Genomic DNA, 60948 nt, shown 5'->3' on the forward strand with positions numbered 1-60948 from the left:
TCCGGCTAGCCGGAAAAATAGCAAAAAATGTCTATTCTTCCAATCACTCAGAAGAATAGCTTTTCACTGCTATAATGCATTTTTCTGTGCATGGTTTTTTATGTGTTTTGCCTTCATTGATACAGGTAAAGGTAATGGGGGTAAATCAGCAATTTCAGTTTGATTTCATGTTTTATTCCTCTCAGTTTACGTGCACACGCTATTGTTCTGTAATCTGTCCTATAGAAATTTGTTTTAAAGCAATCACATTCTATTTAATTTTCATTAGGACATCTTTAAATAGAAAACACGATCTCCAATTCTCAAAACGTCCATTGCATACGCGCGTTTGTGATCCGACACCTCATCCGGGATACTTTCCGCGCCACATTACATTGCTGCTGATATTGAACATTTGCACAAACGGATAGCCGGAAAAATAGAAATTTTACTTATTCTTCCGGCTAGACGGAACAATAGGCACTCAGTTCCTCATAAGGATATTGTGAAGTTTTTCTTATCCAGTATAAATAAAGGATAATTGCATCTTCCATTTTTATGTTAGTACCAAAGGAGAGTAGGACGCATACATGTTTTTTCTAAAATCTCCTCTTTCGTAAATGGTATATAGAGAAAGATAATACATCCCCAACCTTGGGCTTCTTAAAAGGAACAATGCTCCTTGTACATCGTAGTTTTCTTATGCTCTTCTGAATGCATGACTGAACAGCATTTTTCCATTCAAACAAAGTGCTTACATGAGGTTCATTTGGTTCGCGTTTAACCTCTTTGTTTATACAATTTTCATCTGCATCCATCAGTTAACTGAATTTCTTTTATTAGTTGGAAAATGGGAATTTGATGTTTCGTAAAGTCTTCTTCATAATATATTTTACCAATTATATTGCAATAAGGTTCTGAAAAAAAACGTGCCGGTTGAACAAGGAAACCGTTTAATCTGTATTGTACCATAGGCTTGACCAACTATAAAAATAAAAATAATTCTGCTGATATAGTACAGTCGAAACTCGTTGTGTCGAACTCGGTCTTGTCGAAAACTCGGATGAGTCGAAGTAACTACTCGGTCCCGTCAAAATTCCCGTTTAATCAATTCATTTTCACCTCTGATGAGTCGAACCCGGATGATTGAAAGGATTAAGACAATTATGAAAAGTTTACAATAGTTGAATAGAAAGCAGACGACCCTCATCAGTTATCTCTCATGACTTGTTTCGTTCCGCGAGTGATTCATTAATTTTAAGTGACTGACCTTTATAAATATTTGTGTATTGATTTTTTTGTGAATGTTTTGTATCTGAACTTGTGTGTTTAATTAGTATGATGGACCAACAAATATGGAGCTTGAATACACGATCATAGATTGTCATATAAAAAAAGCCACAATGTTCAAAATATCTAATTTACACAAATATCCTACCGTATTTCATGCATTCCAAATTTATTTCGACACACTCGACCTCGGATGAGTCGAATATTTTCGTTCGGTCCCTTGACTTCGACTTAACGAGATTCAACTGTATTGGTAATGACCAACGCTCACACAGATGGTGTTGTCCCACGGTAGCTAAAATATACCAATGTATAGAACCATGCTGGACGGAACGTGATTTTACAATACCCAAAGTATATTTTAGTTATCAACAGCAAAGCAAACAACATATTTAAAGAAACATTATAATCGTTTTTGAAACTTTTAATAAGCGATTAACTTTTATAAGAAAAAAATTGAATGCATTGATATAATAGCAACACAAATATAACGCAGTTTTTTTAACATGCTAGTTCACATGGTAACTGTCCGCAGGAATACATGTCACCATACCCGGACACATTATTCTGACTCCGAGCCGACCAGTCTTTGCTCTTACTCCTTAATGCCGCGTGCTTAGAGGAGAAGCAACAAATACCAATTTTAAAGTCTTTGGTTTGACCCGGCCGGGGGTTCGAACCCACGACCTCCCGCGCTCGCCACGAACACGCTACCACGAGACCGCCGAGGCGGTTATAAATATATTATCAGCTATATGATTCTAAAAGTACTTTTTACTGAAAAGGATTATAGTTAATCTATAATTAAATGTATATCAAAATTTTGAACAAATAAAAAGTCTTGATTAATAATGAATCGTATAACATTATTTGGATCATTTTTTTTTCTAGTTATTCTTACAAACAATTTTATCAAACACCGGTGCCCTTAGAATCTACTTCGTTTAGGATGTTCAAAAATTGTATAAAGGGCAAATGACAAACAGACATAAATTGTTGTGGAGTCAACAAGTGAATTATAAGTGAAAATGCATGCGTCGAATGGATACGAATTTTAATCCTTCTTCCTCATAACGATGTTATCTTAGATGAGTTTTTTATAGTAGTTTTCATCGAATCCACACCTCTACTGCTGAAATATCACAATGAGTCCTTGTTACCGTACATGTTTTGTTTTAAACGGTATCTAAGTATCTGTGATTACATAAAGATAGTGTTATACGTGTAATTTGTTACAATGCATTTTACTGTTTGACATTTAAATTCAAATTTAGTTGAATGAGTAATGAACGCTGTATTTCTATTCCTCTTGCTATAAATTTACTCAATGGGAATACAGATATCATAAATTAACCTAAGCTTTTACTTTCTACAATCAACATCGGTATTTATACTGTTGCCACTAAATCAACTTTTATATCATGCCCAGCTAAATTAGTACGGACTTATTGAAATGAAATATATAGGGCGGCATACTTTGCAGTCATCGAGAAATATGACTCCTTTATCCCATATGATTTGTCAAATCAAATGCATCGATGTTGAACAAAGACTAAACATATCGTTTACCTATACGACACACCAACTGTCACCATCTTCATAGCATAATACATTGTTTTCTTCATGAGCTGTCCAGCTGTTAACAAGACATGAATTTTTCACCCATCATGATTTAGACAAAAGACACACAAAAAACACGTAAATTGTACTATAACAACGACGCATTTAATTTGTCCCATGTACTTTAAACATGTCTGAAGTAATTGATGTACATGCATGTTACCTAGACTCACTTGCAAGTGTCAGAATCCATAAATAGGATGATAAGACAGAGGCGAATATAGGGGGCTCGGTCCCCTTATGGAGCTACATATATGGTTAATGGATAGACTTTTTGCATGTCCCTCTCCAAATTCAAAAAAAACAACATTTTAAATAGAACAATTGTGAATTATACTCTCCTCCGTTTACTGGAGGTGGTACTATATAGGACGGATCTACTAAAAGACAAGACAAGACAATGGCAGCACTTGAACTCTCTTCGGTATGGAGGTGTAAAAATGGTTGTGTCTAGTGTTTACAAATTTCGTGAAGCAGGAACCTGTCTCATATTAAATAGAATCTTTTATATGCTATGCTCTATCCACTGTACAGAAAACAGGCTTTTCCAGCTTTTGTGTGCTGCACTAAAAGTATTGGCATGAACAATATTGAAAGTGATGTATATGTACGTACTTTATTCAAGACACCCCACAAAAACAATGCAGGCATAATTTTAACAAAACAGAGGTCATGATGAGTGACTTGTTATTACCATTTTGATTTATAGATAAATTATATTCATTAACTCACAGCAAAACGTTTTAGATCTATCAACCAAATTATAGCATTCAAATCCAAGAAAAAAATTTTTTGTGAGGAAACTGTCAAGCTGCTTGGTATTGATATTGATTATCAACTGAAATGTGATGCTCATATCAGCAGCTTGTGCAGAAAGGCACCACTGCATCAACTAAATATTCTTAAACGACTAAGGTCTGTGTTATCGGGACTAAATAAACTGATAATATTTCATTCTTTTATTTTTAATTTTAATTTGTGTCCTCTAGCGTGGCATTCTGCACGGAAATATACGTTAACATTCCAGCCCAGGAACTATAATTAATTAATAAAGAACTTTAGAATTGTCACCCAATAATATCATCCTATGTTTTTAGGGTAAAGACTTGTTGCACAATCAGAACTTGGCAATTGTTTATTTACATTTTCTATATTAACACGTGATCATCTTATAGTGGAGTGACAAATCAAGAAACAGTCGCTTATTTTAAGAGTTTAACGGACCGACATATACTTCACGGCTGAAAATCCACATGATGATAAAGTAAACATTATACGCTCATTTTAGCCCTGTCGTAGAGTTTTCCCACAGTGTAGTTTTTTGTAAAATCGCGGTAAAGCGTGAATTTCCGATTTTTTTCTTTTTCATTATCAAACATGAGAACGTTTTTTTGAATCTTACCGTCTGTCAAAGTATATTAAATTTCTTACAAACATGAACCGTAGTCGATTTTGACAAAAAATAGTGGAACAACCAATACTTCAGAAGTTTTGATATATCAAAGTTTGATAGAACATACAAATCACTTTTAACAAGCCTTTTTATAATACTCATAATATAGCAGTTTTGCTATTCAATATTCACCTTAATAAGTTTTTTTACGCTCCCTTTTCCTATTTTCTCCTGACTTATGAATTGCTGTGTTTTTCACAATGAGTTATTAGTAAATATGCATTTTCAAAATTTAGTATTCCAACAGCTTTACATTTTATTCCTACCTCTCTGATAAATATATTTGCCTGGTTAGTAAACGACAATTATTTTCATATGGATAATGATTACAATGCACTCTCGTTGACGTGTTTGATCGATATGATGAGGAACATTCTACAAAATCAACAGACAGAATAAGGAGTAAAGTTTAGAATTGAAACGGGGAATGCGTCAAGAGAGAACAAGGTCTTTTTCAAATGGTGATAGATCTAAGGTTCTTCAAGACATTAAATGCAGATTAATTAGAGATTGTAAGAAATTTCTTTGTGCACTTGATATTAAACAGGGGTTGATAAGATTTGTAGGTGACTATGCATGCCGCACTACAATGATTTTGATTTGCAAGACCATGACGAAATATTCCTAGCGGGATATTTTCAAAATCTATAGACTGTGAAGCAATTTTGTGCCGGATCTGTAAGTGACTGAAGAAGCAGATATAAGAATCATTCTGCCGTCTCATTTTGCTAATGAACAGATGGTAAAAAGTTATTCCAGGGGTCGCATCATGTAAGAGCGTGAGGAGCTGGTAGTGTGCCAGTCAGTGGTCCAATAAATAAAAAAAAGTTGCATATGTCGTGAACAAGTAAACACCGTCTTGCGTCTTTGGTTCAAGAAACGCTTCCAGTCTGAAACCACAATTCAGATGCATATCGATATGTTTGATATCTGACAATGTCTGAGGAAAAGACCTTATTAGAAATAAAACATAAGTGTCTGATGATTTTAATATAATGCGACACGTCTTCTTTAACCGCAATTGGCAAAAACGACAATTACAAGGCGTCAAACAAAACCCATGCATGTATCTAGCTGGTTTTAATATTGACACATCTGTTGCAGTGAAAAGTCAATTCATCGCGGATCAATTTGACCCCAGAAGCAATGCTCAATCAGTACATGGTGATCTGAATAAACTCAAGAGTGAAGTCGGCGCTTTCTAAATGTGCTTACTACCTCCTTCTGGTGCATCATTCACATAGCACATTCTTCGAGTTTCACTCTAAGTGTACGTCTGGATGAATGCTTATATCGCCAAACAACCACCTAGGTCACTATTGGAATATGGATATTGGGAATAGCTCCATAGTTTCAGCATACTAGTACTTTGAATCCAATGTTCTCTGACTTTGTAAAGAATTTGTCGTGATCCAGCGTTTGTTGTTGTCAAGGCAGTGGTGACTGTAGAAACCAGCTTACTCATCAGATTTTTTTAGAAGATTGCTACGATAGGATAATGATTGAACTATTAATCTCAAACCAACTGGAGATATTTTTGTTTTGAATATTTGTATCTGAAGTATTACATACCATGACATCCACATATTTGTTTCTTAGTATTCCGTTACCTTTTCAAATGAACGTGCATATTGATATCTAATGTTAGTGTATTATATCTAGACAGCCGCGTCCTTTGTAGCGTAATAACTCTGTGGATCGTGTTTTTGTTTGTAATTCACATATATATCGGGCTTTCAAATCGGTTTTAGTCAAGTCTGCTATATATGCCATTGTTTTATAAAAAAAGGGGGCCACAAGTTCTCAATATGCTATTGCTCTTGTACTGATTGACATATTAACATAAAAAACTTCATATACTATCGTGTTCATGCTGACATTTATACATCAAGAATAGGTTTTATTGTTCCAACATTCTTTTTGGTTGAAATAATCAGTAATGAATTTCATCATTTTTTCATTAAATCATGGACCGGGTGTTAACTTTACAGTACTGTCATGTATTTCTGCTTTGTTCTTTGTGGCATTTTAACAAAACTATCTTCATATGTTGTCATATATTATTGTATAGCTAAATATTAAATATGAATATTTTTTGTCGATAATTTCCGTAGATAAAGATATTTTTTTCATTTTCTTACATGTTGAAAGCGGGGGTATACATCTGGCAATCAGGAATAAATATGACTAGCTGAATTCGTGGAGCATTCCCAGAGCATGATTCCATAGAAATATTTTCTAAGTTATCATGAGGTACTACCGAGAAAATGTCCAAAAATTCCGATTTTTTTAAATAAAGGCAACAGTAGTATACCGCTGTTCGAAATTCATAAATCGATTGAGAAAAAACAAATCCGGGTTACAAACTAAAACTGAGGGAAACACATTAAATATAAGAGGAGAAGTACGACACAACAGAAACACAACATTAAAATGTAACACACACAGAAACGAACTATAATATAACAATGGCCATTTTCCTGACTTGATACAGGACATTTTAAGAAAAACATGGTGGGTTGAACCTGGTTTTGTGGCTAGCTAAACCTCCCGCTTTTATGGAAATGTTAAATATAACATTAAAATGACAACATTACATGACAGGACTACAATACAAATAAATGGGAGAACATATAGGACAGAGAAACATACGTATAATAGCTAACAAAAGGTACCAGGTTTAAAGTTAAATACGCAAGACGCGCGTTTCGTCCACACAAGACTAACCAGTGACGCTCAGATAAAAAAAGTTTGAAAGCCAAACAAGTACAAAGTTGAAGAGCATTGAGGACCAAAAGTTCCAAAAAGTTGTGCCAAATACGGCTAAGGTTATATGTCTGGGATAAGAAAATCCTTAGTATTTAGAATAATTCATACTTTTGCAAACAGTAAATTTATAAAAAAAATGACTATATAATAGATATACATGATAACACCGAAGTGGTGACTAACTGCAGATAAAAAAGGATATATAAAACAACATAAACCAGCACATAAAAATTCACAGCCGAGTTAGCCAAAGAGATCAAATTACCCCTTTTGACCTTTGACCACAGTTTTCAAAAATCTGCACCACTTTGGAACCCTACGACATGTCTTAATCAAAGGGTATTGTATTTATCTTCAAAATAAGACCAAATTTAGCCGTGAGGTATTTCGGTCCATTAAATTTTTATATTTACCGTACTTGTCACCGTACTATTAAAGGCGCTTTTTGATTGAAAGCAGCCAGATACAACTGCGACCAATGGAAATCATTACACCGTGAATCCGAAATTCTATCTTAATTCGACAAGGATGGAGAGGAGGGGACAGGATCGTAACCCTTGGCTAGCGAAGGTGTGTGGTGTGATACTGAATCCTTTAAAATAGCATATGACGTTGTACATTTAAATGCAAAAGGCACCCTTATGTTAGCCAAGGGTATAAGATTCGCATTAGGCATCTGTAGTAGGCGTGGTTTATTTTTTATACGAATACAAATATTCTAATGGCACAAACTCATTAACAATATGGTTAAGACCTATTGCATATTAACATACATGATAGAATGAAAAGTTATATACTTATATACGATATTATTAAACTATTTCTTACATCTAAACACTTTAATATGAAAGAGGCACAGTTTAAGTAATAAGGCTAAGCTATTGGTAAGTGTGTTACAAACCAATCTGCTTGGATGACTCAGCACCTCAGTGTTTGCATTTGATCTCGTAAATGTCGTACAAAATTACAATTCAATCTTGATATTTTCCATCACAAAGTCTTGTTTACAAAATGTACGTTTATCGTTAAATCTTTCTTTAAACACGCAATATATATAAAACAAAATTAATTTGTGTTTTCCGATTGTTATTTCGCAAATTCTGACAGATTGGGAAGTAAAAAAAAAGTTGTTTTTTAAATCACGATTTTTAAACTTTAAGCTTGGAATTCGCAGCAAAATTTGGATTCCCACTGTTATGATATTGTAATTATCATATTTATATATTTTCGCCTTTTCTGTTTTGAGTGGCCTTATAATGTTCATATAATTGGGTTATAGTTGTTTACAAAATAATGTTATAATTGTGCAGTTTAGAAATCACTGGAACAATCATAGATACTGATGGAATGGTTAGAACTTTCTGTTTGACTACATAATAATTCCGGAATGATAATAATCTACGATGCGTTATTTAAACTACTACAGAATTCTAGGAGTTTCAGTTCTACTGTGTTCTAGAAGTTTCCGTGACAACTATATATACAGACACCGACGTATGAGACATTAATATAGTTGGATTCTCAGAAGATCTCTGGAGTTGTTGAATTGACGCTTTTATTTACGTTAACTACATCATTCTAGATAGTGGACTTATTGGACATATTCCGTTACGGTTAACAGAAGAATTACGGATAAAGAAAAGACAAAGGATCGGACATATATTTCAACAGTTAAGTTGACATTTCTATTTGTGTAATATTTCTTGTAAACTTGTGTATAATAAATCTTGTTAAATTTTATTATTGATTTTTGTCTTTTGTTGGCTACAATTTAAAGGTGAAGTCTGGCCGGAACACCACATATACAGCTACAGCACTCACGAAGGAGATTTTTTTAGAAAATCCCAACATCCGTCCTTCTCTCCTTTAGTATTAACATAAGAACAAACGATTGAAATATCCTGTCTTTTTACTGGATACCTATTTAAACTTCACAAAAATCCTCACAAAGAATGATATGATTTACTAAACATCTTTCTTACGTTTTTACTACCATTTTGTTCACAGTAACAGATAACTTCCAGCAATATTGTAAGAGATACATTCAACCAGTGGTGCAACTCATATGTGGATTTCGCATAAATTCTCATGGTCTACTTCAAAACTTCAATCATAATCTTTATAATTTTTCACTAATACCACACCCTCTCATTTAACAGAATTGTGTTTTCTACAAAATTCCTTATTTTAAGTCATGAAAACCAACCTTGATTTTGTTATCAGTAAATTAAAATTAAACTTAATGTTATTGTTATATATATATGCACATTCATGGCTCTACAATCGGTCGATACCTGTATCTTGGTATTGCACAAGGTTATGTTTTTCTCTGACAGTTAATGACGTCTTTACACAAGATCCATTGGATGTTGGATATGTGTTAATTGATAGTTTAGTCTTAGATGCATGATTGTTTTATTAGTTGTTATTAGCTTTGAACATGGAAGTAATATTTATATTACTTCCTTGCTTTGAACTAGTTGTCAATACCTGTGAGTACTCTCAAATCTGTACTTAGTTCCTCTTTTGTTGTGGGGATGTATAATAAATACCCTGTCACGTCCGGTCTGTTTTTTTGTTAAGATGTTTTTCTGCTTTGTATCGATCTGATGATTTAAGCCCTTTTCAACCTTTTTTATAGTTTGTTCTTATGTTGAACTGTTACACGACTGTCCAAGGTTAGGGGGATGGTTTGGCATTCAGATTCTGTATGTGTCGGACCCAAGTCAGGCGGCCTGTAATTCAGTGGTTGTCGTTTGTTGCTGTATATCATATTTGTTTTTCGTTCATTATTTTGAACATAAATCAGGCCGTTAGTTTTCTCGTATGATTTGTTTTGGATTTGTCATTTCGGGGCCTTTTATAACCGACTATGCGGTATGGGTTTTGCTCATTATTGAAGCCCATACGGTGACCTTTGTTGTTAACTTCTATGTCATTTGGTCTCTGGTGGAGAATAGTCTCATTGGCAATCATACCACATCTTCTTATTGTTGTATTATCAAGGGTTGTCTTATAATAAGTTACACGTAATTAAACCTATATGAAGGTCTTTCCATTCAGGATGATAGGTCTTTCTTTTGAATAGATAAACAGGACGATACAACGTTTCAATAAAATGTGATTTATGGCATAAAATAATGACCTGTGGTAATTATATACAATGATAAAAATGCCAACTACAGTTTTTTTAAAACATTTAATTTATTTCATTTTACATATAGTACTTTGAGTGTTATTATAAAAATTATCTATCTATATGATTTAGACAGAAAAAAACTCTTGGAACGTTTGGAAGACGTGTTATTCAACAAACAACCGGCGTTCCTATAGGATCCATGTGTTCTCTTATTCCAACCGACTTATTCTTTATTCATATGAGGCATACTTCATACAAGAGCTTCTTTTTAAGAATGAATAATATATAGCATTATCATTTCACTCCACGTTCCGCTATATATATGATGTCCTCTCATTAAATAGTTCAAACTTCGGTGACTATATGTTGCTCGCATCTATCCCATTGAACTGGAATTAACACAGATACTGTTAAGTCTGATTCATATCTTCACTCACATCTAGACCATGACAAAATAATGGTTGGTTGAGAACAAAATCTTTCGACAAAAGGGGTAATTTCAGCTTCTCATATGCGAACTTAAAAGGGGTAATTTCAGCTTCTCATATGCGAGCTTTCCATTTCTATGTAGTAATTTTCCAACAGCACCTGCATATGGAGTATATCTCCAAGTTGATACAAGCTTGCGTTTTCTCTCATTATAACCTTGATAGGCTGGGTGCTTACAAGGAAGCTATTAAACCAAGGGTTCCAAGTGGTAAAATTTAAGTCATCTATTCAAAAATTTAACGGACGCCATCACGAATTGTTTGCCCTTATATAATATCAGTTTCACAGATGACGATGGGTATAATTTTTTATTCTATGTAGTAACCACAACCCCGTCATCTTATCCGTGAATGTGATAACATCGAATAAGACGCATCACCGAATTTGTACTGTCAGTGATTTACACGATGGTATCACAAATAAAGCAATATCTGATTACCTTCCCGAAATACCTTTTTTTTTTGCCACGGCATTGTCAGTTTGTCTTCGATTTATGAGTTTGAATATCCCTTTTGTATCGTCCGCCTCTCTTTCCTTCATTTCATAAAATGAAATATCAGTAAACGTCGACAACGCACAGTCTAACTTTTGAAACAATCAATGTGAAGTGCAGTCTATTCATTTATTGCTACAATAAAGGGAAACTACGTCAGATAAAGTTAAAACTGCGACTATATCGATAGCACTTTTAAAACACGCCAAGTTTTTATCACATTAATATGTAGGACTATTAAAAATCAAAAGTATAAATTCTTGTTTATTTACACCGTATTTGAAATCGTACTATAATCTATGAATGTCCGTGTTACATGTATGCTACAACTTTGTTTCGTCTTCGTGCCAGTTCGTGATTTTTGACATTTACATACAAGCATACCTTTTACACTATTCAATTACGAAATATCCAAATTTTCGTAAGAGAACATCCACGTAATTTGATTGGGGGGAGGGGGTATCATATTATACCCTGGTCTTTAATCTATTTAAAAACATTGTATTGCAAGATAATCAATTGAAAATAAATGAAATATAATCTGATTTTTGGAGTTAAAATGTCTTTGCACCATAAGTCCTATATTGCATATTTTATACATATACACAAAAATAACTTTTTGTTGAATGCCGTATGTTGACTTTCATATGTTTTATTTTGCTACAGTCTCATTGGTGTACAAAATGTATACCCCACTCCGCCTTTAATCATAAATATAAGATTTTGTTTGGAATAGAATACCGAATGTCTTTAAATAACAGAACAAAGTAGGAGACTATACGCGGTAGTCAATAATAGTATAATATTACATATGGTTTATTTTTTCTTGTTTCTCATTGGTTTATCTGGTCACGTTTTTTCCAATAAGAATAAGAATAAGAATATTTATTATTCCAATCAAGGGCCCTTGATGGGCAGCATAACATGTACACATAAAACAATACATCATGATTTGTAACAGAAAAACATTTTTATATATTAAAATGAAACATTAAAAAGTTCAGACAGATGTTATTATCTTCATTCTATAAAAAATCACATACATTTGATTCCAGGCAGGATCAGAACTATAAAATCATTACAATTATCATTGTTATTACATACATTAATTAACATTTCGTCTAACATCTAGACATGTAATAATATAGCTCCCTAAATATTTAAGTATAGACAAATTTTCATTAGTAAATAACCAAACAAATTTTGCCTCATTTGAAAGATATATAAAATTGGGACAGATACAGTTTATCTCCTTGAAAAATACCATATTAAAAATATATAAAAATATATATTTTGTATTTTTTCACTTTTTTTACATATTGACTCGACGTTACTATTTTTGAAAATGATATTGACTCCATGTTACTAAAAATAGTAACATCGAGTCAATATCATTTTCAAACTTACACTATTTACATATGTAATATATAAATAAAGGACCTTCACTCAGTCAATACGTTATATATGGACATATTAGATTATATTATCGTCCTCGGTCAATATAATCTGAACAGGTCCATATATAAGGTATTGACCTCGTCAAAAGTCCATAATTGATAATTGATATTAACGTTGCAATATGTCGTATAGCGTTTATGTCAAAAATGTGGATAAAAGTACCTGATGACCCATGAAGCTGTTGACACTCTGATATACGGAAGCCGATGAATGATTCATGATTTTTAATGTTGATGTGAATTTGAATTGATAGTGTAAATAGTTGGTTTATCTAAGATAAAGAATGAGATATAAACGACTATTTAACAGCTGACCTTAAATATTATAGTGCATAAATCTTGGTACATGGATTTCATGTTAAAACTCAATCAAAGGTTAACAGTATCAACAGGCAATGTTGAATTATAATACGTCATAATTTTTGGGTTATGAGTTTATCTACACGAGATAACTTCGGGTGGATCTCATGCGGGTGTTTAGGGTTTGGAACCCCCTTTTTTAATTTTTTTTTTAATCACGTGGAATCGATAACAATTGGGTTAGAATCCCTTTTTTTGGTCTGAATTCATCTTTTTAAGGAAATTTGGATCCGATCACAGGAAATACTATACATTAAATTGGTTTGTTTGCTGTTCTCCCTCTAGACAGTAACATAGACCGATTGCTTGCTCTATTCATTATATCATTTTACTGATTTGCTAGTTCGTGTTTCTCGGTCTTTAGTTTTCTATGTTGTGTTTTGTGTTATGTTGTTCGTCTTTTAGTGGTTTTTAGATTTTTTGTTTTCGACTTGTTTGATTGAACACCCCTTTGTTTTTTCTTACGCCTTTCTTTTATACTGTATACTCGAGTACCTTCAGCATAATATGGGTTCATAATGTAAGTCTGGTTCAACGAGACTGGTGCGTAATAAAAAAATTTGACAGGAAATATTCCGTCATGTTTCAGGTTTAATCCACCATTTCCTACATAAGGAACTGTTTGTACCAAGTCAGGAATATGACAGTTGTTTTCCATTCGTTTGATGTGTTTGAGCTTTTGATTTTGATAAGGGACTTTCAGTTTTGAATTTTCCTAGGAGTTAGGTATTCTTGTTATTTTACTTTTTTTCATATAGAACAAAACACACCCAAATAAGTCATGATCTATATCAAGAATTATATGTAAACATGTACACATGTATTAATTCTTATACAAAAGCTTAAATCTTCAGTACTACATTGTAATAAGCTTGAAATGGCAAGTTAAGTTGACGTTCTGTGCCGTTAATTTTCTGTAAATAAATTAAAATTGTAATAAATATAATTTGGTATTATAATCGGAAATAGGAGTCATGTCCTCTTTTCTTATAGAAAAAAAAACTTTAAATATTATTTTATTTCGTGATTAAGATTTTTATCTCGAGGCTATGACCATTTCAAATATACAATGGATATTTTACTGACGTGTGTGTAATAAATATAACTTTTTTAAATGCTGTATGTCAAAATAAATAGTGCAATCAATAGTACGAAGGCGGATATATTATATGACAGCACATTTGTAACCTGTTTATTAAAATCACTACAACAATATAAAACAAAAACGTGATTTAAATCTTCCAAATAAGGTTAATAATCTACTGCATATATATATATATATACAAGTCTAAATTGAAAACAACGTTCAAACCTATGACTGCGTTGGATGTTTATAAGTACGTCTACACAAGTGACAACTCTACGATAGATCCATTCATTGGATCACCAGTGAAGGTGATACACGTCTGAAAACACATATTATATTCATTATTACTCTAAATATCAGCACAACTATGTTAAATCTGCAAATTTGCGGAAGTAAATTTTTGTTCTTCCCTCTCTCTCTCTCTCTCTCTCTCTCTCTCTCTCTCTCTCTCTATATATATAAACAAGTCTAAATTGAAAACAACGTTCAAACCTATGATTGCGTTGGATAAAAACCGTTATTTTTATACGTGTGCATGCAAAACAAATTTCTTTGTAGAGGGGTCTAACTACAGCACAAACAACATTTTCCAAGACCTAAAAAGTGAAAAAGTATATTTTAACAAAACGCATTTGACTAGCAGGTCGAACAACGGATGTTCTTAAACCCTGCTGACTGCTATTGGCGATTGCCAAATAAACAGATCACCAGATGTAACAAAGTGGATACCAAACAGAAAACAATAAACTTGCGGGAAAGATGGTATACCACAAACAAAAGGTGCAAATATTAGTACACCATATCCGGATTTCGACAATTAATGTCTCTTCAGTGTTAGGAATCGAAACGGTATTTGGAAGGCCATATAATTTACCTCAATTTAGGATAGACTCTTGAATTTTAGCCCAACAATGTTAGAACATCTTCCCTCTGCGGGATTTGAGCCCTTGCTTCTGTGACATCGTGCAAACTCCGCCTGCAATGTGTCCAGCGCCATAGAACACTCTTGCTATACAAATATTGCTTTCTTTCTTGTCGGGTATTGCCTTTCCTCGTCGGTTTTTATCTAGGACTGTAACACAGTACATGATGTAAAATGGCAAGTACAGGATGGTATATCTTTCAGATCAGCTATGTTTTGTCCGTCGTAAAGGATGGTAATGTCCATGCCGTCACATCAAATTATAATTTTATTTTTATTATAATATATATACGTCTAAACATGTGACAACTTTATAACAAATATTCTCCGTCGGATAACCCGAAGTTATACGAAAGTCGTGGAAGGCGAGACATAGATGTTATTTTTCCGGTGGCGTCGTCGTCGTTGGCGGCGTCAACAATTGTTAAGTTTTCTGCTTACATGTACTTGTGGTAGATCAATGATATTTTCTATACATAGTTGCATTACTACCAGAACATATCGGTTTGACGACTATTTCGATGCCCTGTCCCCTGGATCATGGTTCAGCAATTTCCAATGTTGTTTTCTGCTTTAAGTTAGTTTGATGGGAACTACTTATGACTATCACCCCAGTCAGATCACCCCTGTTCTAATTAAAGTCTATTGTAAATATAACTACAGGATGACGCTTTACGTAAAATATACTGATGCATTTCTTATAAGAATATATGTCATCCAAGTTTGTCTTTTGAGACATGAACAAATGATTTTGGTTTTTTTCTAGGGAGGGGAGGGGGGTCAAATACATTTTCATTTATGGGGATGACAAAAATAGGGTAAACAAAACGAATCAAAATTAATGTAGAAATTGAGGAGGGTGGGTCAAATTCATTGGTTTTTTTTGGGTTACAAAGTAAATCAACGTTTATGCAGAAAAGTTTTTTTTAGATGAATCTGTTGAAAGAATAAATATTTCAATATCATCAATCATCAATTTTGATACACTTGATCAACTTTTTATCGAATGAAACACGTGTATATTTCTACTTGAAATTAAATGTAACATTCGAGTTATTGAAGACAAAGAACATTCCTTCTAACTTCGGTCTTTTTCCGGCCATCACGGATAGTGTTCCCTCCTTTACCTGTACACATTTCATAGTTTCGGTTTCTTGCACGTTATCACCATCATTTTTCTGCAATTGGAGAATTTCGGACACTTTTTGCTTTTGTCCTTCACTTGGTCTATAATTTATAGGACCAAATTGCATTGCTTCGGTGTCCCGTAATTGTTCTAGAACTCCAGCGTTAAAAAGTCTAGTAGCAGTCGTAGCACGAAGACTGTGGTTGGTAAAGAACCCATCTATTCCAGCATTTTTCATTAAGTCCTTTACAACATGTTCAAGTTTGTTTTTACCAATTGGTTGCTTACTGAACCATGCAGGCCTTGAACTCGTTAGAAGTGGCTGGAAATTAAAAAAAAAAGAAGATGAGGGTGTTTACGGTATTTTCTTCAAATATAATTGATAAACGTTGACAATGCACCTCTCAGGCTGTTGGGTGTTACTGTGTGCTTTTGCTGAATGTGGCGCAATATTTCAAGACTACCACGATAGGTTTTAGATATTGATTTGGTGTACTGAATATATCTAGGGCATAGTTTAAAATTGTCTATGGTGAGGCTCCTGTGTTCCTAACCACCTCGTAACCTAAAATTAACACCGATTAGCCAAAACATTGTGCGGAGGAGTTTTTTCCACAGTTGTTCTTCAATTGCTGGAGGTATTGGGTCAGCTTTCTTTTAAAATAAACCAACACCAGCTACTACTTTTTTGGTAAAAAAAAATTGGTATTACTTATTACATTATGATTGACTTAAATCGTTTTCCAGAGAGCAATGGAAATTTTTTACCATTAATTTCAAATATTTTACCAAGCCGCATGCAATTGAAAATATGCTAACTGATTGATATCACGGATATAAAAAATAAAGGCAGTTACAAATTTAGTTCCTCATTGACCAAATTCAAAATATCCTTCTCTAGTGCACGTTTGATTGATTGTGAAAGTTGTTGTTGTTGTGCTGCTTTCTTCCAGGAACAATATATATTGTTTGCTCATGTTGCTTTCCTTTTCTTATTATTCGGCACAAAGACTTCCATTTCTTTCCTGACCTCTGTTTCAGTCATGAAAGCAAATCTATTGGATGATTCTTGGCTATTGATTGGGTCTGAAATTTAAGGAAGTGAAAATTAAGGAGAGTAATTTTTCATGAACATTTTTTACATGAAAAATTTGTAAGGGTTCCGCGGAACCCAGTGTCTCGCCTACTTTTGCTGTTAGTCGCAGGCTCAACGAAAATGGGGAAAAAATTATTAAAATTTTTCCTCTAGATACTATCTTTTGATTGTAAGAAGCTTCTGTCCAAGTTTGGTAAAAATCCAGAATGGTTTATGAATCTAATAAATGTTTTTAAAGCTTTAACTATAGACTGTATGTAATGTTAACTGGAAGAAAAACTAAGTCAATATATAAGTAATATACGGAAAAACAGGAAATAAGTTTTTACAAAATTTTCTTCTAGATACTAGCTTTTGATCATAAACAAGCTTCTGTCCAAGTTTGGTACAAATCCAGTATAGTTTAAGAAAGTTGTTAAAATTTTTAAAACTTTAACCACAGAGTGAATGTAATGTTAACTGGCAGAAAAACTAAGTCCATTTATAAGTTAAATACGGATAAAGAGGATTTTGTTTTACAAAATTTACTTCTGGATACTATCTTATGATCATAAACAAGCTTCTGTTCAAGTTTGGTAGAAATCCAGGATATTTTAAGAAAGTTATTAAAATTTTAAAAACTTTAACTTCAGAGTGAATGTAATGTTAACCGGCAGAAAAACTAAGTCCATTTATAAGTTAAACATGGATAAAGAGAATTTTTTTTTACAAAATTTACTTCTGGATACTATCTTATGATCATAAACAAGCTTCTGTCCAAGTTTGGTAGATATCCAGGATAGTTTAAGAAAGTTATTAAAATTTCAAAAACTTTAACCACAGAGTGAATATTTGTGGACGCCGACGCCGACGCCGACGACGACGGAATGTAGGATCGCTATGTCTCGCTTTTGCGACATAAGTCGCAGACTCGACAAAAATAGGGGGTAACGGACCTTTTAACTTAACAAATGTAAATTGACCCTAGATAAATTCAATTATAGTATCATCCTAAATTGGATGGATGGATGGTTGTTTAACGTCTTGTGGCAAGTTAGATGCATAATCAGGATGATAACATGGTTATGAGAAATGAATACAGACGCTACTTTGTACTATACGGATTTCTAACATGCTAGCTCATGAAGTAACAGTTCGCAGGAAGACATATCAGAGGCTGTGGATGGGGTTTACAGAGTAGAGAATAACACACCAATGCTACAGAAAAAATAATAGAGAAAAACATGCCTAAAAATATGAAATAGAGAATAATGGGGTGATGAAATATAAAGAATAGGGAATAGTGGGCAAAATTATAAATAATAAAGAAAAATAACGTTAAAAATTGAAGAATCCCCATCAAGACCCTCATGTCATCCTATCTTGGCACTTTATTCTGACTCTAGGTTGACCGGTCTTTGCTCTTACTCTTTAATGCCGCGTGCTTACTGGAGAACCAATTTTGAAGCTTTTAGTTTGATCCGACCGAGGTTTGAACCTTTCCGCACGCGAGGCGAGCACGCTAACCATAACAACATCGAGTTGGTTTACCTGAGTTCGTAAAAAAACTTTCTGGAACCTCATATTCACGTTACAACACTTTTCGTTTTATATTGTTTTATTTTCATCTTATCATTTTAAACTGTACATGTTTATGATATATTTAGCATCATTGATATAATATTTTCAAAGTTAATAAATATGTAAGCATCATGCTCAGTATGATGCTTATACACCTTAAGTTTCGTAGTAAGTTACTTAGGCAAACAGAAGAACATACTTTTCTTGCTCGTATAAAACTAAGCCATCATTTCTTCAAGTATATACTCAACATCAGAAAACACGCACCATCTCCATCAATTTCCTTGGAGTAAAAAGATCAGTTGTATGTGACGCTTTAAGAAGAGCTTGAAATGAGCCAAAACTTTTACACAATGGTTATAAGAGTCACGAATATAAAACAAAAACCCTAATTTGGCATTAAATTTAGAAAGATCATATCATAGAGAACATGTGTACTAAGTTTCAAGTTGATTGGGCTTCAAATTCATGAAAAACTACCTTGACCAAAATCTTTTACCAAAAAATTTAACCTGAAGTGGGACAAACGGTTGAACGAACGAACGGACGCACAGACCGAAAAACATAATGCCCCTCTACTATCGTAGGCTGAGCATAAAAATGTTGCAAAATGTGTAAAAACTGAAGTCGAACGTTTAATTTTTCAACTGTAATAAAGGTACATCACTATTAGGGATGAACTCCCCAATGTCGCCGCAAAAACGAAATTTGTTCATAAAACCGTGGATTCATTTAAAGATCATGTTAAAAATATACTACATGTTCATAAAATTTTATCAAAAACATCTGCTTATGGAAAGATGTGATGTGTTATTTGTGTTGTTGAGTATATTACGTAAATATAATTAACACTTACCTCTAGTGTGTGATCTGGTAGCTTGACCGGATAAAAGAGCATCGTTTTCAAATATATTGCTAGCATCTAAAGCAAAGTTGATATCACTAGGGTCAAATGTGTCACTGTCATCTACAAACAGAAACGAAAGCAGATATTAAATATACAATATGGATAAAAAATATACCTTGCATTACAACATAAACATGTAATAAAGAAGATGTGGTATGATTGCCAATGAGATAACTCTCCATCCAAGACCTAAAGTAGTAAATTTAACAATTATAGATCACAGTACGGCTTTCAACGTTGAGCCTTGACTCACACCGTAAAGTAAGCTATACAAGTACATATCAGGAGTGTTGCTCATCATTGGTGTGTCTTTATTTCGTTATACTTATAAGTTCTAAATATTATATATCTGGACATTTTGGTAAGCCATTGGATGTGATTGCTGTTGTTGTGTTTGAGGCCATTCAATTGGTGGGTATAGTTCCTGTCACACTGACTTCCATGTGTTTACATTTTTTATTTTAAAAAATCATTGAGATTAGTAAAATCATGTTATTGTATACGGTTTTACACATTAAACTATATATTAACAATCATTCAAGGAGAAAATTGCTTAAAAAAACTTCCAAAAATCAAATAAAAGTAGGAGTTAAAGGGCCTTATTTTCTCCAAAAAAAAACGAACTTTCCTATCAAATTCAATATAATTATCTGCACTTGATTTTAAGAGAATTGTTTCCGTTTAATTATTATAGTTAAACATAAAATTAGAAGTAATATGTGATTCTGACGTGTATTCAATGATACTTGATAAACTACCGGTATCTTGCAACCAAAATATCCTTTATGCAACATGCCCAGAAGGGATGCTAAAAAAACACCCTATTAAAAAAATCTATGTGCAAATGGATCGTATCTAACATTCTCTTTAACATTAATTTTTCATATGATAAGCAATCAAATATAAATTGAATTCTGATTTTGAGCCTATATGTTTTCAATTGTAATAAATATCAAATGTAACTAGGGAAATCTAGAAAAGTGATACTGCTCAACGGTGATTCCCCTATACCTCTCATTTCCCCAAATTTCAATTATTTCCATATAACAGATGAATTGAATTATATAATACCTTGATGTACATGTAGGTAAAGTTTCATTTTAATCTTAAGAGCGGATTAGACGCAGCGATAACAAGGTACAACGGACGGGCATGACACGATTAATTTTAATTTTGTTCTAAAAATCTTAAACAACTTTCAGGTTGAAGTTACAGGGATGACCCGGCTCACCTCCAACTTTTAAGTTTTTGAGTTTTGGATATAAAAGGGTTACTTAGAAATGACGGAACACATAATTCGTATTACAGGTTGGGGATCATGCATGTAAAGTATCATTCTTAATTTCGGGTATTATATCCGAGTTCAGGTATATTGTAATCCATGATTTCAGTGATATCAGACTTCGTATGGATTCCAGATTCTTACTGCAAAGGCACACAAATGCATTTTCTATTGCGGTTTCCATATCTTAAATGGAAATGGAATCAGTTTCTTTAAACAGTTTTAAAAATACATGTCTAGCTTTGTTTCTATATTGCTCACCTATCTGATTCCTTGTGCGATTTAACGAGATCAAGTGATTTATTAAACTTCTTCTTTTTCTTCCTGGTACGGGAAAGACTCCGGTGCCGGAGTGTGGAATATCCCGGAACTGTGGCGCTATGTACATGCAAATGGATGTCGAAAATTTTGTTATAAGATAAAAATATTTGCCACAGTTCAATTACAATTTAAAATAACATTAGTTGTAGCTTAATGTTAAACATATTCACATTATGTACAGTGGCTTAAGTACACTAATTAATTAGCCAGACTAGAACCTCCAAATGTTAAGGTGGAGATACCACCTTTGAAGGATTCTAGGGAGGGTGACATGCAAATTGTTTCTGGGAGATCGTTCCAGACAGCAATAGTACTTGGGAAAAAAGATGATTTAAAAAAGTCTTTATTTGTATATATATGTCGAAATTTATGTAGGCCTCTAGTTCGCCTGTCAGATTGTGTCAGGACGTCATTAGTGACTTCGACCAACCCCCCATTAATCTTATAAATCAAGGCAAGCTTAGCTTTTGTTCTACGGGATTGCAAGTTTTCCCATTTTAGTTTGTTTAACATACCAGTGACAGCACCTGGTGATCTATCGTTATAGTCATTAAAAACATATCTTGCTGCCTTACGCTGTATCTGCTCAATTTTGTTTATTTGGCTTTGTGTGTACGGATCCCAAACTGGTGAGGAGTACTCGACGGTCGGACGCACAAGTGATGTGTACGTAAGGTTTTTAACCTTACGTGTACAATTTTTCATGTTTCTACGTAAAAATCCTAGTGTTTTATTTGCCTTTGAAGTTATATTATTAATATGGGGCCCCAATCAAGATCATTGCTTATAGTAACTCCTAGATACTTGCTGTCTTTGACAGATTCAAGTACATGGTTATGTAATTTATATTGAAATAAATTAGTTTTCGACTTTTTAGAAATATTCATGACATAGCATTTTTCAGGATTAAATTTCATTTGCCATTCAGATTCCCAATTTTCAAGGCTTGATAGATTTTTTTGGAGTGCTTGAGACTCATTTATATTATTTGATGTTTCATAAAGTAAACAGTCGTTATCAAAAAGACGAACCTTACAGGAGACATGCTCAGGTAGGTCGTTTATGAATAACAAAAATAAAGTTGGCCTAATACTGTGCCCTGAGGAACACCAGAGTCAACAGCTAATTTGGAAGATTGAACACCGTTAAGCAGGACTTGCTGTTGCCTGTTTGACAAAAAATCTTTTATCCAAAGTAAGTTATTTTCACGTATACCATAATAATTAAGCTTTGTTATTAACCTTTCATGGGGGACCTTATCAAAAGCTTTGGAAAAATCTAAAAGTATTGCATCAACTTGATTACCTTCTGCTAAGTATTTGGCTATGTCCTGGATGCTGATAACAAGTTGTGCTTCACAGGAACGTTTACTCCTAAAGCCATGTTGGCAATCATTTAAAATATTATTTAAATCTAAATGTTTTCTAATGTTACTTGTTAAGACGTGTTCTAAAACCTTACAACATATAGCCGTTAAAGAAACCGGTCTATAGTTAATTGCATTATGCTTATCTCCCTTTTTAAAAATTGGCACAACATTTGTCTGTTTCCACTCTTCATGGATTTTTCCATCATTTATGGATTTTTGAAAAAAGAATACAAGGAAGGGGGATATCTCTTCTGAGAGTTTGTTAAGGAATATAGCAGGGATATTATCAGGCCCACTAGCTTTATGGGGGTTTATATTTTTAAGGAGTTTAATTATGCCATTGATACTAATGGTTGTATCTGGCATGGTGGGGTAGGGACTTTTAGGTTTATGTGGCATTGAAGTTTTGTCTTCCTTAGTAAATGCACTTTTAAATTGTTCATTTAAAATATTTGATTGTGTTTGTGGATCACTATAAAGTAATCCATCTTTACCTCTCAAAGGTGAGACTCCTGATGTTTCAGTCTTTTTCCCTTTTATGTATTGCCAAAATGATTTTGGTTTTTCCTCCAGTTGTGGACTTATGATTTCTTCCATATATTTACTTTGGGCTTTCCTAATTTCTCTTTGAGCTGTTGCTTTAAGCTTTTTGTATTTATCTTTGTGGATTTGTTTCCCAGTTTTTTTAGCTTTATTAAATGCTCGTCTTTGTTTTTTACATAAACTATCAATTTCTTTATTTGCCCAGGGATTTGTACATTTAGATTTTGTCATTTTACTTGGTATATTATCATTGATGATTTTTATTATTCCATCTCTAAACTTAATCCACCACTGATCTATAGTAAGTTCTAATGTGGTCTGGCTTAGCAGATCATATATAAATGATTTGGTAATATTTTTATTTTTTTCTAAATCCACCTTCTTCCATAAGAAAATTTTATGGGGGCATTGCGTAGCTCTTTTAGGCTTACAAATGGCATCAACCAAAACTATGTTGTGATCCGATATACCGGGTATTGATTTAATTTTGGTTATAAGATTTGGTTGGTTGGTACAAAAGATGTCTAAAATATTATCTTTCCTGGTAGGAAAATTTACTAACTGATCCAAACCTAGATTGTTTAATAAATCTAAAAAGATTTCATTCATTTCGTAAAGAAAATGATTTAAAATTCCGTCAGACATGAACTCACAGGTCAATCAATTATTGCATGATTAGGTGAACAATTTTGAAATAGATCTTGACGTGGATCTTTAAAATCCGATCACAGTATACGTGAAGGAAAGGATTGTACCAAGTTTCAGGCCGAGTTCAAGCGTGAACTGCAGGTAAAAAAGTGGTATATTTGTTATTGAACTGTCTTTTACTATACACGAATATTGTAAGAGAGTAAAATATCGTTCCTGACTGATATATGAAACCAAACCAACCAGTGGAGGATCGAGAATTTTTTAGGAGGTGGGGGGGGGGGGGGGGCGCTTATTTTTTTGTTTGTTCTATAAGCATTGTGATAAAGGGGGCCCGGATCAAGTTTTGAACAAAAATCCCTGTGAATTTAAAGAAAAACAGGTAAGGGGGCCCATATGACCCCTGAACCCCTCTAAATCAATATCTGCCAACAAATTAAACCAAACCAGGTTTACGGATGGACTGACAGGGTTTATTTTAAATGCCCTACCTATAAACATAATTTTCAACAGAAGTCAAAACCTTAACATTTTAATTACCTTAATCTGTTCGAACAAATTTGTGTAATGAAAATGCTGTCATCCTCAGCTTCTGTATCGTAACCTCTTTCATCGACAGCTTCTATGTTGCAAGTGGGGAAAACCAGAGCGATGGGCCTATTTTATTTGCTCTCTTGATTTTCAACTCACTAAAAGGTGACATTTTAAAAAGAACTCAAACGAGTACACTCCGTTAAAAATATACAAAACTTTTTTCAATTGTCTTTTTTCTCTGAGGTGACGGAATTATAATTTTATAGATTATGAATTCATTTTGATTTCATTTAATAAACTCTTTTCCGAAGGAAAATATTCTTTTTTTATTTATATAGGCCTCAGAAATTGTGTGCTGGGGTGTAAAATAGTTATCCCATTCGTACATATGGATGGAGAGTTGCCTCATTGGCACTCATACCACATCTTCTTATATCTATATGGTATGTCAAAGTCAGATCACCACGCCGGCCTCCGGCCGTCGGGGCGATCTGACTCCCACATACCGCTTCCTTATGGGATAACTATTTGATATCAGTTTGATGACTGTTTTGAGGCACTAACTGTTCCGATTGACTTGCAACTTTGTATAATGTTGTGTGTGACCAATGATGTCTGACTGATGTGTGTTGGATTACAGATAACCGCTGACTGGTTAAATGGGAAAATGCAGTGACAAATATAAAAATGAACGGTCAATTTGCAAGTGACCACCAACACTACAAAATTATCAAAGTCATGTGACTTTGTTTCCAGGTGAGGTGCAATAAAGGTTTATTATCTATTCTAACAAAGGTTTATAAAATGTATTTTGATAGGATTTTTTATCAGCCACCAAGTTCTATGCAATCTTAGATTCAGTTGAAATTGAAATAGAAAAAGCGTCAACAGAAAATACAGAAATTATACTTTTATGAGATTTCAATATAAACTATTCACATATAGATATTTTTTTATTACGGTTGTCGGAAATCAAAAATGGAAGGACTGTATTAATTTTGATGGTTTAGAACAAATTGTACAGAAACCGATAAGAATAACATATAAATGTGCAACTAATTTAGACCATATTTATACTACCGATGTAGACCATACTATAGAAGTAAATGTACCTATAGTTATGCTGTCAGTGATCATAATCCTGTTTGCGTAACAAGAAAACTCTACCCAAAAATTTCAAAAATCGAGCTTTTATCCATAGAATACAGACCATTCAAACAAATTGATCAAAATAAATTTATTGAAAATTTAACAAATACTCCTTTTCATCTCAGATGTTGATGAAGCAGCTAAATAAATTTTTGTATAATCTATTTCTAAACACCCTAGACAAGCATTCTCCTCAGAAATTAAAAGGTTGAAAAATGCTCAACAACCAGAGTGGTGGACTTCTGATACAAATAGCGCTCGATACCAAAGAGATTATTTTCATAGAATTGGAGATAGATAATTATAAAATATGGCGTAATATTGTTTCATTTTTAGTAGAACAGGCAAAGAAAAATTATTTTCAAAATGATATTTCAAATTGTAAAGATATTAAAACTATTTGGAAGTATGTTGAAAGTTTAAATTAAAAAAAAACACATAATAATATTAAGTATTTAGAATATAAAAATAGTGTAATTGAAAATGATGTTGATATAGCAAATACATTTAATATGCATTTCACAAATATTGTTGGTAACAGATTATGTAATGATGATGAAGGTCCAATTTCGATGTACTCAACAGATTTGTGAAATCAAAGTTACAAAACGGTAATGGAAAATTCATTATACCAGAAATGAGTATGTTAGATGTAAAAATGTATTTAAAAATGAGACAAGTCTAAAGCAACTGGTTTAAATGATGTTGGACCAAACATTTTGAGTATGTGCAGTGATGTCATTGCACCAGCCGTAACACATTTATTTAATCTAAGCATCAAATGTGGTAAATATCCTAGTATTTTTAAAACTGCAAGAGTTTGCCCAATTTTTAAAAGTGTCGATGTTTGTAATCCTGATAATTATAGACCAATAGCAGTTTTGCCTTGTCTCTCCAAAATCATAGAACGACATATCACTGATAGTTTGTATATAATTATATTTAAATAGTAATGACCTTCTTAATACTACACAGTCAGGCTTAAGACCTAAACATTTAGGCACTACTGCACTTAATAAATTAGTAGATGAATGGTTAACAAATATAGACAATGGAGAGATAAACGGAGTTACATTTTTAGATTTAAAGAAAGCTTTTAATCTGGGTAATCATATAATTTTATTGAAAAAACTTGAATATTACAAAGTTTCAAATTGTACACTAGACTGGTTAAAGTCATACTTGTTTGAACGAATTCCACACGTGAAGGTCAATAACGTCATGTCTGATACTAAATACATAAAAACTGGTGTACCACAAGGCTTTATCCTTGGCCCTCTGTTATTTATTTTATACATCAATGATTTATCACTGAACATAGAAAATTCATTAATATATTTATATGCAGATGATTCTACTTGACATAGTAAATGTAATAATGTACAGGAGTAAAATGCTAACCTTCAAAATGATACTTATATAATTGAAAACGGGTGTTCGGAAAATTGTATGAAACTAAATGCCAAAAAATGTAAATCAATGCTTATCGGTTCAAAACAAAGGCTTTATTCAACTGGGAACAGTTTAGATATCAATATTTCAGATGAACGATTAGAGACTGTAGATTGTAAAAAACTTCTTGGCTCATATATCGACAAGAACCTAGCTAAATTGGAATGAGCAAATAGAGAAAATGTCCTGTACAATATCAACTAGAATCAACTTATTACAAAAAATACGAAAGTATTTACCTAAGCATTTACCTAACCATTTACATTAACATGTTGTATTCTGCCATTGTTTGATTATTGTTGCAATATATGGGATAGTTGCAATGAAAGTGGGATACATAAACATAAAATTTTATTAAAGAAATCTGCTAGGGTTATAGTAGAAGCTGACATAATGACATCCTCTATACTTTATTGTTTAATAGTTTAAATTGGTTGAATGTAGAAAAACGAATTCAGTATAAAAAGGCAATATTTGTATTGAAATCATTTAAGGATATGGTTCCTTACTGTTTACGAGAAAGCTTTCATTTTACTGATAATCATAATTATAATTTACGTTCAGCTGATGAAAAACTATTAAAACTTCCGAAGCGAGAAACAATTTTTTTGAAGAAACTTTTATATATTTTGGTTCTCAAATATGGAACAGTTTTCCAAATGAAATAAAGATGAGTAATACACTTGTATCTTTTAAAACAAAATATTTAAGACACTGGTCTAGATGTGTAAAAATTTATAATAGTAGAATAAATTATAAGGTTTTTACATGGTCAGTAAGAAAAGGTAATAATAGAAGAAAAAAACTGGAGTTATCATGTAATGGATATGTTGAAATTGTATGATTATGTAATATTCTGTAATATTAATAATTTTACACTTGATAAAAATATTATTTCAAAGATCGAAGAAAAAATATTTGATAAATATAAAAATTACTGGTGTATAAGGGTCGCTTCATATGGTCAAGGTTATAAGTTAAGAACATATAAGCTTTTTAATATAATTAAGAAGATGTGATATGAGTGCCAATGAGACAACTACCCATCCAAGTCACAATGTGAATCTTCATTTTGTATTGAACCATATTCGGAACAGAATTTACCACTGCGGTATCGTAGTGCTTTTTTCAAAATTTATTTGTGGAGTAGCACCTTTAAGAATTGGAACTGGTCGGTATGAAAGAAAAGAAGTTAATGAACGAACCTAGAGCTCTGGAATGAACCTGTTTTAACTGTACTAAAGAAATAGAAGATGAAAATCATGTGATTTTAAAATGTCCTGTATACATGTATAACGATTTAAGACAAAATATTTTCACTGTAGTGTCACTTTTTAATAATGATTTTATGGAATTAGCTGATGAAGATAAATTTATATTTTTATTCAGTAATAATATGATTTTTAATATTGTTGCCAAAACCAGCCACACTATTTTAATAAGAAGTGATTCTATAATATAAAGATAACTTGTATTTAAAAATATTAGAATTTTTATGAAAATTTGTATTTTATAATTTGTGTAAATGTATATATTTTAATAATATCATGAATATAGTCTCTTATAATTCTTTTGAGAATGGCACATACATTGTAACTTGTTTATTCTTGTTTTTTTCTTAATCGGAAATGTATTTTACTGTATATAATATATATGTTATGTATGTAGCGAGACTTAAATGAACTATTGAATCTTGATTCTTGAATCTTCAATTTTTTCATGAAGAAGGCAGATTAAATTATATGCTTTTTCATTAATACCTATATCAAATTGTATATTGTGTAATAACTATATATCATTATAGTATTGTATGTATGTACTTTATGAATATGTTATTATCATTTTGAGGACTCTCAGGAAGATTAGTTTTAACTAATAGGATTATCCTCTTGAAATAAATATTATTTATTTATTAATTTATATTATTTATATGATTAACCTCTTGCTTTGTTACGTAATCAAATCTGTCGCTTGTGTGTTAGGCTGATTGAGCGCTAATTGAAATGCCTTAATGATTAACTATTCTTTACAGTAAGAAAACTTAAGAATTATGAAAAGCTGTGACTTTATCTATTATTTATCAAAAGTATTATCTTGAAACAAATTTCCGTCATTGTGAAAATATAATGACACTTAAGAATAAGTCTTTAATTGAAAGAGTCTCATAAGTCAGCTGTGGCTGGATACCGATATTTAAATTTAACTTATTGGCAGTTAGATTTAAATCTTTTTTGTATTTTTATACTTATATTATGATGTGTGATATTGTTTTATATTGGCATGTGACACCGTATAATAAAACATTCTGTCTGTCTGTCTTAATTGTTATTTATAGCACAAATAGCACAAAAAGCTTTGTTAACAAAAATTGTTACATGTTAATAAAATTGAGACATTTATTTCGTTACCCAATTTGTCATTAAATAATTGAATTTATTTATTTTACATAAAATTTAAATGCAAATCTTATAAATAATTTAATAAGAAGTGATGTCCACTTTTGCCCTGTCACACATATCTTTTGTGTCAACAGTTTATAGTTTTTGTATCGCCTGTGACAAAAGTTGCAGAATGCCAGACATATGAATTATAATCTGGCGGTTTAAAAGCTATACATTTCAAAAGGTAGAAGACCTGGATGCTTCATACTTTGTATATAGATACCTTATGTTACGAAGTTTCCGTATGTGATATGTCCATTGTCCTTGACCCCATTTTCATGGTTCAGTGACTGCTTAATTTTTTTTTTCAAATGAAATACTTATAATGATATAATAACTATATTTGGTATATGGGTTCCTTACAACGTCTACATGTGCATCAGATAAGGACCTCATTAAAGGATCAGTGATCAAGGTTAAAGTTACGTGGTCAAGTCCGTATTTCCTAAACTATAAGCATTAGGTCAACTATATTTGGTGTAAAGAGTGAATGTAGGGTGTATATGTCCGATTGGCAGGTTTCATATCAGCTTATTAACCTCAATTTCATGGTTAATTGGACAATGCTTTTTTTTTTGCGGTGTGACCTATTTCACAAATACTATAAGCAATAGGGCAACTATATTTGGTGTATGGAATGATTGTAAGGTATACACGTCCGTCCAGCAGGTTTCAGCTGACCTTGACCTCATTTTCATGAAATATTGGACAATGTTTAGTTTTTGTGGTTTGATCTATTTCTCAGATACTTTAAGCAATATGTTTATTATATTTGGTGTATGGAACAATTGTAAGGTGTACATGTCTGTCTGGCATGGGTCATCTGTCGGTTACTTCTTTTTCATAGAACATTGATAATATTAAGCTTATGCGATACCTGTAGTAAAACCTTCATATTACAAACTTTCTACATAAATTCAATATTAAGTAAAACTTGCGAGACATTTCAGCGTGTGCACTCTTTTTATGCGTAGTGTTTTTTTTAACTTGTTTGTCTTTTCTTCGTCTTTCGTTTTTTGTCATGGCATTGTGACCAATTTGTTTGTCGCTTCTAGCATACGTATATTTGAGTTTTTTTGAGAAACTAGCTGTCTATAAGTCCAAGTAGCTGAAAAGTGTACATACTTTATCCACGTCGGAATATTTCAGTGATAAAAAAATAACAAATATAAAATATAAATTCAAAGTCTGATTGACATGCAGAATTGAAGGAACAAAATATAAAGTTACCAAAATGCAGAACGTGTGGTTTACTGGTTAAAACATCATTCCTTTGTTAACTTTTGTTAAGGCTAATACTAGTATAATAAATCGGGATGGGGTTGGAGTGTGGTAATTAAACCTGTTGAACTTTGAATTGAGCAAATTTTGGTTTTATATTTAAATAAATTTATAAGCATTTATAAACCTATAACATGAAATCAAACGGACCTTGAAAATTCGATTTCACTTGCTTGATATCTATTTACGTTTATATCGGGTTATCTGACCGTCGGCAGTCTTCGGGGTTAATCAGATGGCGTCTAGAGTAAAATATACACGAAATGCTGATACATATTATCGAATCCATGCATTGTTGATGGTTTTATTTTAGACTTTTTGTAATTAGGATATACGTTTTAGTATGTAATAAATCAAATATGAGAATTTGAGTCAAATCGGTGAACATGAATTTGACAGCTAAATTAATGCCCCTTTAATAAATAATGTAAATATAAGGATTATTGTTAATCGTACCATAAAATACATGTACATGTGTAAAAGTTGTACAATTCAGATCGATAACGGCTCGAAATGATAATAAAAATATTGAAATATATAAAATCAACCATATTTAAAACTTATAAATCGAACAGTTTTTTTTTCATAGCAATGTGAATTTCTTCCCACTTATGATATTTTAGTGTTCCCTTAGTATCTTCCGCCTCTTTTTGATTGACCGTATATTGATAATTATTTCTCTTTATTATTTTGATAAAAATAGTTAGCTTAGTATACCTCCAACTACCTATTATATCTACTATGAAATCGTTCTGAATATGTATTATCTGTAGATGTTTTTTGGTTATTAGTGTCGTTTGGTTGCTGTCGTATTGACTCGACCAACGTCTCTTTCATTCATTGAATATTGAAAAGCGTCTTGTATTCATATGTTATACTTATTGACTGGGTATGAGTGGAATAGTAAGTTTATTGTCCCCCGAGGTGCAACCATTACCCTGATGCCGAGCCGAGGGCAATAGTTAATTGTATCCGAGGGGACAATAAACTTACTATTCCACGAATATCCAGTCAGTTAGTGTTTTATTATACCGAAAGAAACAAAAGACAATTAATGTCGGGGCTAAATCAACTATTGTAATATAAAAAGCAGAAACACAACCATACAGTTTAACGTTTACTTCATATATATATATTCTGAATGCTAAGGCTTCGTCCCGCACTGACGTCAACCCTAGACACAATAGGTAAAACGTGACGTCGTAACTCCTGCTGTATTGTCAACATCCTCCAATCCCGTAGCTGCAGTTGAAATTCCGCGAAATATAATGACGCTTGCGGTCAACTAGTTTCATCGAGGGCAAATAGTTGGAAACCATTGACCGGTCAAATAGTTCAACGCTTGCAATTTGAAAATTAGTGAAAATATTGTGCACTTATTTTATATAGAAAATGATAACTGATTTATAATAAATTGATATAAATGATTCCCAATAAAAATAACTACATTATTTTGAATCTTACAAAAATTAACATTATTAAAAATATGAAGAATAATACTGACTAAAAAATTATAATATGAATTGAGTAAAATGTTGACAGTATATGTTAGGTTAAATTTCGCTATTTTTAACCATTTTACCATTATTATGTTTTGTGTATTGATTATACAATTGTATTTCTGTGTATTTTGTTTCCTTGTACACTTGTGTGTCAGAGGTTCAATTAGTGTGGTGTATTGGCACGTAATTACTGATCATATCAATTAAAAATACAATCATTGTTTTTAATTACGGGTCAAACCGTGTACATTAATTCTTACACACGCAGGTAGGTTTATATATATATATATCCGATATGAACAAATTTGAGACGTTGAACATTTAATATTAAAGTCGGGTACAATACATGCATGTGTCACTTTCCTCTTTTCATTTTCTTGAGTATAGAAATATAGTATTTCATTATGAGTTTACTTTATTTGTGTGACTTTTTAAATTGATTAGCTTCAGATTCCTTACACCAAATAACTGTCATTTAAATGTTGTAATAATTTGAAAAATGATCCGCATATTCAAAGTGTTGTCATTGATTTAATTTCATTGTTTACTTTTAGATAATCAAACTACCCCTTTATTGGATAGATATGAGTATTAATAAAGAACTGCCAAATATGATGTAAATTTCAAGGAGTAACGTAAACAAGGACATAAAGTGCTATTAGGAAGTCAGATAAGGTGTGTCCCACGTGGGCAAGGTGTATTTAAATTAAATCGGGTGCATATGTTTTTCATTTTACTTTAAAATGTCGATAATGATCAGTGTAAAGTTTTTGTACCTGTTGTGTGCTGTCGCCCTTGTTGATGGACACGGAAGGTTGTGGGAACCTCCTTCAAGATCGTCTATGTTTAGGAAAGGATTCCCGACACCCCCAAATTATAACGACAATCAACTATCATGCGGAGGATTTTCGGTAAGTGAAATTAGACATGTCTCTTTTATTATTGTAACTCTACATTGTACTTCGATTAAAAAAAGACTATAACCAAAATTTTTATAATGGGATTGATGTAAATATTGTTAAGTTATTATAAGCGAAAACAAACATTGCAAGATTAAGTCAACTTGCATGCAAATCCAATATTTCTAAATGAAGAATTCGATTTCTTTTATTTGTTTCGTTTGAAAGTAACAACAAAATTTAAGAAAAAAATACAAATTAAAAAAAGGAATCTTCTCATAATTATTTTTTTTTTTCAATATATTAACAAGTTGAAAACCGGCGTGTTTCAAAAAATAAAAAAACAAAATGAAAATGTATGAAACTAGATATATTTCGATCGTTTAATATGATTGAAGGCCTAGTATTTATTTGATTAAATATAATCGTTACGGGCACAAAGGAACTCTTAGTTCAAATATTTTGTTTACAAACATGCTAGTAATTACATTGAAATTGTGTTAATGATTGTTTCAAGCAAATATTCACTTATACGTGTATCAGTTTAAAAAAAGAATGAATTTCATTATCCAAAACACCACTATTGTTAACGTATCGAACATTAATATTACTGCATATACATCCGCAAATCAAATAAATTCGTATTAAGACTCCATGAACAAAATTTGGTTCCTGCAAATCTGATATATTAATCTTCTTGTGGCCGTCTGTTAAATCAACACTGGAACTTACATAAAAAAATACATAGAAATATTAGCACAATACGTATATTATAATTTTAGGCCGAGGGACGTATATCTAACAATACACGTCCTTGTTATAGGGAAATGAAAAGATGCAATTTCAAATAAAAAGATCCAACAATATACAAAAAAAAAGAGAAAGATAATTCTGTAACCAACTGAAAAAAAGAAGAAACAAGAACATTAAAACAGTTGATTGCGACAAAAACAAAATGTTAAACTTTAAACTGAACAATGAAATCTCCATTAGAAAACCAAAATAAACGGTTAATCCGGAATACGTAAAGGTAAATATACTTTGAACTGCGTGTTGTCACTTCTAGCAAGGGTGTCATAGTAGAATAAAACAATGTCCTCATCAGAATAAAGATCTTTACATGTGAGAACATTTGTGCTAATGAAAGTTTAAAAAAAAATTTTTAGTTGTGTATAAAGCTCCTTGTATTCTTTGTCATTTTTGGTGTATAAGCTCTTCGGTTTTTTTTAATAAGTTGTTGATTTTCAAATATTTTAGCCTCGCGCATCACTGAAGAGACTTTTATTATCGAAATGCGCATCTGGTGCAGAAAAATTGGTCACGTTAATGATATCATAAGCTCACCAAACTTTACGAATAATGAGTATTCATAAAATCTGCAGTTCGATAGGTTTGAGGACATAGTGAACAAAGCGCAAAAATGGTGTCACCGATTTCGACTTGTCCTCTTACAGTTGGCTTTTCAAAGACAAAAAATTAGGATTACGACAAAATGGTGTTATTTCATTACAAAAAGACTTAAATCGGTAAATTTAGATTTACATTTTGAAGTTCCAGATTAACTTTAGGAAATTATGAAAACGTTGTCAAAGTTAACGAATTAGTGTTAATATATATACGAAAAGGTACAATGTAGTTACCGCGTTCAAAGCTCTGGATGTAATTTACTGACACTATAACTCCCTTTTTTTGGCTCTAATGACTGTCGTATGAATACAGTAGATAAATTACTATTATTATTACTGGTATTTGTCGGCATAAATGGGATAGAACTGAAAACGTGTTCTTTTTTTTCAATAATATACAGTGTAATTGCTGAAAAGTTAATTCCATATAATAAAAAAATATATAGATTCATATAAAGAAACTAGACATGTCGGACATATTTGTTTTTCGTAAATTGTTTTGTTGTTAGTTTAAAAGACTGTTGATTTTCTCGTTTGAATTGTTTCACATTTTTCATGTCGGGGCCTTTTAAATCCGACGATACGATATGGGTTTTTCTCATTGTTGAAGATATACGGTGTCCTTTAATTCCTTATATCTGTAACAGTGAACCTGTAAAATCAGTGATTTTGTAAAATCTCCGTGAATTTCATTAATTTTGTTAAATCACTGAACTGATTAGTGATGTTAACAGTTTTTTTCAGAAACAAAAGATTTCAGCCTCCTCTGTATTAAAACCTGATGCCTGTTACATTCCAAACATTTCGTTTTCACTAGAAATTTTTCTAATATTTTCCTGTTTCTGTTTATCTTAATTTCTATTTGCGGTACAATTACTTTTTTTTTGCCGTCTCTGGAATAGATATCTCTTTTTTCGATAGAAGAACTAAATTTCAAACCTTAGGTTTTAACAAATTGTTTATATTGTTTTCAGTTATTGCTTCCCAGTCAAACAAAAATGTAAACAGTTAACGCAAGCACAACCCTATTCAAAATTCATGTAAACGTGTTAGAAAACTCCAAAAATCATTTCGCTGAAGAAAAACTTATAAGTTGTACACAATGCCATTAGGTCATGAAGTTTGTTAATAGTCTCATGGGGAGGGGTAAGTGAAGCTTGGGTATAAATATTAACACCAATCAAAACATTTGTTCTTGGCTCAAAACATATATTTAAACGTTTTGACCACTCTTCTGAATATAACCAAAAACTGCGATGTTAGTAAGGTCAAAGTAGGCGAATCAATGTCGCAACAATACCTTGTAATTCGCTGTTTCAGAATCTAATGTGTTCTGGGTAATATTTTCAAAAGCGTACACCAAAGTTGTGTGATTGGCATACAATGTCCCAAACAACTGAAATTCATCCAATGACGTGACGTTGTTTTTCTTTTAGGGTACGAACAATAAAATTACACACGGTCATTTCGATTCTGAAACGACGAAATAACAAAAGATTAAACGCCGTCAACAATGTTTGTTCTTGTTTTGTGCTGTTGCATAATTGTCCGGGGTTTAGGGAGGCTTGGGCGGCCGCTAACTTGTTTAACCCCTCAACATACTTGTGTGCCTGTTCTTTTATTGTTTTGTACAAAAATCAGGCCGTTAGTTTTCTTGTTTGAATTGCATTTACGTTTGTCATTTCGAGACCTTTTGTAGTTTGATATGCGGTATGGGTTTTTTTCACATCTTCTTATTTTTATATGCATAAATCTCTTAAGGGTGTACGGCAATTTGCCGTTTCTTCGTAGTTGGGTAGCCGACTTATACTGTCATGCTTTGCTAAACCAACCACCGGAATCCTTGTAGTGAAAGGGGGATGAACAAGTGCTGAAACAGTTGGCAGTAAAAATAGCAATGAATATTTATGGTCTTTATTCTTCCAACGCGTATTTAAATGAGAAGCTTTTGAGATAAATTTACATCTACAATTTTGAATGACTGTTTCGGGTATGTATGTAACAATCAGAAAGCTTATTTACAACAAAATGTATCCTTACAATGGGAGATAAACCGGATTGAAAACAAAATATTGAGACAGAAAAATTTTATCTGTACTTTACTTTTACATGAAAAAAAATACATCGCCCAAAAAGGGTAAACTTGACTCCAAAATGTCTAGCCCAAATGCTTGGGTACGCTTATTACTTACAATAAACGTCTAGCTCCTCTGACACTGGTGTGTGAAAAGCTAAAACAAAACTTAAGCTAAATACAATAAAGAAATGTTAATTGACCAAGTAATCTGGACATGCGTTTGTTTTCACGACAACTTGTTAATCCGAAAAATGGCAATAGACTTTATTAAAATTGTATGTGCTATTGTGTTAATTGAGCTAGGTGTTCAAATCTGTTAAAATATTGAATATAAATCTGTTAATACCTTGAATAAAAAAGATTTGTTTGTTACATATTTAGTTGATAAATAAAATACTTTGCAGACAGAAATTAAGAAGTGACAAATTCCAATGTAATAATTAAAAACATAAATTCTCAAAACTAATTTATCACTTAATATTTTATAAATTTCCATCAAAATGTTTGTAATTTAACCTTTGCATTATAATAATTGAAGGAGATCACCCAACTTGTCAATAAAAGTAACATGATTTTGTTATGATTGAAGGAATCTTCTTTTCTTGGAATTTCTGAAGCCAGATATCTCTTCCTTTAACATTTTCGGCAACCTCAACTCTCTTTTTTTCATTATCAACACATCGGCATTGAGGAAGAAAGTACACAACAACTTAGGACTTGAATGATATGCACTTTTACAATCGATAAATAAACTGCACATTGACGCATATGCAATTAATCTTTAATATAAACAAACAGCATAAAGTATGTTAAAGAAGGCTGAAAGCTAAATCTACTACATACTAGGTAACTATACATATGCAAGGGTTTGGTCAAAATAACAGATTAAATAAAACGAAAGATTTAAATATCTACAAAGCAAACAAAATAATTAACACGAGTTCCTACTTACCTTGAATGGCAGTGTTTATAAAACCTACACAAATCTGAAAGCGCAGTAAATGATCAAATATTTAAGGAGCCAAACAATGCATAGTCTTCTATTCAAGACAAAAATGTAATGCAAGTTCTAGGGGCACTTGAGAGGGATTAGAGTATTACCTAGCTATGATTTGGAGCCGGACTATGAATTATATGATTGATGGCTTCTTAACGTCTAGCAGCAACAACGATTATACAAATAGTGTATTTACGTCTCACCATTAATATAACAAAAAAATAAAAGAATACATTAATGCATAGAATAATATAAAATATAAATGCCATTCTAAAAAGAATTATGAGAGGCGGGATAAAAAAATCAATGCACAGCTAAATTTTCAAATTTCTTAAAAATATATACAGTTTAGACAAAAAGTTTAACGAAATAAAAAAAACGACGTCTTCTATATAAAAAAAATTATACTGTCACAGTCACTAGCTAGAATAATAGACAATTTCTCAACAAAAAAACAAAAAAAAAAAAAAAAAACAGTTTTGATGTTCTGACGAAACTATTCGCAGGTCACCGTAGTACAATGGACACTAACAATACATGTAAACAGTTCCTCAGTTTCAAACAACTAATAAATAAATAAAATAGATATCATAAATGAAATAATATAACGACCAATAAACAAACTAAAATAAAAATATATACATAAATATACAAACTGAAGGCAAGGAAACGATCATGTCACTTTGTATTTGTTTGTGCTCTATGCAAAAGGTATTTTATTTTAAGCCAGTGAAGACGAAAACGCGCGTCTAACGTTCAAAATTATAAACATGGTATCTTGATGGAAATGTGGTATGCTTGCCAATGAGGCAACTATTCAACTGACCCAAACAACGTAGATTTAAGCAACTATAGGACACTGTACGGTCTTACAACAAGGAGAAAAACTAAAACCGTATAGTCAGCTATAAAAAGCCCCGACATAAAAATATAAAACAATTCAAACGAAAAAACCTTATGGCCCGATTTTTGACAAAAAAAAAAATAAACGAGAGAAAGACAGCAACTCTTCAAAGGCAACACATATTAGTCTTTTAGTTTTTTACTTTCTCTAGAAATTGACTCGCTGACAAAGAGTAGACAGAGCTTCGCTAACATATGGCGGGATTTGAAAAAAACAATTTGCTGCATTAAACTGAATAGAGACTGAAACCGCAGTTCTTACTGAGTTTTTTTTTGGCCTTGCTAAACAGTAACTTGAATTGGCATATCGTTCATTGCTAGCAAACATAAAAGAAATAACTTCGTTTAAACATATTTGTTATTAACTAAATATTTCTGGTAGTTCTTTTTTACACAATAGGCATTTTAATGTTAATATATAATAATTAACGGCTTAACATTTCAATCATTTTATTTGATTGGAAGATATCTTATCTATTCCCTCTGTGCCCTCTTATCAAATCGTGCAAATTAGGACAATTGTTGGTGGTCCACGTGTTTACCCAATATTCAGATGTCATACAGTTTGAAAGATATTAAAATGCAGAATTCTTTTAGTGACTTAACACAGGCGATTTGTTCTCACGGTTACTTTATACTGACACAGGAATTCACCAATAATTACAGTTAAGTTAACTTTTGTTTTGTTTCTTTCTTTATTCGTTTATCATCTTTTTTTTTAGTTGCATTGAAAGGTTATGCACATTTGCCAAATAATACCATTAAGAAAATTAAATGGAAATCTAATTTCCTTGTGTAGATAACATTGCCATGATTAAAATGTAATCAGGGGAAACAGTATTAATTTAATTATTCTTTTCTAAATAACGGAATGGATATGTATAACAATCCAAACTTATTTTACTGAGTTGAGTTTTTGTAACCTTAGAAAGAACTATGCATACACTTTTTCTAGACTAGAAAACCACATAGTTCTATAATCCAAATCAGTTCTTAGGGTCAAAAAGATTGATGTAATGTACATATCATCGGAAGCCAATAAAAAAAAATGTTTGATCAATTGCTGCTTGCAAAAGTCCAGGGGTAATTATTTCATCCATATTTAAGACGAGATCTTAAAGACGTTAAAGAACACCTTAATTGATTTTAAATAACAACAAAGGGAGTAAAAAATACTGTGATAAAACTGATATCTTAAGTCAATTTTAGCGTACAAATTAAAAAAAAAGAAAAGAAAAAAAAGTAAGGTATGAACATATTACAATGATTAACAATTATGTTAAAAATGCATTAAACGTACATACATCGTGCATTTAACATTCAGTTGTATTTATGTTTTTTTATGAAGATTAAAACTAAATCACAATGCATATTCATATTATTTTAGCACCAGTGGAGTACAAATGGCGGGAAATGTGGATTATGTGGAGACCCGTATGACCAAACGCAACCACGACAAAATGAGGCAGGCGGGAAATATGCTACAGGAATTATCTCTGCACACTACACAATAGGACAGGTCATCGATATAAGCGTAGATGTTACAGCAAATCATAAAGGGTGGTTTGAATTCAGACTTTGTCCGAATAATGATGTAAAGAAGCCAGCGACACAAGCTTGTTTGGACAAATATTTGTTGCAACTAGCAGACGGAAGTGGCACAAGGTACGAATGTTTATCAATACTATATCGGTCTCTTTTTCACCCCGCCTACGATAGTAGAGGGGCATTATGTTTTCAGATATTCGGGTCCGTCCATCCGTTAGTCCGCCTCAGTGTTCGTCCCGTATAAGGTTACCGTTTTGATTGAGGGTAGTTTGTGGTCAGTTCAACTTCAAACTTAGTACATATGTTCATTATGAATTGAACTATAATTTGATATACTAGTATTTCAATGAATATGGAAAAAACGATAGTGCGAGAGCGGCATACCATCCTATGGACACATATTCTAGTGTGTAGCTTACGATTTGTGTGTGTTTGTTTGACACGCTAACACATACAAATTGCAACTTTGAAGTATGACTGATAAGACTGAAGAAATTTCCAACGATCAGATCACGCAGCACAATTGCAGTATACTAGTATATACTATAGTAATGCAAATATCTGGAGTAGTGTGGCTAAATATTTGGTTCAGGCATGCAGATAGTAATTTTGGCACCCAACTACTAGTATTCCAAATACTTATAATTTGTGATCATCATAGCTATTTTAACTAATTGCAATTCACAATAAAGTACTCAGTAGAATTTTTTTGAGGATTACTGCTGGGTTTAAACATGCTGATTTCCAAACTCACGACATATTTATTTCAGTCTGGAATACGATTCATCACGCATCACGCTTTAACGTTTAAACACCGTGACATTCTCACTACAACGCTTCTTCTACAAAACCTTTTCCACAGATAAAATTCTCAAAATAGTAAAAGTATATTACACTTCTCAAAACAGTAAAAGTAGGATTCCTTAACTATGATAACTCATCGCCGTAGTATCAGTAGCCCATGCGATTACATATAAATACCATAACAACGATGAACAAACAGTCCAGCCTTTGATGTGTGATTTGTTACATTAGTTTTAAATCTCTTTTAGTGTTATATCTATTTTTTATGATTTAATATCATATTTAACGACAGGAAACATTATATGGGTTGTGGATTAAAAGAGACGTATTTAAATTTGAGGACTTCAGTGATTTGAACTATTTTTGAGGTCAAAGTAAAGTACTATCACATGTGTTGACTTTCAATAATGTGTATGGATGCATGTAAGCGGACATTAATGATTTAAACCCTTTTAATTAACAGTATATGGATGTAATACATGTCGATTAAATTTGTCACTCACAGACACTTCAATATTAAACGTAATCTTCAGGTTGTTCAAATATTTTAAAAATCCATACACAAACTAACTGTTTGAGATGGCAGATCTTTTATAGTACATACGTCTGTTTACCATCGCTCAGTTTGACTTGGACGATTTAGAACTACATGTTCATACATGCACTGTGTAGATACCAGTCCATTGTGCATAGCAATTATATAAATTATAAACCAAAGAATGAATGCTATCCTTAAAATATATCTTTTCAACTCATTACTTCAAATTTAAGCGTATTTAAAAAAAACAACTTTCTTTTAAATCGACGATAACTGCTATTGCGTGAAAACGGTTTACATGTAACGGACTGTAGACCTGTTTTGTAAAACACGTTTTAACATGTCGTTCACATTCAAATATGCTCTATTTCTCAATATTGTCCGCTGGACGTTTTGCTTAACATTTTGGAAAGCGTACAATTGATTTCAATATTGAAAACACTTTTTTCATATCGACCAAACGATACTTGATTGCTCTAGCAAATCGTTATACTTTTCTTATAGTTTATAAATAAGAATGTAGTTTCCTTCTATGTAATAATTACACAACAAAATGCTACAATGTATGGGTTATCGTGTCAAAAAAAACTTTGAAAGACATACATAGTAAATTATTTAAGTTTATGTCATATCTTCGCAATGCTGATTAGTAAAAATATTTAAAATACACCATAACGACGTTTCCTAAAAAAAATAGAAAGAAAAATGATACAAAAATATACAGCTACCTTGAAACAAGACAAGTAATGAAAATGAAATACACCGATAAGTTTCAAGCAAAATGCAAAATTAATGCAAAATAAGTTCTGAATTATTTTGTAAACATTTGTTACTAATTGCAGGGATCATATTGATACGCGTGTGGGCATGCGTACAAAGAAGTGGATACTTCCTTCTGGTCTGACATGTACCCAGTGTGTTTTACAATGGAAATGGCATGTTGGTGAGTAATTTTGTCCAATGTGATAATGAATAAGAAATATTCTGATATTTAGAATTAATAATTGTGTACAAATAAGACAAGGCGTTCCCACTATTTCGTGAAATTTGATGAAACTTTCTCTTTACGCAGGAATTTGCTTATGAGATACATGTAACAGTATTGTATTTGAAGCTCGATTTTCTAGAGACAACAATATATTTTAACTCTAAAATACATGATAAGATGTTTTGAAATCTATTTCGATTTGAAACTTTTTTTATCATTTCCTTTTTACAATAATAAAAAAGAGGGTTGGATCAATTTTTCACGAAATCATGGCAAATCAGGGGACTTTTTCAAAAGCCCTTCAATTTTTAATTAAAACCCACATTATTAGATTCATATGTTTACTGTAAGGTATTATCAACATCTCTGCGTATTTCCGAATATTTCACTTGAAAGTTATCAACGTGTAAAGATAACTCAAAACTGCATGTATTCTTGCTAGATTTTAGAAAATTTGAGCAATTATCTAAAACTGGCGAGAAGGATTTTCTTAACCAAAACCAATATTTATTGGAAGTTATAACATAAATTATTTCTTTCAGATACACCATAATTTATTTAAGTTAAAGTCTTCCTTCTATGCAAATTTGCAATATTTTCGTTAACAGCAATATATGACTGAATATATAAGGAAATACAGAACAATATTGAATACGGATTAAGTTCTATGAATATATCATATATATAAACTTCGAATTCCACGGAGTTGGTCTTAAAAACGTTTTGATTTTGTCCCAGTTAGTGAAACAAATTCAGGGGCAATTTGCCCAATATATGTAGAAAAAAGACAATGTAATTGAAAATTAAACCGATGTCCCCAAGAAAACAGGAGTTTGCATGCCTAAACATCCTCGCCGCTTCCTTCCTTCATACAGTTTTATACTAACAGTTACAATCAATACCAGACGATGTATTTTATATATCGAATATTTAATGTTATTTGTGTAAGAAGGCACGAACAAATCAAAAGAAAAATAATTGCATGAATTTCATTCGTGTAAAAGCTGTGAGTACTTTTCGGAATACACACCAACGAGATTGAGAAATAAGGGTAAAATGAAATTATAAAACTACCCTCTGTTATCTCTTGATTTTGTTGACTATAGGTGATTTTACGAAAATTACAATGATCGTTAATATTTAGCAATAAACAAACGAAATATTACTGAATATGATTATTGTTCAATTAAATAGGAGCTAATCTATCCATGTTCTGCAAAAAAACGCATACATTCGACTGATTTTATATATTTTATATATTTTAGAAAAGTTAAGGTAGCTCTATAGGTACCTTATACTTAAGTATAATCTTAGGCGTTTTCTTAGTATAAGGGGTTTTATGCATACCACTAAGTTGTGTGGGCTTGGCTTAAACCATCTAAGATTTTACTAAGGAAATACTGAGTTTAAGATTTTTTATGCATACCACTTAAGTTAAAAGGGCGGAGTTTCCTTAACTTAAGTGTTTACTAAGGGAAATCTTAAGTTAAGTAGCTTTTTGCATACGGGCCCTGTTATCTCAATTATAATGCAAATGAAAGAAACACTGCTAAATGGTTCATTGAAATTCGCCACCAGACTTCTGCGCTTGGTGCGCATAATTTTGATTTGTATGTCAATGGTTAAGGTGAAAGCTGTGTTAAAATATTGAAATCTGGACAATTTTTTTTGTTTTTCAAATAATATTACAAAAAATGTTGGATGAGTGTACAGCCTTCATTGCACTCAACACAAAAATCTGTTTGTTCTACTACAAATTCGGATCGCTACTGGGCACATGCACCTATGGCGCTGTTGTAATTAGTTATTACTTAATGACAAATGGGATTTGAAATAAACTGTGTTTAGTATGAAATAGACTAAGGCTTTCAAAAAGGACAAAACTTTATTTGAAAGTTACCCCCTGTTTAATGAAAACAAAATAAAATCTACTTATTTTTAATTTCTTTACCTCAAATGTAAAATGTTCAGACTCCTAACACTTACTAGAACAATATAAAATTAAAATTTGCATATTCTTTGACATTTTAATAAATTTTCAACAAATAGGTAACAGTTGGGGTGTATCTCCGGACGGAAGAGGATGTATCGGATGTGGGGCACAGGAAGAGTTTTATGGTTGCTCGGACATTGCAATAGAAGATCCAAATGGATCAGGGATTCAAACCACACTTCCACCAATAGTGGCTGCAAGCACAATCACCACGTCAACCACAACGTCGCCTACAACGACGACCACCAAACCTACAACAACTACGACAACCACAATCACACCTACCACTACAACGACCACGCCTACAACAACAACGACCACGCCTACAACAACAACTACCACGCCCACAACGACAACAACCAAGCCTACGACAACAACCACGCCTACGACAACAACCACGCCTACAAAAACAACGACCACTCCTACTACAACAACGCCTTTTCCTACTACAACTACGCCTACAACAACTACAACAATGAATTCAAATCCATACTTGGGTAAAACCTGCGGACCAACTTTGGTATGGAAATACACACCCGGGATGACCTGGTGGTGTACTATAAATTGCAATGGTGGTTATTGTCCGGCGACACATTGTGTGTGTACATAAAGATCTGCTCGGACTTAATTCGAATCCATTTATTAATGCCCGGTACATGTTCCGTTCTACAGAACATACTTTATTGTGTTTAAGTGCTATTATTTGTTGTTTAATTGTTACGATTTGTCATTTAATTTTTTTACGATAAAATAACATAAATATTTTTGCAATTGATATTTGAATAAAAATCCGTCCATCTTGATAACATACATAAAAAATTGTACTCAACCATTTGTTTTAAGAAACATTTTCATGCTTTGTCTCAAAAATGATACAAGACTCTTTGTATATATTAAGACAGAAAAGGGCTGCCACTTTGCTTAACAGGTTGATTTCATCGAACACAATTGGCCTTTAGAGTTTTTGGTTATCCTGTTTAGACGCTTTGGTTTTGGTGCTTCTAAACGTTTTAAGTTAATAGCTTCTCATTTCTGATTGAGCTTATAAAAAACTAAATTGATAATATTTTTTTCAAATGGAAATTTATCAACATAATTATGTATGTAAGTTGTTTTGATTACGTTTGTTTTGTCAACGTGTGATCGTTCTTCCGAACAGAAATTACTCTGGGAACTTTGTTATAAACGAAGCTGTATCATCTGTTCCCGTTAGAAAACATATTCTATACCCTTTATTCCGTCAGGAAAAAATACTGATATATTCCTTCCAGTTGAAATTATATTCCTGAATATTTCTTCTATTTAGAACTAATACTATTCCATGACAGTGTATTAAAAGGTATTGAATACTTTTTAGATGATATATGTACATTTGTACGCTGACTTACTTACATTTTTCCAAAAGTGCAATAAATCCAGCGGTAGCAAGTGAAATGGGTAAAACTTGGCAATCCCATTTGTAAAAATAAAATTGTTACTAGAACATGATCTCTGCTCCAAAATAGGTTAGTTTCTGAAAAAGCGTCTGAATGAACATGACGTGTTTTATTCACTATTTTCTAGTAGATTGATTACAGCTCTAAAATCAATGCAATACAGATTTTATAGTAAAAAAAGTACACAAACCATTAAAAGTAAGATGCCTCTTCCTTCTCTGCTAGTAGACTTGATAATCATAGCTGTTTGGAATACACTATTCAACTATAAAAAAGGAAAGTCAGAAGCAATACCTCAAAACGTATTATATATCGGTTTAGGTTTGTTGTTGCTGGATTGATGTCTCATTGACGTACACCCGACGTCTTCCTTCTTAAGACTTAATGACAATTCAAAGTATTGTATATATGTAACACTCCCAAACGTGTCCATCCCCCCAAACGTGTCCGATTCCCCCAAACGTGTCCATTCTCCCCAAACGTGTCCGTTATATTCAATATTGCCCAAACGTGTCCGATTTCATAACCCCCAAACGTGTCCGATAATTGTTTTTCGCCAAAACGTGTCCACTGTTAAACGCCAGAACGTCTCACGTCTTTTAGCGCTAATACATGTACAAATGACATCAATAACGTTTACGGCAATTCTATGATGGGGGAAACAGTTGATGAAGTGGCCATTTATTATCATTAGTTTGTTCAATGCCGGTTGTTAATGATTATCATAATTGCAAATTTAATCTGTAACATATGAATTAACTTTTGACTGAAATGCAAGTTGCAAGTATTGCATTCTGATTTAGAGCGAACATACAAATAATTTTAGTACAGTTGAATTAATCGTTTACCAAGTGAATTATTTTGTACTAATAAATTCTGATGATGCCTTTTATATTAAACCGAATATTGCACGGCGGGCTTTCCGCAGAATTGACTTCCCTTTTTTCAACAGTTCTGGTATTTTAAAAACTCTTCAAATCAAAAGTTTACTGTTTATCAGGTTTTTTAATAAATTTTAGGTTTCGAGCATCACTAAAGACACACAAACAAGAGACATAACGTCCAGTGCCAAATATTTCATGCATTATTTGAACGACATCATGTTAACAATAAATACTGTACATAGGTTTTATTATCATACCGGGAATTTAGGATTAAGCCTAAATTTTTACGGTTATTCGGGATTAACACTAGTTGGGGTTTTAATCTAAAAAAATTAAGAGCCAGTAACAACCAATTTTTTATGACTTCAGTAAGAAACTACTTCAATCTCCGTTATGTAAGAGGCCGTTTTAAATAAAAGTTGCGGAAATTAAAAAAAAAAGAATGTTGCCTTCCAAAATACAACTGGTGGCACCATGAAAGAGTGAATTGCTACACAGGTTTTAATGCGCAGAGAGAGTGACATTCTCCCTACACGAGGTATTTGATTTAATATCTACAAATTAACTGAGCATGGCTGCTTACATTTACATCCAACATAGCCGAACATATTGACACTTTTACCCAGATTATACTGCCGGTTAAAAAAAGACCTAAAGTAATTTATTTCAATTTTTTTAATGAAATAGTAAAATGAGTATACGTTTATGAAAAAGCAATAACCAAATAACCTACGAATTTATAATATGGACACGAATGATAGTTCCAGTAAAGGAAAAAAATTAAGCTTGATATGGACACGTTTGGGGGATTGGACACGTTTGGGGTATTGGGCACGTTTGGGTGTTTATACAAATGACACGCTTTGGCGCCCTTTTACATTAGGACATGTTTTGCAGTTCAGTGACGTCATGTGGACACGTTTGGGGGAATCGGACACGTTTGGGGGGAAGGACACGTTTCTGAGTGTTACATATTAACTTGTGGTATATTAAGAGTAGATACATAATTTTATGCCTGTCCCGAGTCTGGGGCCTCAAATTCAGTGGTTGTCGTTTGTTGCTGTATATCGGAATTGTTTTTCGTTTGTTGTTTTCTACATAAATTAGGCCGTTGGTTTTCTCGTTTGAATTCTGTAACATTTTGTCATGATGGGGACCTTTTAAAGCTTACTATGCGGCACTGGTTTTGATCATTGTTGAAGGCCGTACGGTTACCTAAAATTAACATCTACGTCATTTGGTCTCTGGTTGATAATACCACGTCTCTTTTTTATATGGTTTCAATGGATATCGATATGGTCGCTTTTATTGAAGCTATTGCATGGAAAACGTATAAATAAAAGAATTTTGGGTATCAGTCAACGAAACAGCAGCCCAACGACAAAAATAATCAAACGACATCCAGAGGGCAGCTAACAGCCTATAACGATAGGCAGGCGTCTATACTAGAAGTCAACCTCTAAATCGTCCGGAGTCTATAAATTTAAAGTTATTGATTGGCTGTTGATATGAAATTAAGAAAAAAAATTAACTTGAGGAAATAATTAAAGCTACTTTTAAAGTCTACTTTAAGATATTAAGGTACCAACTCCCTCAGTAAAAGTTGACCTGATGAATGAAGCTATTCTCTTTAGGTTCCCTTTTGGTCATAAAGCTGCTAACGTTTCTACATATTATTACATCTCTGAATTTTAAATGATTATGCTTGAGCGTACCTGATGAAGGTACATCCAGATTGAAATAGTTTCGGACGCACGGAATTTATAAAGTGTTGTTTTCATTATACATTGACTAACAACTAGAAATGTCTGGCAGGTTGAGTACTCGTTTCTAAATATACAACAAATCATTAGGCAAACTATCCAATTTTATTAACAAGTTGATGTAGCTTAAATTCAGTATCTACAGCACATGAAGTATTTATCACCCGATCAGTATGATATTCAAGAGTTGTGACTATCAGGAGTTTCAAACTGGAGAAATGCTTCATATTACCAACTGTACAAAACTACTGAAATAAAAGTTCCTTATTTCAAAACTGAAGCCATTTTGTTTTTGTCAATCTTTTTACAGGTGGTCTTGTAGTGTGCTCGCTTATAGTGTGGGAGGTTATGGGTTCGATTCCCTGCCGGGTCAAACTTAAGACTTGAAAATTGGTATTTGCTACTTCTCCACTAAGCGCACGATATTTTTGTTAGTAAGATCAGGGACTGGTCTGCTCGGAGTTAGAATAATGTGTCCTGTTACCTTGTTAACTAACACGTTTAAAACCGGTTCAGTGTGTCTGTCTATTACAAAGCAGTATTCATATTACACTAACATCTTCTCGTACTGAATTTGCACAAAATTTGCAACTGGACATTAACCAGCTAGCCATGAACATCATCGATCCATACAACAATCTTTAATGATGTATTTCTAGGAAACTAACGTTAAATCCAATGACAGTACTTTTGGATAAAAAAGAGCAGAATTTGAAATTGCTAAATTCAATACATTGTATATGTAGATACAACAATATTACCGAAGCAAGAGGCTATTCAGAGTCGAAACAACCATGAAAAGAAGACAAAAACTACAACGTTGATTTAAAAGTGCACATGGAAACACACTTAGATATTAAAAAAAAAAACTTCAGATAGTTTATATATTAACAAAGCCAATTGAACATTTTTATAGTTCCTCTGATCTTTCGTGTTGAAATATGACATTTGATGAGTTTGACTAAACGCATGCAAAAAGAATATTTACATAATAAAAATTAATTTTACACAGTAGTACATCAGACATCAGACAATCATGCCGCTGCTGCAGGTTATGTTATTTTACTGCTTTTCTCTCACTGACTTATTCAAACTTTGATGACTATTTTAAACGCATCTATTCCATCGAACTTGTCATGAGATAAAGGATACAACCGATACTCATATCTTGACTTACAACGAGAAATTGACAATGAGGGTAGATTGAAAACAAAAGTTTACGGCAAAAGAGATGATTTCAGCATTCCAGTTGTGAACTTCCCATTTCTATGTAGCATCATTCCAGTAGCGCCTGCATACGGAGTACATATCTCCCAGCTGATACGATATTCCAGGGCTTGTATTTCCTATCATGATTTTCTTGATAGAGTGTTGCTGCTCACAAGAAGCTATTAAACCAAGAGTTTCAAGTGGTGAAGTAGAAATCATCCCTTCGTAAATTTTACGGATGCCATCACGAGTTGGTTGACCGGTATGGAATATCCGTTTCACAGATGACAACGGTTATGTTCCAATTGTCGTAACTACAATCCCGTCCTCTTTTCGGCGAATGTAGTTACTGAATAAGACTTATCACCGGGTATGTACTAACATGAGCAACACGACGAATGCCACATGTGGAACAGGATCTACTAACCCTTCCTGATATCACCCCCAATTTTGGTTGGGTTCGTGTTGTCCAGTCTTTAGTTTTCTATGTTGTGTTTTGTGTACTGTTGATTGTCTGTTGATCTTTTTCGTTTTTAGCCATAGCAGTTTATTTTTCGACTTATGAGTTTGAATGTCCCTTTGATATCTTTCGACTCACTTTTACTTGTATACAAAAAGGGAGACATGATATGATTGCCAATGACACAACTATTATAGTCCAACATGATAAATATTTAAACCCATACCATATAGTCAGCTATAAAAAGGTCCAGACATAACAAAAAATGTAAAACAATTCAAACGAATACCAAAGGCTTCGTTTATGGTAAAACAAACGACAACTATTAAACATCAGATTCCTGACTTAGGACAGGTGCAAACAAATGCAGCGGGTTTAAACGTTTTAATGGTACCAAACCTTCACCCTTTTTCTGAAACAATAGTGTAACATCACAACATAGAAAGACACACTATAAAATATCAACTGAAATAGCTTAACTCAATCAAAGGACATATTAACACCATTGAACATACACTGAACATATAAATTTGACCTATGACACAATGTAAATACAAAATAAATAAACTAAGGGAAGAATAATAAAAGTAACATGTTATATCGGTAAGAAATGTTAAACAATTAAAGAAAAACAATATGCTCGAACAAAAATACCATCCATTTGCAATAACTTTAAACACAGGTAAATGAAAATAATGTTGTTGTCAATGCTTTTGAGTTTCTCTGAAATATAAAATGGTGTCTGACTTTAAAAGTGCGTAGACATAAAAGACATTCAGTACTTCATGAACTTGTACTTTAAGGACAAAACAAAACTGTTAGACTTTGACAGCTATCATAAGACATTATCAATTGTGTATATGTTTTTGATTGTTTAAACTTGTCAACGTTTTTCTTTTTTGTGCCTGGAAATAATGAAATTATATATACAATATATTCTGCACCATTGAATTGAGACAAAAAGCCGCCGACACGTCTGTATCATGGCATTTTCATTACTCGGAGGAATTTAAAAAAGTAAAAAGATGACAGCGTCTAGATGCAATGTGGGCTACATGCCTTTAGTTCACTGAATTTAAACTATATAATTTCTTTAAATACTTTCAATTAGCGATGTCATCTATTAGTAAATTTTTATTGTCTAAAAGTAACATAAAAGAAAGTTGGGAGGAGAAAAATTAAATCTATAATATGTGTTCTTTTTATTGGGCTATAACTGCATTCCGATGCAAACAATTTGCATCAAATTTCTAAATTATGACATCAAGGAAGCTCGCTATTTTTAATTACTTTTTGTAACATGTAAGGAGAATGTCCGGTAAAGGCTTATTTTGGCCTAAAACTTGAAGTACATCTGATGAAAGATTTTTGACATTTTTTAAACACATTTAAAAGTGTCTTCATCAGTCGATTCAATTAGTTTTTGCAAAAGATTTGAACTGATTTTGTCATTAAAGATGCTTAAATTCATGTTTAAATATAAAATTCTATCAAATATGCCACAAAACGTTACTTTTCAGATGGTTTTTGTCAAAAATAGAAGTGGCCGCATTCGTGTTTATTCTCAACCTTTATATATGTTATGTATCATCACCAAATACAACATATATTTAAATATTAAGACTGAACACAAGTGCGGCCACTTCCATTTTAGTCAAAACCCGTCTAAAATTAACACAAATTCTAAAATTGTGAAGATTTCAGAAATTTTGCATGAATTAATGATGCTAGTATCTGATGCATATGCATTGTATTGTAAAAAACAGCCCATATTTATGTAACAAAAGTATTCTTCTTTCCAAAAAATAGATAAAAGTTTACATTTTAAACAAATTTTTTAAATGCTATATTTTGGGGCCAAAAAGGGGTCTTACCATGCCTACACCTTTGTCCGAGCACACTTATTGTTGATAGTTGCAGGTAAGCTAATAACGTTGCTAACGAAATATGTTGTTTTCTCACCGATTCTAGTCATGAGCTTGAAAATGAGTACATTGACCTCTGTTAAAAAACATTGTAACATTTTTCATGAAAGGATCACCGATGACGGTTTTTTTTCTAAAATAATGACAATTTATATAAATGGATTATTTCCAAAGAACTGTTTCACAAATTTATAACAAACTTATGGAAAATATTCCAAATGGTTTTATTTTAACACCAATCCGCTTGTGTTTATTTTTTGAAACAAAACTGTTAGGTATGTCTGCCCAAAGGATAGAAATGTAACAAAAACGAAATTTTGAATCAATGACTAATACTTCGAACCCATTTAACTCTAAAAGTAGGAAATTCAGGTATATTTTTATAACATATTTGAATTGACTAGGTAAAAACAGCTTGTATCCAAATTTTCGTCAAACTCAAACTCACCATGGGATCAAAACTGTATACAATTAATTGCTGCTGCAATTGGAATATATCCGTGTTGATCTATGACATAATTGAAATATTCAAAAACCAAAAACAGTCAACCAAATATTGATGGTGTCCGTAAAACTTTCGAAGGGGTGAGTGAATTCAACATAACCAATAGAAAACCTTGGTTCAATAGCTTCCTTGTAAGCAACAACCTCTATCGGGGAAATCGTGAGAGAAAACACAAGCTCTGGAATATCGTATCAACTGGAATATATAAACATTGTACTTTATATTAAGAAGTTGCTAGAATGTTGTTACATAGAAATAAAAGTTTACATTTGATAGCTGAAATCAAACTGGTAGATGTTAGTCATGATATGAAACCCTTCATTTGAAGTTCAATTAAGGAAGGCGTTTAACAAAGACACCAAACGTTGAATTATTTAGTGAGAGGACATCGTCTTTATAGCAGGACGTGAAGTTAAAGAATTGGTCATTCTTCACGAGAAGCTCCTGTATGAAGTCTGCCTCATATAAGTAAAAGAACAAGTCTGAAATTAGAAGAGTAGCACAGTTGTTTTCTATCGGAATATCATGTCGATTGTCTGTTGAGAAATCGTCCCCGAAACGTAACAACTATGTTGTCTATCAAACATATTATGTCGATTGTCTGTTGAGAAATCGTCCCCGAAACGTAACAACTATGTTGTCTATCAAATATATTATGATGATGTTAATTTCAGAAAACTTTTTCTTTGAACCAAAAAGTGTTTTTATATAAAGTTTGATTTATCCCTTCCGAAAACAAGATATTTTAGATTGTACGTTTGCCATCCTTTTTTATGAAATAAAGTTAGACTTCTTTCAATCAATCTGTGGGCCTCGGTGGACAAGTTGTCTAAGTATTTCATCTACAGTATCACTAGCCTGTCAACACGTGGCAAGTGAGTTTGAACTCAACATTAACTGACTATGATTGCCAGTTTTTCCTACCGAAGGTCGGCTGTTTTCCCTTGTCATTCCGGCTTCCTAAGCCATTAAAAACTGGCCACCATGAAATGGCCAATATCGCTGAAAGTTGTGTTAAACACCAAAAAATCAATCAATCAATCAGTCGTTAAGTTCAGAATAAGGAACACGTATGTATATGGTCGGTAAAACATTTGGTTTTTCTAATACTTTTTCCAAGCGGAAAGAGACTGAGGTTGTATGTATTCTTCGTCTCCTTCAGCCGTATCCACACACTTAGCAGAAGTACGTATTGGATTTATTGATATTTTGTCTCCTCTTGAATATGTATGAAATATTTGCCACTGGATGGTTTAACCAACAATTATTAATCAATCAATTGTTGCACTCTGTCATATACTTCTAAATAACATACCACCCTAATTGATTTCGTTGATATCAATCCAAATAATATCAACAGATTTAAATATAATAATTTTATTTCGAATTTAAAGAATTGAAATTTTAATTCAACATTATACTCTAGAGTTGTTTCCTTTTTATATAATAACATGTAACATGTATTTGCGAAATGCAACAAAAAGTATAAGTATACAATATCAGTGTGAAAAAGAAACATGTATTTCTGGAAAAACTCAGCTACGTTCTGGACCAAACATTTACAAAGCCGAAAATATGAAGATCCTTAGTACAGTTATATAGAATATTATTCACACAAATAAACGTACTAGCTACTGGGCAAATACATTAATTATTGTAGTACGAGAGTTCAACAGAAGTGAAACGCACTTTTTCAAGATTTTAAATCTACCTTACATACATGAAATAAGTCAAACAATAATTAATTACCAGCAAAAATCGTTGGGTAATATATAGATTTAAGAAAAGGAAAATTATGGAATGAATACATGAAACCACAATTCCCGGAATAAAAGTGCCGGTCTGGTATTTCCGTCAGCCTAAATGTGCGATGTACTTAATGCCTCAGAATTTTCGTCCGAGAACCCGATGATTATAGTCAAATATCCGTTAGTCTGCAGATCTGTATGTTGGGGAAAGAAACGAAAATCCTAACATTTATGGTTTTTAGATAGGAACTTTCATGACATTATTCAGATTTTTTTTCTGGCGCAAGAAAGACAACTTCAGTATGGAATGATATAACACTGCTAACCACAAATGAGTAAAATAAATATTAATTTATGTCGATTGTCGAGAAACTTCTGATATAGTAAAAAGTGGCGGGCAATATCAAAAGGACAATCATATTGTATGTCGAAAAGAAAGCGACAATACCATTCTAAAAACACGAAATACGACGGAAAGACAAACAGCAGTCTACAAACACATAAAACTTAAGATTAAGAAACACGAATCCAATCAAATCTAGGAGTGATTCCATCTGCACCAGAAGGGTAAGAAGGTCCTGCTCAATATGTAGCATCCGTCGCAGGAAGTACAAAATTCGGTGATGTCACAATTGAGTAAAAGCGACATAGAATATATCTTTGCACACGTATCCGACAAATTACACAAGCGTATAACGAAATTGTTCTAGAAGGAATGAAATTTTACAAATTACTGAAAAATATACGAATTTTACGAAAGAATAAAACCAGCTGCAAATCATAACTTGCGTTATATCTATTTAGCATCACTTGTTTGTTAAGTATTAATTAAATTCATCATAGATACCAGGATTAAAATTTTGAACGCCAGACGCGTGTTTCGTCTACAAAAGACTCATCAGTGACGCTCGAATCAAATAAGTAAAAAAGGCCAAATAACGTACAAATTTGAAGAGCATTAGGAACTCAAAATCCTGAAATGTTTTGCCAAATACAGCTAAGGTAATCTATTTCTGTGGTAGAAAATCCTCAGTATTTCCAAAAATTCAAAGTTAATTATGACCACGATCAATAATAATTCATATCAAAAGAGGTGCTGACTACTGGGCTGGATATACCCTCGGGGAGGAAACCTCCACCAGCAGTGTCATCGACCCAGTGGGTGTGAAATAGCTCTTCAAATCTACAGAATGCAGCTTACAAAAACGTTATTATGCGATTTTTTTTTCTCTCACTTAAAATATTGATAGAAAATCTGTCACCAAATTGTTTTTAAGAATGACATATTCTGGCTATAAACACTTCCTTTTAGACGACATTTTCCAGTTTTCTGACTATGATAACTCAAAAATGCTTTAAGTAATTCTCATTTACCTTAAGTGAATTGTTTGTATATATTGACATAAGTTTCCTGTCGATTTTTGAAAATTTCAGATTTTACTTTTTTGTATATTGGGACTTTTTTCATAAAAAAGGGGGATTTTCAGTTTTCGAACAATAGTTCAAAAACGCTTTGAGCAGTTTTCATGAAACTTATTGACTTGTTTAAATCTAATGAAATATACGAAAGCCTATTAGGGTCACAAAAAAAAAAATTATCTCGTAAATACGAGATATTTATCGCGTAATTACGAGAAAACTATCGCGTAATTACGAGATAATCATTTTTTATCTCGTAATTACGAGATAACTATCGCGTAATTACGAGAAAATTATCTCGTAATTACGAGAAAACTATCTCGTAACTACGAGAAAACTATCTCGTAATTACGATATAAAATTACATATATATATATATATATATATATATCGCCTAAAAAGTGTACACAACAACACCAATAACAAAAAAAGGAACTATAAATGTAATTATTTATAAATATTTCGGATAACAGATATCCTTCATCAGTAAATATGATTGTGATGTTGAATGAATCATATATCAGTCTACTTAGATTAAACTATACCAATCTTGAAATTTATACAATAAAAATGTCAAACCGAACATCAGGTAAGACGCTTGCACAATTCTAAATATGTGTTAAACACGACATAGGTTATATGACTAATTACAACAGAGAGTTCAAATATATGCTTTAAATAAAAATAAAAATGTGCAATATGAACTAGCACAATTCTAAAGCTTTAACGGTGACGACAGTTATGATGTTACAAGAACGATTGCGTCAATAAGAATTCCAAATAAACAGCACTGAACGATCTAAATTTGTAAATATTTCAAATTTGACAACGGTAGAGTAGTTGCAACAGAGTCTGCGTATTTAAACATCGCAAACAAACGGCCGTTAAAATATAATAATAAATTTTGACTAAGGTTAACTAGTTGAACGTGGCTTGGTACTTTTACATCCCTCAAAAAATTAAGCAATTTAAATTGGTATATTCAACAGATTTATTTTAGAGATGATTAAGGTAAAGAAATAGAAACAGAGACTGTAATAAAAAGTAATATTACCCAAATGTGAAGCACTGCATGGAGTCGAACTACATCTTTTCATTTATCCCATTTGGTGCCAAAGTTGTTAATTTTCTTATCCAAAATCTTTCCCGAGTGAGTCTATCCTCCCTAGACCAAGCAGAGTTGTGGTCAATGATTGTAATGGTCAGTCGATTGAGATCTGCCTTAGTGTGGCCAGGGGATCTCAAATGTCGACTGAGAGGGAGGTCTGGCTTGCATTGGTAGTCGCTACGATGACCGTTCATTCGTTTGTGAAACGGCTGTTCTGACTCGCCAACATACTGTTTACCACATTTACACTGTAGGAGATACACAACATTTGTAGTCTTGTAATTAACATTGCAAAATATGGTGTATTCTGTACCAGTGGAGTGACTGTTAAAAGTCTGGGTAACCAGTATTTGTTTGCAAGTCGGACATCGTTTGTTTCCGCAACCCTTGCAAGAGCCCACAGACGAAGAGCCTGCTTGAGAGGATAAATCAGCTCTCACCAGCAAGTCTTTAAGGCTTTTGGGCCTACGGAAAGCCAGTACAGGTGGCTCGGGAAAGATCTTGGATAGTTTAGGATGTTTTTCGATTTCTTTCCAATTTTCGCGGATTAGGTGAGATAAGTTGTCAAATTTTGGATGGTAAGTCAACACAAAAGGCACCCTCCTGTTGACCTTTTTGACTTTATATTGTAAAAGTTCATCTCGGCTGGTGTTGTTAGCACGAGAAAAACCTTTATCAATGTCCTTTCTTTTGTAGCCCCGATGTTTTAGGTGACCGCGAAGTTCTTGTAGTCGTTTTTTTGCAATATCGTTGGTGGAGCAAATCCTTTTTATTCGTATGGCCTGGCTGTAGGGAATGCTCTTGGTGCAATGTTTAGGGTGACAACTCAAAGGAGATAGATATTGATGTTTGTCTGTGGGCTTGCAATACAGATCTGTAAATATGTTTCCATCCCTCACTTGCGTTGTAGTGTCAAGAAATGTGATCTTAGAGTCAGAGATTTCATATGTGAATTTTATTGAGGGATGGGCATCGTTGGCATGTTGAATGAACAAATTTAGTTCTTGTTCAGTATTAATCCACTTCATGTCAATATCATCGATAAATCGGAACCAAGAGAGGGGTTGATAAAGAGAAGAATTGAGAATTCTCTGTTCTAATTTCCCCATAAAAATATTGGCATAAGACGGGGCCATCTTTGTTCCCATTGCTGTTCCATTAACTTGGAGAAAGTGTTCACCATTGAATGTGAAGTTATTGCATTGTAATACCAAAGTTAGAAACAAACTCAATAAAATTCACATATGAAATCTCTGACTCTAAGATCACATTTCTTGACACTACAACGCAAGTGAGGGATGGAAACATAATTACAGATCTGTATTGCAAGCCCACAGACAAACATCAATATCTATCTCCTTTGAGTTGTCACCCTAAACATTGCACCAAGAGCATTCCCTACAGCCAGGCCATACGAATAAAAAGGATTTGCTCCACCAACGATATTGCAAAAAAACGACTACAAGAACTTCGCGGTCACCTAAAACATCGGGGCTACAAAAGAAAGGACATTGATAAAGGTTTTTCTCGTGCTAACAACACCAGCCGAGATGAACTTTTACAATATAAAGTCAAAAAGGTCAACAGGAGGGTGCCTTTTGTGTTGACTTACCATCCAAAATTTGACAACTTATCTCACCTAATCCGCGAAAATTGGAAAGAAATCGAAAAACATCCTAAACTATCCAAGATCTTTCCCGAGCCACCTGTACTGGCTTTCCGTAGGCCCAAAAGCCTTAAAGACTTGCTGGTGAGAGCTGATTTATCCTCTCAAGCAGGCTCTTCGTCTGTGGGCTCTTGCAAGGGTTGCGGAAACAAACGATGTCTGACTTGCAAACAAATACTGGTTACCCAGACTTTTAACAATCACTCCACTGGTACAGAATACACCATATTTTGCAATGTTAATTGCAGGACTACAAATGTTGTGTATCTCCTACAGTGTAAATGTGGTAAACAGTATGTTGGCGAGTCAGAACAGCCGTTTCACAAACGAATGAACGGTCATCGTAGCGACTACCAATGCAAGCCAGACCTCCCTCTCAGTCGACATTTGAGATCCCCTGGCCACACTAAGGCAGATCTCAATCGACTGACCATTACAATCATTGACCACAACTCTGCTTGGTCTAGGGAGGATAGACTCACTCGGGAAAGATTTTGGATAAGAAAATTAACAACTTTGGCACCAAATGGGATAAATGAAAAGATGTAGTTCGACTCCATGCAGTGCTTCACATTTGGGTAATATTACTTTTTATTACAGTCTCTGTTTCTATTTCTTTACCTTAATCATCTCTAAAATAAATCTGTTGAATATACCAATTTAAATTGCTTAATTTTTTGAGGGATGTAAAAGTACCAAGCCACGTTCAACTAGTTAACCTTAGTCAAAATTTATTATTATATTTTAACGGCCGTTTGTTTGCGATGTTTAAATACGCAGACTCTGTTGCAACTACTCTACCGTTGTCAAATTTGAAATATTTACAAATTTAGATCGTTCAGTGCTGTTTATTTGGAATTCTTATTGACGCAATCGTTCTTGTAACATCATAACTGTCGTCACCGTTAAAGCTTTAGAATTGTGCTAGTTCATATCGCACATTTTTATTTTTATTTAAAGCATATATTTGAACTCTCTGTTGTAATTAGTCATATAACCTATGTCGTGTTTAACACATATTTAGAATTGTGCAAGCGTCTTACCTGATGTTCGGTTTGACATTTTTATTGTATAAATTTCAAGATTGGTATAGTTTAATCTAAGTAGACTGATATATGATTCATTCAACATCACAATCATATTTACTGATGAAGGATATCTGTTATCCGAAATATTTATAAATAATTACATTTATAGTTCCTTTTTTTTGTTATTGGTGTTGTTGTGTACACTTTTTAGGCGTTTATATAATTTATTTATTGTGTACGTGTATCGTTACTCGTAACGATCCAGCGCCCTCGTGGGAAAAATCGTTGTCTATTATTCAGACGTTTTATATATATATATATATATATAGATATACAGAGTCATGATTACCCTTCCGGGGCACCTGATAAAACGCCCGTTTTTATTAGCTCAACTGACCCAAAGGGTCAAGTGATCTTTTCCCATCACATTGCGTCCGTCGTCCGTCGTCGTCCGTTAACTTTTACTAAAATCTTCTCCTCTGAAACCACTTGGCCAAATCGAACCAAACTTGGCCTAAATCATCCTTAGGGTTTATAGTTTAAAAAAATGTATCCAAAGACCCCGCCCACCAACCAAGATAGCCACCATGGCTAAAATTCGAACATGGGGGGGATAAAATGTAGTTTATGGTTTATATCTCTGATACTAAAGCATTTAGAGCAAATATGACATGTTAAAAAATTTCAGACGAATCACACTTCCCGTTATTAGGATGCTGCCCCTGAATTGGTAATTTTTCAGTTTTTGGTTATTATCTTGAATATTATAATAGAAAGATATAAACTGAAGGAGCAAAAATGTTTAGCCAAGTAAGATCTACAAATAAGTCAAATGACCAAATTGTCAATTGACCCCTTAAGGAGTTATTGCCCTTTAAAGTCATTTCTGCAATTAAGTAAATTTTTTTAATCTTTTACAAAAATCTTTCTCCTCTTAATCTACTTGGCCAAATGAATTTTTATGTCGTAATTACGAGATAGTTTTCTCGTAATTACGCGATAGTTATCTCGTAATTACGCGATATTTATCTCGTAATTACGCGATAATTATCTCGTAATTACGAGATAAAAAACTTCTTATCTCGTAATTACGCGATAGTTTTCTCGTAATTACGCGATAATTATCTCGTAATTACAAGATAAAACAATGATTATCTCGTAATTACGCGATAGTTTTCTCGTAATTACGAGATAAATTTTTTTTTTTTTACCCTAATAGGCTTTCGTAGAAATAAGCTCCCATTTGTTTTTTTTTTTATAAATTTCTGATATGACATTGCTGAGTTATGGAACTTTATTAGTTGAAAAATTGTTGAAAATCATAGTATTTCTAGTTGATCATATAAATTCATTTAAAGACGAGCTTAAAGTGGGA

General features: G+C 32.7%; 1 protein-coding gene across 1 annotated transcript; it reads left to right on the forward strand.

Moving 5' to 3' along the window:
- The first annotated feature begins 32394 nt into the window (after positions 1-32394).
- On the forward strand, positions 32395-45186 carry LOC127719747 (uncharacterized). Its single transcript, XM_052225990.1, has 5 exons — positions 32395-32537; positions 32824-33180; positions 39939-40216; positions 42284-42384; positions 44479-45186. Exons 2-5 carry the CDS (start codon positions 33013-33015, stop codon positions 45030-45032), a joined length of 1101 nt encoding a protein of 366 aa, XP_052081950.1. The 5' UTR covers positions 32395-32537; positions 32824-33012; the 3' UTR covers positions 45033-45186.
- The last annotated feature ends 15762 nt before the right edge of the window (positions 45187-60948 follow it).

Source organism: Mytilus californianus, unplaced genomic scaffold, assembly GCF_021869535.1.
Source record: "Mytilus californianus isolate M0D057914Y unplaced genomic scaffold, xbMytCali1.0.p SCAF_11, whole genome shotgun sequence".
NCBI lineage: Eukaryota > Metazoa > Mollusca > Bivalvia > Mytilida > Mytilidae > Mytilus > Mytilus californianus.

Coding starts and splice junctions, on each gene's coding strand:
- LOC127719747 (XM_052225990.1), top strand. CDS start 33,013: ATGTCGATAATGATCAGTGTAAAGTTTTTGTACCTGTTGTGTGCTGTC. Junction 33,181..39,938: donor TATCATGCGGAGGATTTTCG/GTAAGTGAAATT, acceptor ATATTATTTTAG/CACCAGTGGAGTACAAATGG. Junction 42,385..44,478: donor ACAATGGAAATGGCATGTTG/GTGAGTAATTTT, acceptor TTCAACAAATAG/GTAACAGTTGGGGTGTATCT.